This window comes from Chelon labrosus, assembly GCF_963514085.1.
Source record: "Chelon labrosus genome assembly, chromosome: 6".
Taxonomy (NCBI): Eukaryota; Metazoa; Chordata; class Actinopteri; order Mugiliformes; family Mugilidae; genus Chelon; species Chelon labrosus.
Window position 1 is genome coordinate 19,868,953 of NC_140342.1, and position 60,948 is coordinate 19,929,900.

At 41.3% G+C, this 60,948-nt stretch overlaps 9 protein-coding genes across 11 annotated transcripts; 5 read left to right on the top strand and 4 right to left on the bottom strand.

Moving 5' to 3' along the window:
- The first annotated feature begins 17,652 nt into the window (after positions 1-17,652).
- cdcp2 (CUB domain containing protein 2) lies at positions 17,653-22,237 on the top strand. Its single transcript, XM_084547257.1, has 6 exons — positions 17,653-18,315; positions 18,576-18,923; positions 19,377-19,718; positions 20,979-21,332; positions 21,616-21,794; positions 21,921-22,237. The coding sequence occupies exons 1-6, from the start codon at positions 18,249-18,251 to the stop codon at positions 22,224-22,226; spliced, it is 1,596 nt and encodes a 531-aa protein (XP_084403383.1). The 5' UTR covers positions 17,653-18,248; the 3' UTR covers positions 22,227-22,237.
- Positions 22,238-22,302: 65 nt separating this feature from the next.
- On the bottom strand, positions 22,303-24,862 carry tceanc2 (transcription elongation factor A (SII) N-terminal and central domain containing 2). Its single transcript, XM_084547258.1, has 4 exons — positions 24,394-24,862; positions 24,162-24,303; positions 23,208-23,401; positions 22,303-22,820 (listed from the first exon to the last, which is right to left on the bottom strand). The coding sequence occupies exons 1-4, from the start codon at positions 24,490-24,492 to the stop codon at positions 22,632-22,634; spliced, it is 624 nt and encodes a 207-aa protein (XP_084403384.1). The 5' UTR covers positions 24,493-24,862; the 3' UTR covers positions 22,303-22,631.
- Positions 24,863-25,164: 302 nt separating this feature from the next.
- Positions 25,165-28,420, top strand: tmem59 (transmembrane protein 59). The gene is made up of 8 exons (XM_084547351.1): positions 25,165-25,461; positions 25,699-25,804; positions 26,049-26,143; positions 26,231-26,383; positions 26,478-26,544; positions 26,704-26,827; positions 26,936-27,053; positions 27,715-28,420. The coding sequence occupies exons 1-8, from the start codon at positions 25,306-25,308 to the stop codon at positions 27,865-27,867; spliced, it is 972 nt and encodes a 323-aa protein (XP_084403477.1). The 5' UTR covers positions 25,165-25,305; the 3' UTR covers positions 27,868-28,420.
- A 1,143-nt stretch (positions 28,421-29,563) lies between these two features.
- lrrc42 (leucine rich repeat containing 42) lies at positions 29,564-31,410 on the bottom strand. The gene is made up of 7 exons (XM_084547377.1): positions 31,001-31,410; positions 30,758-30,889; positions 30,556-30,677; positions 30,394-30,479; positions 30,205-30,318; positions 30,022-30,106; positions 29,564-29,920 (listed from the first exon to the last, which is right to left on the bottom strand). The coding sequence occupies exons 1-7, from the start codon at positions 31,390-31,392 to the stop codon at positions 29,634-29,636; spliced, it is 1,218 nt and encodes a 405-aa protein (XP_084403503.1). The 5' UTR covers positions 31,393-31,410; the 3' UTR covers positions 29,564-29,633.
- Positions 31,411-32,237: 827 nt separating this feature from the next.
- yipf1 (Yip1 domain family, member 1) lies at positions 32,238-40,371 on the top strand. Its single transcript, XM_084546829.1, has 10 exons — positions 32,238-32,544; positions 32,778-32,897; positions 33,009-33,154; positions 33,255-33,335; positions 33,440-33,527; positions 33,631-33,747; positions 33,839-34,005; positions 34,149-34,331; positions 39,146-39,252; positions 39,497-40,371. Exons 2-9 carry the CDS (start codon positions 32,864-32,866, stop codon positions 39,230-39,232), a joined length of 903 nt encoding a protein of 300 aa, XP_084402955.1. The 5' UTR covers positions 32,238-32,544; positions 32,778-32,863; the 3' UTR covers positions 39,233-39,252; positions 39,497-40,371.
- On the bottom strand, positions 34,338-37,955 carry LOC311489649 (uncharacterized protein). Its single transcript, XM_084546828.1, has 5 exons — positions 36,955-37,955; positions 36,200-36,372; positions 35,692-36,010; positions 35,348-35,520; positions 34,338-35,049 (listed from the first exon to the last, which is right to left on the bottom strand). The coding sequence occupies exons 1-5, from the start codon at positions 37,265-37,267 to the stop codon at positions 34,633-34,635; spliced, it is 1,395 nt and encodes a 464-aa protein (XP_084402954.1). The 5' UTR covers positions 37,268-37,955; the 3' UTR covers positions 34,338-34,632.
- A 92-nt stretch (positions 40,372-40,463) lies between the features above and the next one.
- Positions 40,464-42,084, top strand: LOC311489652 (uncharacterized protein). The gene has a single exon (XM_084546831.1). The coding sequence runs from the start codon at positions 41,102-41,104 to the stop codon at positions 41,855-41,857; it is 756 nt and encodes a 251-aa protein (XP_084402957.1). The 5' UTR covers positions 40,464-41,101; the 3' UTR covers positions 41,858-42,084.
- Positions 42,085-42,261: 177 nt separating this feature from the next.
- On the top strand, positions 42,262-50,424 carry ndc1 (NDC1 transmembrane nucleoporin). Of its 2 annotated transcripts, XM_084546826.1 has the most exons (18): positions 42,262-42,412; positions 43,442-43,562; positions 43,651-43,752; positions 44,661-44,835; positions 44,922-45,048; positions 45,197-45,305; positions 45,387-45,438; positions 45,531-45,663; positions 45,912-46,004; positions 46,112-46,193; positions 46,301-46,462; positions 46,549-46,809; positions 46,997-47,109; positions 47,540-47,590; positions 48,053-48,116; positions 48,210-48,310; positions 49,075-49,235; positions 49,330-50,424. In XM_084546826.1, exons 1-18 carry the CDS (start codon positions 42,374-42,376, stop codon positions 49,391-49,393), a joined length of 2,010 nt encoding a protein of 669 aa, XP_084402952.1. In that variant the 5' UTR covers positions 42,262-42,373; the 3' UTR covers positions 49,394-50,424. The 2 variants fall into 2 exon arrangements, with proteins under 2 accessions (XP_084402952.1, XP_084402953.1); XM_084546827.1 differs by lacking the exon at positions 47,540-47,590.
- A 1,350-nt stretch (positions 50,425-51,774) lies between these two features.
- Positions 51,775-59,119, bottom strand: dcaf8 (DDB1 and CUL4 associated factor 8). 2 transcript variants are annotated; one of them, XM_084547096.1, is made up of 13 exons: positions 58,870-59,119; positions 58,254-58,327; positions 58,046-58,135; positions 57,209-57,843; positions 56,750-56,890; positions 56,554-56,648; positions 56,300-56,410; positions 56,050-56,180; positions 55,566-55,673; positions 55,323-55,453; positions 55,094-55,213; positions 54,399-54,515; positions 51,775-54,285 (listed from the first exon to the last, which is right to left on the bottom strand). In XM_084547096.1, exons 2-13 carry the CDS (start codon positions 58,288-58,290, stop codon positions 54,178-54,180), a joined length of 1,824 nt encoding a protein of 607 aa, XP_084403222.1. In that variant the 5' UTR covers positions 58,291-58,327; positions 58,870-59,119; the 3' UTR covers positions 51,775-54,177. The 2 variants fall into 2 exon arrangements, with proteins under 2 accessions (XP_084403222.1, XP_084403223.1); XM_084547097.1 differs by lacking the exon at positions 58,870-59,119 and having other exon boundaries at positions 58,254-58,810.
- Positions 59,120-60,948: the final 1,829 nt, after the last annotated feature.

A 60,948-nucleotide genomic window follows, 5' to 3' on the forward strand; every position in this document is an offset into this window, starting at 1 on the left:
GGCAAACTCCAAGCAGCCCGTCCTTTGCCTTTTACGCAAGACTCGCTTCAGGCTAAACATTGCCGAGATGATTGTTCTTCGGACACATAGGCTGTCGAAAATGTGGAAAATGCATCTCCACTCCCTTCCACTGGTCCAACTGACGCTAGATTTCCCGGGATATGGGCGGTGACATCTTGCGAGTTTGGAGCCACTGTACTTATTTCTGTTTTCCTACTTTCACATCATGTCGTCACATCCTGTTTCTACAGCGTCAAACGAAACTTCTCAGAAATATGGGCACTTGAACATACATCACACATGACAGAAACCATCCATGAAAAAAATAAAATGATTTGACATGTACTTTAGTGTTTTAGTCCCGTCCACTAACATGGAGGGGGTGGAGCTTATGACCTATACTGCAGCCAGTCACCAGGGGGAGCTCTACTTGCTTTGGCTTCACTTTTGAGGAGCTGTCATGATGGCGTCCACTTTTATATACAGTCTATGGTAGGACATATTAGCATGGTTCATTGGGTTCCTGGTAACTGATCATGTCCCTTTTTGCCAAGTTAATTAGAAATCTTACAAAAGTCTAAGAAGAGATGGTTTCAACCTTCTTATGACATTATTGAGACTACTGTGCTTATGAGAACATCTGCAACAATTTTATCACATGCAATCTGAGTCCCTTCAACTTCATGGCGTTTTATCCTTAATTGGAGTTTGGATTGTGGGACCTTTACATACGCACACAAACACAGGTGTGTGATTTTCCAAACCACTGTATGTCCAGTCAATTAAATTTGCCTTAGGGGGACTCAAATCAAGTTCAAAACACATCACAAGGATAATCAAATCAGACAGGGTGCACCTGACCACAATTTGGAGTGCAGCAGCAAATGGCCACTTAAAATTAACCTCACAGCCCAATAAAATATGCAAACAGTGAATGGGCCTGAATATTTTCTGAATCCGCCATTATCAAGCTGTTAAAGATAAATAAATTGTTTCCTGATGGAGGTGACTTTGTGGCTGTCACAAAGCCCATAAAACTGTACTTTTAGCTTCCCCTTTGCTATGTGCTCTCCATTAATCTAAAAGCAGCCACCCTCCAGATACCAGCTGGCATCTGGAACAAGCCCTTCTGTTGATGTTGGCAACCAAACGAGCAGGCTTTTGCTGTTAATTAGCCTCTCCACCACTAGGCCAATGAGCAGCATCCGTGGCACGGCATTTACACACTCAGAGCAACAGATCGTACTGGTCCATTTTTTATTTTATATTTCAGACTCACTTGCCACACACGAACACATGTCAAAACCAACAGATGCCAATATCTTTAGACCCAGTTCAGGAGGAGGGGGAGAAAAAAAAAGATGGGGAGCAGTACATTAGCATAAATCGAGATCACTATGCGTGACTGTCACTTCAAAGATAAATTAGAAAACTCTTCAAGTGTTCACGAATGTTGGAATGAGTCACAGATAATCCACTTCACTTTTATTTATTTGTTTTTTTTTGCCAGTCAAGAGCATTTCATATGTTTATGTAAGTTACACAGGGCAGCAGCTGCAACAGGCATGAGGACAGGAAAAAAAAACGAAGAGGGAGCAACAGGGGACAAGAGGAAAACGCAAACACAGACCGGAGTCTATACAAGGTAATGGATATGGACAAAAGCCAATAATCAATGGACTTCCACTGCCAAGCAATCACTACTTACACCTCCAGATTGAACACACAGAGCTGGTTTCCTCCAAGTGCATAACAGTGAAGATGAAGAAGGCGTTTTGCAATAGCTACTGATAAAGCAATCATTTGATTGGCCTGTTAGTTGATAGTTGCAGCCCATCTTGTTTTCATATTAATATACATGTATTGCAGAGAAAAATAGGAAACACTTCATATATGAACTGCAGAGCAAACAATTGGCTTTTTTCCCCCTCGACAAATAAATATAGAAATAAAATCAAAACTACAGTTAATTCTTTAGTGTTTCTTATATTTATTTATATTATTGTAATTAAGTGTTCAGGGTTTCTAAAGGTTATTGACAAATGTCTTTTACAAATGTGATGCAGTCTTCTTTTTTCTTTTCTAACATGTTATAAGAAAGTAAAGTAGTAGCTCAGTTAACCGCATGCCCTACTGCCCCTACTACTTGCTCCACAGTTCAACAGAATTTAACAGCTAAATCTTCTGTAACAACCTCCCTCAGGGCAGATGCTGTAGCAATGTCAAATTGCTTGATTAAATGTTTACTGTATATAAAAATGAAGGACTAAAAAAAAGCATCCTTCAACACTGTAAACTAATCACATCATATCGAAAAGCCATGGGCCTCATCAAGAAGCCATAAAGTTTAATAAAGCACAATGAAATGTGATTTTCACATGGTGCCGTTCATTTCCATAATCCCTGCCTATACGGCCCTCCCGGGTCGCCTCGGCATCTCGGTGGAGTTGTCGAAACTGGGGCTCAGGCAGCAGCGGAGCACTTTCATGGCTCCGTTTTCATTTAGCGTCATTAGAAATTCAATTCCCAGCAAATGACTTTTTAGAATTTCACAGTAGTCCCTTAAGATGTTCTCGCATGACCCACTTTTGTCTCAAGAAGCATTGGCAACATACAGTACATGCATATTCCTAAACTGCTTCATCATAGTTTTTTTTTTAAAGACAGCTTCTTAAAGACGGTGCAGGTCATCACAGGGACAACTGGTCATATGCTTGAAAACTCCCATGATGATGCAGGTAAATATATTCAGCTTGTACATAACGCTGTGTGCAACTTGTGCGACTGGGGCATGCATCCCCGCGCTAGACGTGGAAAAGAGAATATTAACAATGACAACATTTTTACCCTGGAGTCTTGTTTATACCTATTCCGCTGCGACATTGTATGAAGATCACAGGGTAATTTTCAACGGGTGCACGTATCCGCATAAATTCCTCCCTGGTTCTGCTGATTGCTCTCTTCAGGTGCAAACACACCATACATCAACAGCTAAGCATGCCGAGATTATGTTCTGTGATGTGCCCCATCTGTTAAAGGGCTGATGACGAAAACAGCGGATCCGTCTCGGCTCCCCCTTTGGAGATAAGTAGGAAGTGGGTGCAGCTGACACTTGAAACTTTAGGCGTGAAATGAACACACGCAGTTTTCTGTCTGTGCAAACAAGGCTTAATAAAGATGATGGGCTATAAATCTAGGGCTCCACCTTTTTCAATTTCCTGCTTCACTGACCATCCTACGGTAGCAGGGGACCACCTATACCTGGGACATTCCCCTACAAACTGACATCACATGTGTAGTAATGTGACACATATGAAATGTGTAGAAATGGGGATTTCACACTAGGGAATTTGGGGCACTGACCTAATGCAAATGAAAGCATATCATATAAGCTGCTATGGACCACCAGCTGAAAGAAAGTTAACTAGTAGGACCCCAGAGGAAAGCTCAGACACTGGGATGTTAAGTGAATGGTGATTCCAGGAGAAATCGCTCGATTCGGGTCAATTACACTGTTACCCTTTGAAAGTTTAGAGCTAATGGAGCTAATGAATGCACCACAACTGAATTTATGGAGCGTATATCCTTGAAGTGAAGTCCACTGCCCCCAAGTTGATCTTAAGCATCACCACTTGTAGTAGGCCTGCTGGCTCTGACAGGTGGTCATGTGCTGGGGAGCAGGTGACTCGCCCCTCCTTCCCACTCGCATCCCTCGATGCTGTCAGTCACAGTGACAAAGGTGACATTAGGTGCAGATCCTGCCATGATGGAAAGGGCATCTGCACAGCATGTACATCTTTTAATAGCCTCTACCTCGATCAGACGGGCAGATAGAAGCACGCAAATCTACCCACTTTTGCGTGAGTACACAGACACACGGTCAGATACAGGGTCCCTCTCTGATCTGGACACACACACTCCAGTAATTTATGAGGACAAGGTGCCCTCCTGAGAAAAGAGGACAAACAGTTTGCACTTGGTGAGCAGAAGTAATAAAAGGTACCATATGTGCTAGAAAGCCTTTAAAGTGTCCACGCCCTTAATTATAGATAACTAAAAGCTTTTATACCTTTTAAAAAACAGGCGACTTGGGGAAAATATAACTTTTAACCAACCCAGATTCTTGGCCAGTCAACTCACCTTTGCAATAAATTGATCAATCCGTTGACTTAAAATGTTACCGTTTCCTACATCTCATTGTAACGTCCTGAAATTGCTCGTTTTGTCTCGGTAATAACATTAACCACCCTCCGTTCCCCCAAATTATTCAATTTACATAAAACAGGGAACGGTAAATGGCTGGCACATTTGCTTACAAATGAACGTAATGATGAATCCATCAAGTTAGATCACTCATAATTTCAGCAATATCCCTTGTGATGGGAGTTTACAACAAACTGTTTAGGTGATAATTTTAAACACTCCATTTTCTCTCCTGACTCAATTTGGGTTCGCTATAATGTGGAAGTTGTTTCCTATATAATCAAGTTGTTGTTGCCTCGACAGGCTTATTTCCAGCAATGGGATTATGTTCCAAGATCTCAGAAATTACCGTTATAAACAAAGGAAAAACAAAGAAACGAGTGATGTAACAAACCTAAATTTTCTTTTGTTATATATCGGGAGTGTGACGGGAGTGTGACACCCCGCGGCGCGCATCCATGTACAGAAGCAGAAATAGTTGCACCACACTGAAGATGGATTGTGAACGTGCCGAATCCTTCACAACCTTGCTCTGAAAATAACGCAGTGCTTTGAGGAAATGTGAAATGACTGATATGTTGGAAACCCCAAGATGAGATACGGCGCAAGTCTACACCACAGAACAAAATGTTCTCCCCAGAGTCACTGTTGAAAACGAACAGTGTGCCGTAATGGATGTCTTTTCAATGGTGGCTCCGCACAAACCTCCAACATAATGTCAAATTTGTATTTCAAGTCCATGATTAGCACAGTAAGCCATATTTTAGCAGCGCAGATTAGTGAAATGTGATAATAGGAAGCAACGAGTTTAGCCCTAGGGAGCTATATTTTTTTTCCTATCATGTAGAATACCACACGATGAATAAATAAAATATTGTGTCATGTATAAAAGATTATTCGTGCATTATTCACTACTAATAATAGTTTATTCCAGAGGTTTGATGTTTGTCGAGCGCAAATAACAAATCCGGCTGATTTTTTTTAATGAATATTTTATAAGAGCTGAGTCTGTGTCTATTATTCATGCTTATTGCGATGACATCTTGACACGAAACCCAGTACAGGGCATGTGGAGCTCTCCCACGTTACATGAAGCTGAATCAAAGACATATGTACAATTAAATCATGATTAACTGATCTACCATCAACCTTAGAGAAGATGGTATTTTAAAAATCTACTCCTATGTTAATGGATATTTAATGGATATTCTTCGATCGCTTTCTATGAAGAGGAGGTGAGAAACATTTCCCTTTTGTAAGGAATTAATCCATCTCTGAAATGTTCTAACTTATTTGAAAGAGTGGGTGGAGTAGTGGTCTTGATCTCAAACAGGAAACACTATTTTCTTGTTTTAAAACTGCAGGACAACGCGACACAAGCAGCAGTGGCGAGGGGGATGCTGCTCGAAAGCAAATGTGTAATTAAAACATTCAAGGATTGCTGTGTGCTCCTGCAATTTATGTTTACAGCCCCACCTACCCACACCACTTTCCCTGCTTTTGTCCACGCCATGGGAGTTAATTTTGCCAGATTTCAGTCTGGCTGAAGCTTCAAATCGGCGAATACAAACAGCAGCTGACTGACATCTCCCTCCCTCTTCAATTAGTTGTATAGCACCTGTTACGCCTCATATCATTCACACTGTTATTACCAGCAGCAGAGTTGCAAAAACACTCGCATCGCCCTCCAGTTGTATTTTTGTGTCTGTAATATCTGAAAAGTCCTTACAGTTTGTTTAATATAACAGATTTAACAAACTGCTCTAAATGCAAAACACAGGAAAACTATCTCATGATGGGGATGGCTTTAACATACGGTCAGTGTGTGAATGCAACATTAGTGAGGAACAGCTGTTTTTTTTTTTTTGTTATGACAAAAAACACCTCGAATAATAGTGGATTCATGTGATGTTGGAATAATCTGAAAAATGAGTTCCTGGGAAATTTGAGCAAATGCAGGCGTGCATATGTTTGAAATCAATCACGGGTCATGACTCCCCTGATCAGTTCCCTTCCAACTTCTGCAAACAGCGGCTGATGTTTTGTTTAAATGCTTTGAAAGAAGAAAAAAAATGACTGGAAAAGAATCTGTCCAAGGAGCACACGAATGCACTAAAACTTCATCCAACTTTCAGCTTTGAGTCAGAACTGAGAACATCTGTGAGGGTTCATCAATGAGCCACACTGCTGCAGTAGGTGACGTGTTATCCATAAGCACGTATGTTGATTCAAACTGAATCATAATCATGTATATGAAATGTCTGCACATAAAATAAGATCATGCGTTTTTATCAGTCCGTAGTAACACATTTGATTTAGCCACAAATAGCAGCAACCTGTGCAGTTCATCAGTTCATTCTACAGGATTAGGAGTATTAAGCGAATAAATCAAATTTATAGTAAACAGTTGACTTTCAATCTAACTTTGCTAGCTAGCCTTTATAAAGTTAAGCCCATTCACGTTACATCTGGAGTCGTTTCCTTTGGGTTTTGGCCTACTTGTAAATCTCCATGGTTTTAAAAAAAAATCAAGAGCACAAACATCAGGTTTTAAAAAGTGGTGGTGACGTCGAACACAAATAGCTTCTCACGCTACATGACATTTCCGTGGCATTTTCCCCGCCAGGTTAAATTCAGTTCAGATCAGGCGAGCGACGAGTGTGGACGATCTGGGGGACGCGGCTTTGGGGAGGGAGGGAGAGAGTATCTAATATTTGCAAGTAAAAAGTAAAACCATATTTATGCAGTGTCAAAAAAGAGACGACAAAACACTTTATGCAAAGATTCTGATCCATGTTTGGGGCGAGTTTGGAGGATTAGTTGGACACAAACCGTTCTCCAATTACATTGGCAATTCAAGAACAAAGAATCACGACAGCCTTCTCCTTTAAGGGCCTGACTACAACAACTCCTTAACCCAAATGACCAGCACAAAATCCTCTGAGAATATATATATACATATACGGAAAATAATACACTAAAAAAAGACAAATGCTATTGATAGACAGTGTCTGTGAAAAATAAAATGAGCTTCATGCCACCCTTATTTTCACTTTTCGTGTCCTCCATTCATGCACGGCTTGCTCCAATTCCTCCCTGTGTCACAATGCACCGTTTAACCACAAAGGACCAGCTGAGAAAACGCTGGCAAACAAACCAAGGACATTCACACAGGCTGTCCTGGTGGGAAGTTGATGAAATGGTTATACGATACAGTGGAACATCATTCCCACATAAGCTAAGACACATTTCCATATCCCATTCCTGGAGACAAAACACATTGGAATGAGGCAAGGAACATGTGGGGCATATGGTGTGGAGCAGGGAATGGAATAATCTAAGCTCAGTGACCATACAACCTTTCGAAAATAATAAGGTGACTGGAGTTGTAGGTAGGCAGGGAGGGAGATTGGCAAGATTTTATCACATGAGAGCAAAGGCATATTAATCATAGTCTGGGCACACATGAGCACAACGGTAAGGAAAGAACTCGGGAAAGGTTAATGTCTGGAAACGGGTGTAATAATGTGCGGCGTTGGAATACTAAAATGGTATGTTCAATATGCAGCAAAGCAATCATCACACTTTGTCAGATGTCATTGTACATAAGGCAGTGCTACGCATTTACTTCTGGCAAGGAAATATGACGGAAAAAAATGTACGCCATCTGCCAAACGGCATGAATATAGCAATGAAAACAGAACTGTTTGTGTGTGGGAATTTCAGCTGGTTAAGGCTGTCAGTTTAAATCCGACTCAGCCTTTCCTGCGTGTCATCCCCTTTCTCTCATATATCCTGCATCTCTGCATCAAAAAATAATCTCAAACATCATCTTAACCATCGCCAGAAACCTACACTTAAGGCAAATAATCCTAAACAGGACCTCCTGGGACACAGAGAGAGGAGAAATTATTTTCCGTTTCATTCCTGACTCACTATGACCTTGATGATGACAGTAAAGAGCCGACGTGGAAGGAACAAAAGCAAAAGCTGGCACAAATAAACACGAACTTGAGTGATTCTGCTCAGCTTCTTTTTGACAGTCCAGTGGGCCGCACGCTTTACATCTCTGTTTCAAATGCAAAATCAAAGAGACTGTGTACTCATCAGCAGGCTACAGAGCCAGCGCTCTCCCTCATTGTCTCGCGGCATGGATGTCTTGGCAGCTGGCCCCGGTACTCATGGTGCCATTGCTTGCCACTAATGAATGCAGACAAGAATTCAAAGGCCATATTGAAAAGTGGCGACATAACTCAAGCATTCACTTTTCAAGACGTGCAATTTTGCTGACACAGACAGGAGCAACGGGACCGGAGACAATAAGAAGAACAGGGAGGAAAAAATAATGTTTTCATCAGGGAAACCATATCAGTGTCTGCTCTCCACTAACCAATTTATGCCTTTTACAAGATTTTGTTTTAATAGCACCCAGTATGTCATCTTTATTTGATCTAAGATGTTTAACACAGACGTTTGATTCTGTCGGATCAGTGTGGGCTTTCAGCTTAACAGTTTTCATTTCGTTTGGAGGAAAAAAAAAAAAGTCTCAGATTTGTCATAAGTAGTATCAAGAGGACTGCGCTCCGACTAGCACAGCTCCAAAAACAACCGCTTAAAATTTTTCTAATCAAGCAGATTTGCAGCATTTGAACTGGCACACAAACTCATATAGCTGTACAAGCTCAGATGATCCAGAGGAGCTAAGGTCCAGAACCATTCCGCATGAACGAACCTATTCCTTAAATCTATACACAACATACCCCGAAATGTTTTCAAAAGATTTATTCTTACCCACAGACACGGCACATTTGCAAACAAATTCCCGGAAAAGCAAATCATTTTAAGCATTTGTCGAGCTTCCTATCAACTCAAATCTGAGCCTCACAACATCAGCACTGCAATTTTCCTTTTCTGTGCTGAAAAGGTGTTGTATTAGCATGCCGCTGCTTCTGAACAACACTCTTAGCCTTCCAACACAGTCCTGTGCAACATCAATCAGGACTGTGGGTACTAATGGAGCTTCAGTGGTCATCAGAGAAGGGCAGCCTACTGATAGATGAGGGAACACGGCACAAACAACCCCATGCGCACGAAGAAATACACAAACACACTTCCCATCAGTCTGCATGCAAGTAATGATAATGTCTTATGAGAGGCACTGGCAATCCACCCACAACACCGAGACTCGCAAATATGGACAACACTGGGGTAATAAAATGTGAGAAAGAACAAGTAATATCTACTTACTGTTTTATTACACCAAAAGCATTACTGCCAACGTTTGGAAGCGAGACTATTTAATTAGACCCCTATTAATCACAGTAATTGGTCATTCTGCATCCCAAGAGTGTAAGTGGCCAATAGCTTTTAACCTTCTGTCTCCATCACTGCTGTTGGCCCCCTCCTAACTGTTAATATACTGGTGGGCATAATTTCCAAATGACTCCAGGGAAGCGTTTTCATTGGTTCTCAATAAGGGGTTGATTATCTCCCGACTGTTTATTCATGCAAGGTGGATTATTCCTCCAGAGTACTTCAAACCGGTATCGCAGACAAACACGCAAATTACGTTCTGCTGTGAACACAAGTAAGTCTCCCATGGATTACTCTCTGCTTACTAAACAAAGCCACGTCTAATACAGATATTAGAGATATTATTAAGAGAGAAATGTCACAGAATTATCAATTTACTCTACGTTTAGCACCTTATTTTTTGACATTGTTTAAACTGTTCCACCAGCAAAGCCTGGAGAATCTGGTTTTCATATTGTTCTGCAATGCAAGGCCATTTATTTGCAAATAAATAGGGAGTGAATGTTGAACGAGAAGTACACTGTAGGAATTCTCCATGTGCTGAGACTGTACATACAGCTGGTGCCCCCCCACAGACGGGGGAAATGACTGGTACACTTGGCCATCTGTCAGGAAGCAATGAGCAGATCCTAAGCCAAAAAGCCACAAAAAGCTAAAAAGGTCAACAGCGGTAAGGGGGACAATTGTGTCCACTGGCGTGTGTGTCTTTATTGTACAGGAAAAGAAGAACAAGGTACACCGATTGACCTTATGTATGTTACATGTAAGAGGAACTACAATAAGGCAAAAGTCACATCAGTTTTATATCAATATTGTAATTATACTGAACCTTATGTTTTGAGTCACCTTGTACCGGCTACATCTGTAGTCAGAACTCCTACTTTATGGTAAAGCAGGAAAAAAAACACATTCAAAAATTGAGGAGTTGGAGAAGCACCCGGAAATACTAAAGCACGCTACTACCTCTTGCGGTCTGCGTCACCGTGGCGCGTAGTTACTTTTCTGGGAAGATGCACGTCAGGCTACGGCATTAGGGTCTGTGTAAGGACTGGGCTGTCGTATCTACGGCGTCAAATTAACGCAGAAGCCTAAACTGCCTATTACTTACACGTTACTTAATGCAGACCTAATTTTTGGGCATTGACGACACAGCCACTGCTGACGTTTTCGCTTGAAAGACAAGTCTCAATTTGTCAGAGTGAATGATCATAAGACCATCCACCTCAAAAGATTTTGAGTGTGAGCAGATACCAAGTCAGCAGCGTCAGATTTGTCATTGAGTATCTAATCTGTTTGTGTCACTGTTTCCCTTTCCTTCCACTACATCATTCCTTTATTTTCATTACTTGTGTGAATATTCAAGGCAGATCACAGCAAGAGCAGTCTTCTAATATAAACCATGCATTATGAGTCAGATGTTCAGTACACAGTGAGTAAAGGGTACTAAAAAAGCTTTATCAAGTGCTCTTGCTAAGGGCCATAATTGTTCTCTGTTTATGTGCCAGGGTGCTCTTCTCTCGCCATATGAATTCCAGTTATCTGGAGTATTTACACTGCAGTATCACTATGAGAATGATTAATTAAAAGGCTGCTGCTTTTTTGCCCAAAACAACACAGTCGTCTAGACAGCTCAGTTGGAATTGATTTTCAGAGCTCTTCTTTTGATTGCCATACACTGATGTGTTTGCCATGTTAGACGTCAGTATTATGCAGAAATTATAGAGAAACACTCCCCTTTTTGCTACTGATAGTAAATCTTTAAGTGTGCTTTTCAAAATAATTTGAACGCAATTAGCAAATCTGCACTGATAACTATTGAATTTACTGAAACAATAGTTTATGCCTTTGTATTTGCATCTGTCAGTCACACTGAGAGGCTTTAGACTTTGTGTTTTTGAAGAGAAGATGCCGTGTTGTTTACTACAGATTGTGCCTACAAGAAAATACATACATTTAATTGTTTTTTTTAAAGTTAATTAAATGTAGACAGCTGATTAAAGCTGAACATATTCTGCCGAGCTGATATTCGGAATTAAAGCTGTGACCTGGTCAGTTCCTGTGAGCTTGGGAGTACAAACTCACCACAGCAGAGGTAAGGAGGTACCCATAATAAACTCCCTCAAAAAAATATTATATTTTCCACTGACCCTGAAGCCATGTACATTTTGTGGATAGCTGCATAGCCGCTGCATGAACCTACTGCTTTTGAGCTGAATGACACTATTTCACTAATTCATCTGCTACAGAGATTTTGAAGAAACACGTTCAAGACTATCCGGCAAAAGCCATATTGAGTTTAACATGGAGCCAAGACTATGAGGGAAGAATTATGTGTACGGGCTGTGCTAAGGCTGATATACAACATAACCCTCTACTGGAGACATGGTTCACTGGGCAAATTGGAAAGCCCAGAGAATGGCAGCAACATTTCTAAAGCCATCACTCCATCTCATATGCAAAAAAATAAATAAATAAAACTAAACGCATTTCTTTCAATTAGACCATGCACTGACGCAGCAGAGTGTGATACAGAAGCTCAGCTGACATGGCGTTGTCTGGCATAAAAAGTCAAAATTGGCTCATCTGCGCCGACCAATCAAACACACACAAGGACACGTCACCGGTAGCTTACTTTGAAATGCGAAGGAGGTAATTCTACAGTTTACCTTAAAAGCATTGAGACAGAAAGGATAAAACGATTGTCACAATAATTTTTCACAGTTGTAAAATCTTTCCTCATTGTGCCATGAGCCACTCCGTGGTGTTGTGGCATCTGACAACTCTTCAAATGCAAATCTGTTCCTCAGAAGACTAAAAAGAAAACCCTCCCCAGATGATATTTTATCATTTCACAGCTACCCGCAGCAAAATGCTGTTTTTAGTCGCCCAACACATCAGCTATGCAGCAGAACTTCCAATTTAGCATATTAAAATCACTCATAGGTCGGAGGAAGCCGGTTCTTCTCTGAACGGTAATGTAGCGCTGATAAGCTGCGAGACTTCCCGTGCTTGAAGTTTATGGTTGGAGGGATGTGCGGCAGAAACATAAACGGGAGAACATGAGATGAGCACTTGTAATTATGATGTGAAGAATTGTAAACCAAGGACTTTGCAAAAGCCACATTGCTTCCCATTAAGCCAATGCTACAAGGAAATAATTAAATGAGGTGGCAGCAGTCAAGACAACAATTACACTTTCATACGTACAGCAACACAATTATAACCTCTGTTAAGAGACCCAGGTGGACAATAACGCAAGTGGAGGCTCCATAAAGGATGGCAGCTACTTGGGGCTTATACAAATTCATTTTCACCTCTTCCTCATACCCTTAAAAGATATACATGCCAAACAAAAAAAAGAGAGCCATATGGCTGGCCACTAGAAGAAATATGTTCACAACTGCACAAAGGCGCAACATACACCGATCAGGCACAACATTATGACCACCTTCCTAATATTGTGTAGGTCTCCCTTGTGCCTCCAAAACAATTGTGACTCATTAGAGAATGGACATGGGCCTTCTGAGGATGTCCTGTGGTGTCTTGATACTTGATCAGTTTGGGATCCAACACTGTAAAACATTTCCAGCCAGTAAAACTTAGAAACCAAAGTTCACCTGCTGCCTTAAAAATGTGAGTAAACTCAACCTGAAGAAAACCTCTGTTTCAACTCAAAAAGCTGAGTTATAACTAATGATCATTTATTGTTTCAACATTATACTATGAGTTGAAACAACTTGTTAGGTTACGTTATCCATTGAAGATCAAGTTAACTATATTCATATAAATTGCCAATGTTAAGTACTTAGATTTTTTATCTTGATGACTAATGGCGAGTTTTACAAGTTTACAAGTTTCAACTAACATCTTCTGTGTTCAAAAAATGTGACATTTATTTTAAAATATATTGGCAAGATGTACAAAGGTTGGCACTGACATTTGAAACAATGCACTCACTTAATGGCATTTACAGAGGAGGACATTCAAATTTGAATTTTGAACGGCCACTTTGCAATAGATTCCTGGTAGGGAAACAGCTTTTAAAATCCATCCATCCATTACGCTTACGGTGCCAATATTATTGCTGACATTGTAATACCGTTGTTTAATCCTCTTTGTAGGGCTTTGTTTCAAAGGCATCACCATTTCCTAGTAATAGTTCAGTCTAATTAAAACGTGTGAAAATAGCGACAGCCTCTGTATGTCCCAGTATTCATATCATATCACCCTTCCTTATCCTAACCCATCACTTTTTTCAACACAAAACTTAAAGACATGAGTTAAATGAACATTAACCACACAGATAAAACTCAATGGATTACTTAAGTTTAGATAGGCTATCAATATGAAAAACTTGTCATGACTATTGGAGTTAACGAGAAGAAAAACGTTCACATATCTTAATGGGCCTGTAATGTTTTACAGTGAAGGAATTTGGAGGCAGGTCAACGCCTTGTGCTCTTCTTCATGTTTTTTGAGTTGTTCCTAAACCGTTTTAGTGTGTGCCTGTGTCAGGTTGCAACCTGTCATCAAGGAGTGTCATTGATATGAGACGGGGGTGTCTGGTCTGGTCTGGTCTGGTCTAGGTTGGTGGTACATGTCTAAGTTTCCCAGCAGAACACTGAATTGTCACAAGATGGTCAATGTTATTTACTTCTACTGTCACTGGTTTTAATGTAGTGGCTGATCGATGTAACACTTAATATTAAAAGTGTGTTAACCCTGACTGAACATATTAAAATTTTAATTATAATCACACAATGTCATTATTCTGCAACATGTCATCAACCTCAAACACACATTCAAAACAATGCATGCTCAGTTTTCTTAGTGAAGATGTTGCACAGTGCTGCACAACTTTACAAACACAAACAGCAAACACTTACCTTCACTTGACATCTGCTTGGGAAGTTGTAGCACCACAGGCATATTACGAAGTTTGATGGTCAAACCGCTCCCGTGACGAATCCACGTCCATCTACAGAGTCCTCCAGAGGAGACATCAATTGACAGTTAGCATGCTAGCTTTAATAAAGCAAAGTTAGCAAACACGACGACGAACGTAAAAATGTTTTCCCAAGTGTCCGTGTTTACCGAAGATATATGGAGTCCTCAAAGTGGCAAAAACAAAAGAGCAGGAAAATAATTTTGCTTTTCAAGGACTTTTTCGTCGAAAATAATATATTTGGCATAACATAGCAAGAAAACCACAGGTGTAGCTAATTAGTTTAGTAAAGTTTGCGTCCCATTTAGCTTTACTAGTTTCAGAAAGCTACTGCTCTGTATGCCAGGTTGGCTAACATGGCTTCCGGTACACCTAAATGGTACGCAGCCATCATTAATCAGCTACACCTGTGATTTTTCTTTTGCCATCTCCTAAGTACATATTTATAAAAAAAAAAAATGTAAAAAAAAGTTTTCTTGTTTTAAAGACTTGATTCAATACTGCCTCCATAATTATGTCTTTATTATTTTTATTTATTTATTTTTTTAATGTAATGTAGCCACTTAATGTTGACAGGCAATAATTTTTTCAGTGGAGAAGGTCCTAAGGAGCTGGTTAGTAAGTGTTAATAAAATAAACAAGACATGTCTCATGCATCAAGTCGCTGTCAACTTTTTCAGCATTTAATCAAGGCCACAACAACATAAACCAAACTTTCCTCATTACGTTGATAAAAAAAAAAAAATGTAATTCAGGTAGCATAATGTTCCAATCAATAGCCATGTAGACTTGATTTCTCAAAGGGCTGTCTGACTTGAGGGTGAAGAAATTAGTGTAAACTTTATTTTTTGTTTTTAGTTTGCATTTTAAAATGTTAACAGTATTTAGTATTTCTGACGCATCTGATAATCTTTTACTCATCAGCTGTAAAAAAAAAAAAATATATATATATATATATATATATATATTTTATTTTTCCCCAAGCTGACAGCTATGATTAGTGTTATATGTATGAGAAATATTATTATAAAATACTGTAAAGTCTTTAGAAAAAAAGAAGCCTGCAGCCTGCAAGCACCATCTTCATAGTGCAACATATGAATTTTGCATCATTTCTGTGGTTGTTTTCTGATTTTGGTTCTTCTTCCAAACATATACATATATGTGCAATTAATTTAGTATAACAAAAACCCAGTAACAAAATGAATGCAATCCCCTCTTTTGTAGATGAGTACAGGGGTTAAGCTGCAGCTGCTAACGGAAGTCGATCCTTTCTCCTTTACTTAACCCGAATAAAGGATTCATTGCCCTCATAACTATAGAGCGAGGCTTAGCTCATTATGGCCTCTAATCCAATCTGCGCTCTCCCCGAATTGACATATCAATATAGTCCTTGGTATTGAGAAGGTGGACATGTTAACACAATCAGTGCAAGGCAGAAAACTAAATATTTCTGGCTGTAAGGGACCACTAGGTAACAACACAAGTTACAAGCCTGTAGCAGTGTTTTCTGTTGGCTAGATTTGATTTTTCTGGTCCAGCTCTGCATAAGAGTTGAATCAGGATTCAAACATTCATTCAAACAGCTGCAATGCAACAAAAAAATATATATTAAACATTGTAATGTGCATGTAAACAATACTCACGTCAGAGATATCCGTAGGCGTTATCTGCTACATTAAGAAACATTAAAAGACAAATAATGCAAACGTAGCACTGGACACAAATGGAAATGCTATGCCGATGTCTTGCCAAGCTGCAGGCTGAGTCACAAACATTAACTTTTTTATTATCCTGTGACATATTTATATATTCATCTCATGTTGCGAGCTATAGAGAACATTCATCAGAACGAGCAGTCACCAACATATTCCCATAGCTGACACTAACATAATCCGTCCTGACGTGGAAAAAGATGTTTTGAAGCAGACTGCGTGTGTGTTATTTTTTTTCTAATGCACACTCACATCATTTGCCATTTTGCAGTTTTGATTAAAAGACGAAATAGCTGTCAAGTGCCCCCATTCACAACAGCACACGTTCATTTGTACCCTCTTCACACCAGCCAGACAGCCTGATAGCCACCCAACTCGGATGTTTATTAACAATGGTCTTTTTTTTTTTTTTTTAATACTTCTGAATATTAAAATTTGAACACTTATGTTACACATTTCTGGGCCTACATCACTGAAATTATATTGCCAGTTCAAACATCTGCTGTTTGTTTGACTCAGCTCGCCTTCATTCGGTTTTATTTCAGCAGCTTCAACCTTATTTGTTTGTTGAGTGTTTACTTGCTAATAGGTGATTTAATTGCTCCAAACCAGCGATATCTTTCTGAAACACATTTCAGCACTGCCCAGTACCCACATCCTTGAACAATGACAAGCTTTCAGAGAGGACAGAATTAAAATTCAAAGGCGAGGCAGTTCATTTTAGTTCCAGGAACCGCTGTGCGAAAAACACTTGACTGATTTTAATCACATTCTTATTTATTTCAGCTTAGAGCTCGGCATGACTTTTTAAACGGCAGTGGTGGCATTTGCCGCGTTTTTCACAGTGTAACAGCCCCATCTAGCAGGTTCCTGCAGGTATTAATGTTGCTCTCAAAAGCTATTAGATATATTCACTTTAAAAGCCCTGCCTTCACAGCACTGCCGGAATAGCAAACATTTATTTGCAGAATAGGCTTTTACCTGGAGTACTTTATCTCCCTGTCTGCTATGCACTCCATTGAGTCCGGATTATTGTCTACACGTGTCTGCACTGTTCAGCCATTAGACTGCCGAAATAGAAGGAATGAGTCATTGGATGTGATGATTGGCGTTTTACAAATACAACAAAATCTGTGTGTGAGAGCCACGGCATTATTCTTCTCGCAGAAACTGGTGCTTGCAAAGCATTTGCATTATAAAAGCTTGCATTTTTGTGAGCGATGACCTTGCCAACCAGTCTACACAGGTTTGCAGTGAACTATTTGAAATTAAAATAAAGACTTGCTCATAGAATTAAAAAGTTTATTAAGTAAAATAATAAAAGGACGAATTTAAGTGGCACTGAAGTATTGGCATTGAGCATCTACATTTATCATTAATTAAAGGTTTTGAGCAACACATGTATCAGCTCATTTGATACTGACAGTTTGTCTCATAGTTAAAAGTGTATTTGTGCCACCTACGTATATGAATTAATTCTCTCTTGGGTTGTAGTTTACGCCTACTCAAGCAGAAGCTGCAGGTGTGAGATTCAGTAGTAACTCAAACAGGAGTGAATATTACTATTCTTTTCTTTTCTTTTCAACATCCAAGTACTTTAAAATGCAAATGCACTCTCACCAAAAAAGCAGAGTCTACACCTTTTACTTTGTGACATCAAGCGTTCTAGGATCTCCTCTCTCACAAGGCTGTAATAAAGCCATTTATATTTGTGACAAATGGGCTCATCCTTCTCTCTTTCTTGCCGTCTCTTTGTCAACTCCACTCTCGTGTATGTGTGCGCGCGTATGTGTGTGCGACCGTCATTAAAAATGTATAACATCTCTCCAAACAGTGTCCTGACAAGCCACTCGCGCTCATTGGATATCAGTCATTAAAATTTAGCGAAGGGGGCGAAGCATGGCCTGGGTGGCGGGTATCGGGTTCCTCGTTCAGGCTTGGGGATGAATTTTTCAAAGTCCTATTACCTCTACAGGCACCAGTGCTGATGTCTCAAGGCTGTGCCGCTCTGACATTGCCGTTGTGTGTCTCTGCAGCTGAGGTGTGACAGAAGCCGAATCAACAATAACAACATGAGTCTCAGGGTGGCTATACTGACTCATTTACTACTGCTCGCTGACAAGGCTGATTCTAAAAAAGGTGAGTTGCCGTTTGTTATCTTGATGGAACAATGCTTAAATTTCATGGGAGTGCTTTATCTTGCGGCTACTCTATATACAGAGAAAGTAGGGCCTCAATTGTTCAATGTCGGCTTGTAATGCGCTTCCATAGGTTGTTTCAGGTAGCTAGAAAATAGCCGAATAAATAAGCAAGGGATGAGTCATAGCCTTTATTCTGTATCTTTTTTTTCTCTGAGCTAAAAGGAAACTTCTTTGTTTTCTTATTTTGGTAATAACAAGGTGTCAAATGTGGAGGAATTCTCTCCGCACCATCCGGCAATATCTCCAGTCCAAACTTCCCAGGCCCATACCCCTACAATATCGACTGTTCCTGGCTAATTGTCGTGGCGGAGGGCTCCTCTGTCCTCCTCACCTTCCACCACTTCGAGCTGGAGTACCACGCCAGCTGTGCTTACGACTACATCAAGATTTACAATGGCATCTCTGAAGATGAGGGGAACCTCCTTGGGACATTTTGCGGCGACATCTCCCCTCCTCAGTTCACCTCTTCCTGGAACGTCATGTCCATCATCTTCCATTCGGACCGCCATGTGGCCTACAGGGGCTTCAGCGTTGGCTACAGAAAAGGTACTTAATGCAATATGACAGGGGTCGGTTGGATAACTGCCCAGAACTTGAGCTGATTTTGTTTGGCTGTGTGGCAAATGCATTACTCACGGCTTTTAGCAAAAACGTCTTGACCTTAACCTCAAAACATTATATTGAAACATGCTTTAGTAATGTTTATCACGTTCATCAGCAGCTACTAGCATTTTAGCTTTGAAATATAACAGTTATAGAGATATTTTAATCTGAACCAAAGTGGTGGACAACCCCTAGAACCATTCCATTTGCTTGTCGTAAGATGCCCCTGCTTAACCCTAAACCTTTCAAAGATTTTGACATTTTTTAACTGCAAACTGACCAAAGACGTGGCTACAAACAGACCAGACTTGTTGTCCATCTAAAAAAGGAATTCTGTACCACTACTGCTGTTCAGCCAGAAAAACAGAAGATGTTTTTGCCTCCTGTCCTCTCTAGATATGTGTGGCGGAGTCCTGACTGGACTATCGGGTGTAATCTCCAGCCCCGGCTACCCTCAGGAGTACAGCAACAATGCCGACTGCTCGTGGGCCATCCATGTGTCTAACACGAGCGTGGTCACCTTGACCTTCTTGGACTTTCAGCTGGAAAACAATGAAGGATGTAACTTTGATTTTGTCGCCTTGTTCGACGGCCCTACAGTCACCCACCGCCACCTTGGCAAACACTGCGGGGCAGATAAACCCCCCAACGTAGTCACCACTTCCAACCAACTTTTGGTAGTCTTCAAGTCTGACTTCAACATTGGAGGACGGGGGTTCAAAGCCTATTATTACTCAGGTAAGAAATTTTGGATTGGAGTTCGTCACACAAGGCTTTTGGTATTTTTTTTTTTTCTACAGAAACTGAAAGTGAAAAGATGGCTTTGCTCAGTTGCCATCACCGTGACATGCTATTACTCTGCCAGATGTAAAGCAACCTGTATTCACAAAAATTCTTTTCACTCACAAATTCAAAACAGAACAGCTTCCATGAAATCCAGAAAAGCCTTACCTGTGAAGTGCAGGTAAAGTATAGAAATGTTGAAAGCAATAGAGAACAGTGGGATTTATGATTAGTCTGATGTTAGTGTGAAATAGTACTGGAAGCTGAAACAAGCTGCGCAAAAGGCCCAGAGAATCTAACAAAAGACAGCAGAATTGCAGCTAAAAGCAAAACACTGTCTCTCACACCCGCCATAATCACAAACCTGAAAGACCTTGAGTTGTCTAGCCAAAGCCCAGACTGGAATCCAACTCAAATGAGAAAAACTTGCTCCCAGACTGCACCCGTCTGGCCTTGCTGAGCATAAACCAACTGACCGAGGGATCAAAAATCCCTAAAATACATCTGAAAAAAGATGCCAGTACGAATGGCATACCTCCGTATTTAAGTGTATATTTATTTTGGCACATTTTATTTTGTATTTATGGTGAGAAAATCATATCGATTCAGTAAATGTCATGATTTTAAAGCAATAGTTCAGCATTTTAGAGTTGCACAAGCTGATCAATACCACTCTAACATCCATTTATACGGCGCGTAGGTTAGCATAAAGACTAGAGATCCACAGCCTGGCTCTGTTCAAAGGTTATATAACCTAAAGAAGGACAGGCAGAAATCTCTGATAGTCCTTTGTCAGCATCTAGTCAGAAACCTCGCCCAAAAAAGTTATTTTACCATATCTTGGCGAGTCACAGTGACCAGAATATTTTTAATCCCCAGTTTCTTCTATTTATGCAAAGCTAGGCTAACCAGCTGTTGGACTATATTTCATATCGAACACATAAATACAAGAGTGATATCGATCTTCTCATCTCTAACCATCTATCTATCGTTAACTCTTGCCAAGGGCACAAGCATATTTCCCAAAATATCAAGCTGTTCCTATAAACTGTGGGGGATTTTCTCCCCAATGGACTTAAAGCATATACTTTCTATTAAAACAAACATTTGAGACTGACTTTAAACATTTTAAACAGAGAATTAAGTTCATAAGGACACCGGAAAAAACATATATCTGAAATAAAGAGGACTATCTGATCAACTGTGCTTTCACAGGTGAATGCCAGCAGGTCCTGTCAGCTGTAAGTGGCAACTTCAGCAGCCCACATTTCCCCAACATCTACCCAAACAACATCAACTGCCACTGGAGCATCAGTCTAGCAGCAGGATATCGCATTAAACTCTTCTTCCCCGTAATGGACCTGGAGGACCGCAACAGTCTGTCGGATGAGTGCGACTACGACTCTGTTGCCGTCTATGACGGGGACAGCCAGACGGACACCCTGCTGGGACGCTGGTGTGGCAGAGAACAACCTCCTTTCCTCGTCTCCAAGGCCAACAAGTTGTTGGTGGTACTCAGCACAGACAGAAATGAAGCTCACAGAGGATTCACCGCCTCTTATCTTGGAGGTAAATGTTTCCTGTAAACGCATTAGATTCATTTTTAGAATGAAAACCTTTATGTGCCTTACACGCTTGTATTTTAATTTATTGGAGTCCTAATTCTGCTTATCCTGAATGGACTGTAGGTTTAAGACATGCACTCAATAGTGTATAGAATCTAAATCTCAGCTAAATAGGATTTGGAAGGATTAAATGCATAAAAAGCCAAATGTACAAACAACTCTTTTGCATCGTCACTCATTTTTAAGCTTCTCTTAAAAAGTGTCTCTTTTCCCCCCATGAATCCAAGTGGTGCCTGTAAACATCAGCTGCACAAGATCAGAGTTCACCATCCTGATACCTCAGCAGTCTTTACCTCAGCTGGACCGTGAGAGCATCTACCTGGGGGACCCAACCTGTACAGCGCAGCTAACGGCCACCTCCTATAAGATACTTGCTCAGTTTGTCAACTGCGGTACTGCCAGCCGGGTGAATAACAACACTCTTACACCGGTGCAATATAATAAGGAGTGATTTAAAATGCCTTTAGCCGTTAAAGAGAATGGTTTGTGCAGACTTGCTTCTATTTATATTCTTACTAATGATCCCTTACAGAAACATCGGAACATCACCATGCTCGTAAACAAACTCTACATTGATTTCTCTGATGGGAAGCAGCAAAACGTGCAAGAATATAAAGTGCAGTGTGACGCCCTGCGGAAAATAGCGTCAGTGTCCATCATTTCAGCAGAGGAGAGGCGTCTGGAGGAGCAGGCCCAGCAGACGGACAACGTCGGTGGCGGCAATGCGGGCGATCCAGAAGCTGAGCCTCATGACTTTAGCGACATCGTCTTCATCAGCATTTGTGTTCTGGCTGTCATTCTCATGGTCATAGCTATTATTTGGCTGGTTCTTCTTTAATGATATATATGCGTAATAGTATGTGTTTTATCCATGGAAGAAAGGACTCCAACACTGAAGTTGTCTCATTTAAAATCATATTTTGTATAAAAAAAGAGTTCACCAATAGTATAAAAACAGGGCACATGTCCACAAAAAAAAGAGATCCATAATTATATTACAAATGGAACAGCCTATCATTATTGGCACCAATATTCTTGGCAACGTTTTATGTGTGGTTAAAAAACAGTGTTAACTTACTGATGTGCCACAAAGTGTATTTTTTTTTTTTTTTTTTTTTTTTTTTTATCGTATTTGTAGAAAAACAAAAAAAAAGAATACAATGATGATGCATTAAAAAATCATAAATATAACTGGATGTAACATTCACTGTGAAATCTGAGGCTCGGCCTGGCTATGCTTGACCTATTTTTTGTATTTGGAAACCAGCTGGTTGACTGATAATGTGCTGTCTTTTACTTGAGTTCTGATCTCAGGGTTGTGTTTGAAGGCAAACACCAGCGCTCTAACAGTCCGTCTGTATGAACCGCTGACTAACCGGGAACTCTGGTGAAACACTTCTCTCTCGATGTTGTCGATGAGACCTGAATCCTCCTGCAGGACGCGTTAGAAAAACAAGAAGAGAGCGCATACGTGAACACACAGAAAATAAAATACAAAATGAAATACAGTTGTAAGCACACTTTTTTTCAAGCAACAAGACATTCAATTTAAAAAGAAGATGCATTTGCAGAAAATAAACTGAGTAGTATTAGAAAGAAAAAAATACATATAAATAAAATGTCTCCTGTGAAATGTTTATAAATTCAAATAAAGTGAAAAATCGTGATTATAAAAAGTGGTGCTTCAAGTCAAAGAATTCATGTGGGAGCTTGATAACATTTTATCTCTGATGCCATGCAAAAACATGACCAGATCAAGTTTATTTATTGAAAAGTGTAGTGTAATGGGTTTTGCCTTTAGACAGATACTCTTTCTCACCTTGACCTCCAGAGCTTCAGACATTAGTCTCCTAGCGTTGCTCCTGAGTCCTTCAGATTGTTTGTCGGAGCGCACTTCGATGGACGGCTTATTAGAATTCTCCTCAATGAACGTCCTCCAGTCGGTGTAAACCTTCGATGCCACTGAACTCACCTCAGGGTCCGGATGCTTTCGCATTTTGTTGACCGTGTGACCTGAGGAGAGAGATGTTTTCATAGTGTACTGAACATCATTTGAACACTGCGAGTATGATGACTGGCCTGGCCTTTATGAGATTTTAGTTTTAATGCTGCTGTAATGGAGCACACAAGTTCCACCGATCATAACATTATGACCACCTGTCTAATACTGTGTCTCCCTTGTGCCTCCAAATCAGTTGTGACTCATCAGAGAATAGATGTGGGCCTTCTGAGGGTGTCCAGTGGTGTCTGGTAACAGGATGTTGTTAGTGGAGGCCTATGGGTCCTATGGGTTGAGGTGAGGGGCCTCTGTGGATCATCCCACAGATACTTGATGAGTGTGGGATCTAGTGAATTTGGAGGCCAGGTCAACACCTTGTGCTGTTCTTCATGTTTTTTTAGTTGTTCCTAAAGCATCTTTGTGTGTGTGTCTGTGTCAGGCTGCATCCTGCTGGGGATGGCTGCTGCCATCAAGGAGTGTCATTGCTATGGGGTGGGGGTGCCTGGTCTCGTCTAGGTGGGTGCTACATGTCTAAGTAACATCCACACGAATGCTAGGTCCAAAACTTTCCCAGCAGAATATTTTATTGTCACAAGATGGTCAATGTTATTCACTTCTCCTGTCAGTGGTCTTAATGTTTTGCCAGATTTGAGTCATTTACAGTAAATATTCATGGTTTCCACACCCATGATGCATTAGTCTACATAGTGACATATGAATACAGCAACATACAAGTTGTAAAAATATCTTAGTATATATGTTTCCTCTGTGTACCTATTTTTGTGGACTTCAGCACCTCGGTGGATGGGATCTTCTTGCTCAGCTCTGTCAGGGCAGCCAGCAGGTTGTCTTTGCTCTGTTCTGGCAGCTCCAGCATGGATTTGAAGCGCATGATGTCCTCAATCACAACGACCCTCTTGAAGAAACACAAGTATATGCACTTACTAAGTATATCTAACATACATTAATACTGATGTATCATGTGTATTCAGGCTAAATAGCTCACCCGTAAAGATTCAATTGTAGTTTGTTTGTAAACCTTTCCGTCGCTCTTGGATTTTTTGGGTGTTTCGCCCTTGGGAAGCCGCACTACAAACTTGTCCATCTCCAAACGTTAAGTAGGAAGCTACAATATAGAGACTGGCTGACTTTAACAGTTTTAACAACTGACGTTTAGGTCAGAAGCGACCAATGCTAGCTGCTGCTAGCAGTTACCGGGTTAAACGTTACCAAGCTAACGCAAGCCAGCATTTGAAATTCAACTAATTAAATGCATTGCTAGCTTGAAATAAGTCATTCGTTCCGTATTTTGTTAAATATAAGCTGCAGGTGTAAAGGGAACTTTGACAAAGTGTCTCTTTGTTAAACCTAGCAGCAGCTAAGTGGCTATAGTAAACAGTAGTGACTTATGTTGCCTTCAAGTACCGTGGGAGCAGCAGATTGCAAAACTAAATAATCACCCACTTGGTAAAACGTTAATGTGATTATAAAGAGCAACATTGCCTTTTTTAAATTTCTAAATGATAATAAACTTAAAATAACAACATACTTTATCATTTTGATGTATTTTCATATAAATTGGGCCAATATAATTCCTTCATTTCATAATCTTAATTTTTCTCCCAACCAGTGATAATATCTAATTAATTACCTCCCAAGTTGTACTTAGAAACTACCACAGTAATTTGAGTAAAATGCTATTTTACATATTTACTTTGGAGGTACAGCTAATCATTTTAATATAATAATCTGCTCCTGCTCTGTAAAAAAGACGGTGGGATATGTATATACAGTCAGTAGGGAATATACGGACAGTCCGTAAACGTAACAAGACATTCGCGGCCAGTCTCGCGAGATCAAGAGCCGTTTGAGGACAAGGAAGAGGAGCGTGTTGTTTGTTTAGATTTTCGCTGACAAAATGGGGACTCTATCCTCCTTTGCCTGCACTTTCGGACTATCCGTCCTGCTAGCGGGCACCTTAGCATCTTCGGATGTGTTCGACAGCGTTTTGGGAAGCACGGTATCTTGTCATAAGTCATGTGAAATGACATACAGCTTGCACACGTATCCACGGGTGAGTACTTATCTTTACGGAGGAAAGTCAATTCTGTTAGCTTTAGCTAACGTTTGCTAAGTTAGCGAAACAAGTGCAGGCCCGTGTAATTAACTATCACGGAGCGTTTCTTTTATTTAAATATTGTTGGTGAATTATAGGTTAAAGCTTGTGTCAAAGTCGAAAGTGCGTCTGTTTTAGGCGTTGTCTTTGTTTTTCGAGACATTCAACTGGTCCTCTTGTTTTTGTTTTGTGTAGGAAGAGGAACTCTATGCCTGTCAGAGGGGCTGCCGTCTGTTCTCCATTTGCCAGTTTGTTCGTGACAGCGAAGATTTAAATCAAACCAAATCCGAGTGTGAATCAAGTAAGCTGGACACTGAGCCTTTGACCCATTTAATTTATCTCTGTGCACTGTCTAGGCCTCCGAAGTGAGGCTTATGTAATAACCAACAATAAAGCAGCAAACAATTGTCCATGGGTGTTTTCAGCCTTATGTTCACGCATTCAAATCCATACTAAGCAGGCTTGTTCTAAAAACCTCTTTGTCTGTAATCCTTTTTTATTTAACCATCTGTTAACCTCTCATCACTTATCCCAAACTTCTGCAGCCTGTCGGGAAGCCTACACCCAGGCTGACGAGCAGTATGCATGCAACCTTGGCTGTCAGAATCAGCTTCCCTTCGCCGAGCAGCGGCAAGAGCAGGTATGTAACAGTCACCCAACCGTCTGCATGAACACGCGCATCAGGAAAAACCGGTGTGTTCAGTGTCGTTGTTTATTTTATTCTCAGCTTGAAGCGATGATGCCCAGGATTCACCTCCTGTACCCCCTGACTCTGGTCAGAGGGTTCTGGGAGGATATGATGAGTCAAGCCCACAGCTTCATCACATCCTCGTGGACGTTCTACCTCCAGGCCGATGACGGCAGAGTTGTCATTTTCCAGGTAATGAGTTAAGGAAAACTAATTTGACGTCTTGTTAGTGAACAGATGCAGTTAATAACGCTGATGAAACCCAATTACGTCTTCTGTTAAACAGACTGAGCCGGAGGTCAGGTTTTTCTCCCAGATCGAACTGGAAAGAGAAGATGAGCCGCAAAAGAGCTGTAAGGCCTCTATTCTGTTTTCAACCTCCACTTAAAGAACAGTTCTCAGCTGTTATGTTTTATTGTCAAGAAAACCAATCCATACACAATCCATAACTCATAATACAACAATAAGGTGAGGTTTGCACATGTCAAGAACTGTTGTTTCTCATTTTCTAGTCCCCGGGCTGAGCAGGCCAGTTTACAAAGAATACCATCGCACTTTAATCCAGGAGAGGGACAGAGACATGACTGGAGACCGCAGCTATGAAGACCAATACAACATCTTCAGCTGCCTCTCAAGGTCGGTCGGTTGGCACATTTCTGTCTGCACTGTCAACGAGTTCTGCTGCTTAGCTTGGTAGAGCACTAAGGATCAACAGAAGCTTTGTATTTGTACTTTTCTCCTCAGGAATCCTTGGCTGCCAGGTTGGATCCTGACCACAACTCTGATCCTGTCTGTGTTAGTCCTGATCTGGATCTGCTGTGCCACTGTGGCAACTGCTGTGGACCAGTATGTACCTGCTGAGGTAAGTTCTGCGCTGTCCCTTTAAGGGATTTTGGTTAACATGCAGGCGCAGTCTAAGCACATATGTGACGTGGAAGTTCAGGGTGGAATAAACACCTGCTTAGCTTTGTATGAGGAGTGGAAAACAGCTGGCACTTTAATGTTGAGCTAAATGAAAAGATCATTGCTACTTTCATATGCTACTTCAAGCTTTGCATAGCTTAGCGTAAAGATAGGGGAAAACTGGCTCCATCCAAAGGTAATACAATCATCCTACCAGCATATCTACATCATTGTGTACTCTGACAGCAGCCAGCTGTCATCCAAAGCGACCACACCTTTAATTATGAATACTTTTAGAAGATATATGACAATTTAGCTAACACTATTTACCGTACTAGGCTGTAAACATGATTAGTTTTGCTGTAAAGTTGGGCACTTTAACAAAGAGCTCTATGGAGAATGACTCAGCTTTGGAACCAGCTTCAAGTAGCCATTAGTGGAACTGAGGTCTTGGGCACTTAAGATAAGATAGGACTTTATTCATCCCCATGGGGAAATTAGGGAAACTTAGTGCGGATGTTTGGTTAAACTGTATCTCAAGAAATCATGCAGTACCACCGTGCCAAATACATTATACAGCCAAAACAACCATTTTCTAATAAGGTTCTTTCTTCTTTCAGAAATTGAGCATCTATGGCGACAAGGAGTACGTTAAAGAACCAAAACTGACTCCGTATCCACCGTCATCTCTGCTGATCATCACTTCCAAAGGCTCCGAAGAAGAGGCCGGACCGCTACCCTCCAAAGTGAACCTGGGCCAGTCCAACATCTAGAAGCCAAAGCTGTAGCACAGAAGGGATATCCTCTTTTATTAATAATCTCTAGTTGAATTTTTTTGCGCGTGCTGCTTTTGGTCTTAACAGGAGTAACTACTTGCAGAACATTTTGTATTTGCTAATATAATGTCTCCTCTCCTTTTGAACCTTTTAAAATAGGAGTGATGGAAGATTTTTCTTTCTGTATATTGGTATAATTGAGGCATTAGCACATTGATGGTGGTACAAGACGAATAGGTTTCTAGGGTTTTCTTGCAATCTCGATGTTTGCATTAGCTCTCTGTTGGTGTGCTTATTTTATTGAATGTTTGGATGAACTTTTTGTGACTTGAAGTGTACCAGGTTTCACCCGGATCCTCAACAACTGGTAAATATAAATTAAGCTGATAGGACTGACTCACTCCATGTTTCTACTGCGGTGATATCCACAATTTTACAGTAAAATTAAATTCTCTGCTCTTATTCTTAATCAATAGTAACGGTACATACAGTAAGACTTTCCTGCTTCACTGTGGTCTGTTATAACGATGAATTAAATACAAAAGAGTGACTGCTGGCATTTGTTGTGACTTTTTTCTTTCAAGAGCAATCATTTTCACGGTCAAAGTCGAACTGGGTTGCAGTCCAAGACCTCGAATGATTCATTCAACTTATCGATTGATGTCGATTGTGAAACCAGCTGTTCATGCAAAACTGAAGATAATAGCTCCGGCTCCTGTGTGATGAGAGTGACTCACTCCGTCCCCAGCAGGATGCAGCCTGACACAGGAACACACATAAAAACGCTTTAGGAACAACTCAAAAAAACAAAAAGAACAGCACAAGGTATTGACCTGGCCTCCAAATTCACCAGGTCCCAAACTGATCAAGTATCTGTGGGATGATCCACAGAGGCCCCTCCCCTCAACCCATAGCACCCAAAGGCCCCCACTAACAACACTCTGTTGCCCGACACCACAGGACACCCTCAGAAGGCCCATGTCCATTCTCTGATGAGTCACAGCTGTTTTGGAGGCACAAGGAAAACCTACACAATATTAAGAAGGTGGTCATAATGTTGTGCCTGATCAGTGTAAGTTGTAGTTCATGACTTCATTCATCTCTCAAAGAGCCCTTTTGACCCCCTCGGCACTGTAGCTTCCCCTCTGTGCAGCATGAACACATTTCCCACGAAGCCTCCAGGTTTGCTGCGTGGTAATTTGATTTTAAGGGGAACTGCAAAGATGTTACACATCAAAGTCTGTTTACAGGTCTCGGGGAGTACTACTGCTGCTTTCATGTGAAAAAAAGTTGTACAAAGCCTTTTGTGGCTTTGTAGAGGTGTTAAGTCTCAAAAACTGCCCTAAGTGATGTAACTTGAAGCAGCATCAGCAAGAGAAGAAGCTCAAAGTTTGCAAAAGAAAATCTGTGCGGTTTGTGGAGCTGGAAGGAGCTTAGTAGACCTCTGCAGCTGGCTCATAATCTTTGATCAAAGGCTGAAGCTATATTCGCTGCAGTTGGCGTAATAAACCAGGATCAGGCTGCTAGGTTTTTGACTGGGCAACATAGGAACCAAATTTGCACATGGATCAAGATGGAGTTTTTGTTAAAAACACATCATAAGCATGGAACCGTTGTCCACAAATCTGCTACTAGGTTGTGTTTCCAAACCATAAAAATTACTAACAAGAAAAACAATACGTGCAAAATACAAAACTTTATTTATAAAACTCTATGAACAATCTCCTGCTGCTCTTTGTTGAAAGCCACTTGGGCCACTTGCCTCAATAACAGTTCAACAAGTCAATATCCTCTGCGGTAAGAGCCGGTGAGGACGAACGCTTTGTTGGAGGGCTCTGAGGTGAAGAGTCACGTTTTTCTGACTTCCTTTTTTTGCTGTTATCTCGGGTAGCTGTCACTTGATGATTTGAAGTGGAAGGAATCGCTTTGCTCAGATGATTGTTTGCTGCAGGTCTGTGAAAATGCAGCTTCTCTCTCTCTGCCTCGTCGGCATTCTCACAAATCAGGGGTGCTGCGTTCAGCACTTCTCTGACAAACTTCTGCCTGCCAACTACAGAAAAAAATAACTTTCAATACACAGTTTTACGCGGTGAAATAATTTCCTTATTTTTATTTTAGCAGCATATTGCAACGTGAATGTAATTAACTTACAAAAGCGCAGCGCAGACGTTCTTGATTCTTCAATTTTCCTCTGTTTAGGCATTTGTGAGCCGTTCATTTCCCACTGGTTTACAACCTGAAAATAAGCCAAAGATTACGTTTGTGACACTACCTACTTTTAAAGAGAACATGCATCAGTGTCAAGTGTGTGTGCTTCTATCAGAAAATATGTACCTGCTCCGCCCAGCCTTCTGTTTTACACCTTGAGTGATCAAACGTGTCGAGCGGTTTCTCAGAGTACATTAGCCCCAAGAGGTTCCACATGGTTGTCTTCAGGCCTGTGCAAAGCTGCAGGTATGGATTCAGACGTCAGGATCACAATAAGACACGACTAAGAGATTAACTCAATCACTGCAATCTAACCTTCAAACTGGTCCCAGACACGTCAAGCATTACAAGTTCAGGGAGGCATGTGAGGTATCGGAGACCACTTTCTGAGATAGGGTTGTCTGCAAAAAGAGAATAGCCTGATCAGCGATTTTATAACAGCTTTGTGGATGGCTTTGAATCTGGATGGAAACTTACAGGAGACATCCAGGAGCTGAAGCCGGTCCAGTCCTTTCTGCATCATCCTGATAGGTGCAGTCAATCTCTGCAGGCCGGCGTCTGACAGACTGTTACCACCAATGAAAAGCTGGATCAGGCTGCTGGATAGGAAACGCTCAATGTCAGCATGCTTTCATTAAATTCTCATGATCATCGCTGAGAGAAATGAGAATAATACTACCTTGCCAACGGGGTGGATGTTAGATGCTGGAATAGCTCGTGGTCGTCACCCAGTTTGCAGCCAAACAAATCAAGAGACTTCAAACTATTAAATGTCTTTATTTCATCCATCCTCTCGTGCAAGAGTGGAAACCTGCAGAATAGAATAGAGTGGAGGGGAGAGGGGGAAGAGATGCTGCAGTTGGAGGCAAAATAAACCAGAGAAGCTGACAGTCATTGTGGCAGCAGCAGCAGCATAACTCACCTATTCCGCAGACAGAGTGACCCGAGCACCATGTCTCCGTACGCATCGCCGAACAGCTGCAGGGCTTTGGGGGAAACGTCCGCGTTTAAAAATACACGGTTCTCCTCCGCTGCTGCAAAAAGTCTATCGCCTATTTGCTCTGGGAAGCCAACCAGAGAGTCCACATGGTGAATGTTGTCAGCCACGAACAACAGAGTGATGTCAAAGAGAGACTTAGTGGTGTACCTCAGACTTCCCTCTTCGTTGTAGGTGAATATAAAATGCTCCTTTCTCGTCACGAACGGGTTCGTCCTTCTGCAGGATGACACCGGCTTCGGTTGTGCCAGGACTATGTCGCTGACCCGGCGGAGGCTGCCTCTTTCTCGGACATAAACGGTGCTGCTGTTGTCCATAGCACCTCCAGTCAGCTAGCCCGGGTTTTGTGTCAGAGTCAGTTCCCTCGTCTGGATGTGCTCCTCTCGGCACAGGAAAACAGCGCGGGGGACGCGCGTTTGCTCGTACGCGCTCGTTCCTTGGCGGTAGTATGGAGAATCATGAAGTTCAAAATTGTCAAGTTTTCAATTTGTTTTTAGAAGAGAAAATGCCATGAGAAGGAAGAGGTCAGGAAAAGCCCAGTACTTATTGAAAATAAAATAAATATAAAAAAATAAATAAATGCATTTTTGACGACTATTAAATGTTTTCGAATTAAATACCTATTTGATTAATTTATTTTAGGGCAAAATAAAGTGTCATTTTATATACAGTAACATGTAATAATATATATATTATATCTAATAATATATAAAATCTCTCCACAAAGCACCAGCAACAGTAATGAAGCGTGGTAGATTGTATTAGGTCAGTAAAGAACTGCAAAAACAAGTTTAGTTAATCCACTGTCATCTTCACAGTCCATAATATTTCTCTTCCTCAAATTTAAAAAATGAAAAATAAAAAACTACAATTTTGGCCTCCGTGGTACGAGCACATGTCGTGGGCGAGCTTTGCTTTGAGCGCGCGTCCACCGCGGGTGACGGGGAAGTATATCCTGACGGGGAAACTGATTCTGACTCTAAAGTAGCTCACTAGCTAGCTTAATGAATAGTGATTGACATAGCTAAAACCTCTACCGAAATGACACCCGACTTATAAATTCTTCTAAACTATTTTTTTCTCATCATACTTCACGTTTTAACCTATTTATATGCTACTTGACAAGTATTTCCAGTTAATTTAGGTCACCTAAAGTGGAAGTTAGTTGCGGCTTTTACTAGTCGACTTCAAACTAAAAGTGACAATCATAATATATAATTATTTTAAGATTCCTGTGCACAGAAAAAATGCCATTCGAGTAGCAGGAATTTCCCGAGAAATAAATCCAACACAGACATCATAACTAACTTTTTTCTGACATTTAGATCTGTGTTAAATACAAATTGCAAACCCTTATTTTGAAAAGGTTTCGTACCCGGAAGAAGTGTTGTTTACATGTCCTGCTCCAGGCAATGTTAACGTAGCTGACAGAAGTGAAATGATTTTTACGGGTTTTAGAGGATAATTTGGTAAGCACTTATTGGCCTGTATTTTTAAGTATTACGGATACTTTTGGTGGACAGTTCTTATGTTATGTTAATTAGTTAAGATGTGTTGGTAAACTGTTTAGTAAAAACTTGATAGCTAACTTGGCTAACTCATTGCGTTGCGCCTTCTTCCTGTATTGGTCATAATGTACAACGTGTTAAATCAACATGAAGTGGAAAGCCTTAACGAGTTATGTTCATATTTTCCCCCACAGCTATCTGAGATTAAGTTCTCTGTGCGACATTAACCTGACGCTACATTACTAAGAGTCAAACATCGTTAACTTGTCAGTCTGTGCCAATGGCGACAACGAATGATCCGTTTGAATTTCGGGGTGAGTGTCCTCCAAAGTCCTTTGGGAATTTGGAAAATTAATGTATTTATTTGTCTTAAATACGCATCTAAAGGCACATTTGTCAGAACTTGATTTATACTCTCCCATTAGAATTTGATGAAGCTGGTGATCTGCTGGAAGCCAACAGAGATGCAACTACCATCAGTATTGAAGAAGACATCAAGCCCCAGAAGCAAAGAAATGATGCAGAGTTCCCTCAAGATAGTTATGAAGAGGGCACAGATGACAAGGAAGAGGTCAGGAAAAGACCCGTACTTACTGAGAATACTTGTTTTTGACGACTATTAAATGTTTTTGAATTAAAAAATGTTTATTTTCTCTTACTCTCAATTAAAGCTTCTCTCAGGGCAAAAGAAGAGTGCCCCTTTTTGGACGTTTGAGTACTACCAAAAGTTTTTTGACGTCGACACCAGCCACGTAATATATTTACAACTTCTCTTCTGTTTTGTAATACACAGCCCTCCATAGCAAATGCAGCTTTGATTATCGTACATGTGTATGATTACTGACATGTCTTTCAGGTGATTGAAAGAATCATTGGATCAATGCTGCCATGGCCTGGAAAGAACTTTATCCGTACCTACCTTCGAAGAAACCCAGATCTTTATGGTTAGCTTTTTTTTTTTGAGACTGTTCGTTAGTGTAGGTCAGCTTAGAATCTGTCCATATTGTTTTTTTGGCGAGCTGTAATGCTTAATATTTATGCTCTCAGGTCCGTTTTGGATTTGCACCACTCTTGTTTTTGCCATTGCCATCAGCGGAAACCTGTCCAGCTTTTTGGGTCATCATGGCGATCCGAAATATAAATACAGGCCAGAGTTTGGGAAAGGTAAGTGACCTTATCCTGCAGTGGGTTGCACTGAATATGAAAGGAAAACATCCATTTAATTGTATATCTTTTAATTCCCTTTGTTTTCCAGTGACCATAGCTGCAACAACAGTCTTCAGCTATGCTTTGTTAGTGCCTCTTGCTCTCTGGGGTTTCCTGCTATGGAGAAACAACAAGATTATGAACTTGGTGTCATACTCCTTCATGGAAGTCGCCTGTGTGTACGGATATTCTCTTTCCATTTACATACCTGCAGTGGTAAGACCTGGAACTTTTTAAATTTAAATTTTAGCAGTAGTTTGAACATTTACATTGATTTTTCGTATATTGTTGTTAATGCTGCCAGTTGGTGAATACTCATTTTGTCCTGTGACATGAAAACATTAACTTTTCCACATAAGGTCCTATGGATTATCCCGTTTGAATGGCTGACGTGGTGCTCCATCGCGGTGGCGCTCTGTCTCTCCTGCTCAGTTCTGATGTTGACTTTCTGGCCTGCAGTCAGGGATGACCACCCCAAAATTATCATAGCAACCATGTCCGCCATCGTAGTGCTCAACACCCTGCTGGCCGTTGGTTGTAAGGTAATTGCTCTTGCTTATGCTGGTTTTATCTTGAGAGGCATCAACCTCCTGTTGAGACATGCTGGCAGCTATGGATGTGTTTATAGTGTGACTACAGTTTTGCATTATCACTCACGTCTAAAAAGTGCTATTGCAAGTACCTTTTACAAATGTCAAATGTGCTGCTGCTGCACAGTGGAGAGTGAAATTCTTGTATGGCAAAGATACTAACAGAAATATAAAAACATGGGTAGTTAAAACATAAAATTCAATTAGGCAGTGTTAATTTATGTTCATGTCCATTAAAATGATTTCAAATGTACTACAAATACTTAGAGATACAGTTGTCCACCTCCTGCTGGAACTGTGGCAGCAAATGTGGGGGCAATTTCCGCATTTTGTGCTCGATGTCTTTGCAATAGGCAGAGATGGCGTCGTTGCCATCTTCCTGTGAGGCTAAAGTTTTCAAGGTTTTACCAATGTGTGGCAAGGTTGTTGGCTCTTCATCGGCATACCCATCTGATGTATTCCTGTGACGCTTCACCTGAGGCCTAGGAGGGCTTGACTGGCTGGAGATCATTGGCAGAGGCTCCTCTGCTCCATAGATGGCGGATTCTGCCATGGGAGAGCTGGGCCTTGGCTCAGCCTCAAAGAAACAGGGCTTTTCTGGGGTGCTTGTCCAGGGATCACTCCCGGTGCCATCTGAGGGTGCACAGGAATCAGAAGCAGTCGAAGGCTCCTTTAAAAGAAATGAAATAATCAAAATGAAGATATACAGTATATTTAATACCATGGCTTCTTAAAATGTCAAGCATTCATAACAACAGGGCATTGTTAGCAATTAAAACAATATCCTGAAAACTGGGCTCCTTTTGGTTGGGGTTTGGTTAGGTGTGAATAAGCATCCTTAAGTGTGAAACCAAGTTACAAAGATAGAGCTCTTTTTTGCGACTTTATATTCACATTGTCCTTTCTTTTCACCCTTGCCCTTTAGCAGATGTACAGTATAAAAATGAAACAAGAAACAGTTCAGTTACCCTAGCAGTTAGCTCAAACGCAGCCCCCTTCCTTTTTGTGTGGGGCTCTAAAAACTGCAGTCTAGTCAGGATCCATTCCTGCCTGCCAGTCTTGTGTGCTCCAAGAGGCGCCTGCTTCTTGTAGCGGGTATATTGGGTTCTCAGGGAATCCCACCTCTTTCTGAGCCTTTCCTCTGAAAGACAAAGCACGGTCCACTGTAAGCACGCCAAATTCAAGTCTATATGCAGTGCCATGGTGAAAACACTAGCCCATAACAATATATCTACGAGTTATATAACAGAAACAAGCCTGTCTTATCCTGATAAAGAGTTTCAGTTAAAGAACTCAATGGCCAAAATCTCACCTGATATAAAAAGTTTATTTTCGATCTCACGCCAGAGTTGTGTTTTCACCTCTCTGTTGGAATAAAGATTTTCTGCAATGTCGTACAGAGCTGGCCGCTCCTGAACCATGCTGATCAGTTTGCCCTCAGTTTCTTCGTTCCAGGTGGCCATGTTATTGTGAAGAAAGGGTTCTTTTGCTCCACAGATGGTGGATTCTGCCATGGGAGAGCTGGGCTTTGGCTCAGCCTCAGAGAAACAGGGCTTCTCTGGCGTGCTGGTCCCTGTATCACTGCTGGCGCCATCTGAGGGTTCATAGGAATCAGGAGCAGTGGAAGTCTCCTTAAAAACATTCACAATGAAAATTTCTATTTAAAACCATGAATTTCTTAAAACATCAAGTATTTATAACAACAACAGGGGATTGTTGTCATTCGTTAAAACAATACTGTTCATGAAAATTTTGCAAATTTCTCACATTCTTGCCATTAAGCGAGTGTATAGTAAAGAATCAACAAACAGTTCAGTCACCCTGCCAGTTAGCTCAGACGTGGTCCATTTCCTTTTTGGGTTTGGCTCTAAAAACTGCAGCCTGGACAGGATCCATTCCTGCCTGCCAGTCTTCTGTGCTCCAGAAGGAGCCATTTTCTTGTACCGGGCATATTGGGTTCGTAGAGACTCCCACCTCTTTCTGAGCTTTTTTTCTGAAAGACAAAGCATTGTCCAGTGCCGGTACACTCACTAGACAGTTAATTGAGTACACTAGTAAAATGCATTGTAATAAAATAGTCCTCTTTTAAATCTTAGCTTCACAAAGGTTATGGTACTCAGCATGTGTGTAAAATAACTGTTGATTCAGCTGTGGTTTCATTTCAGAGGCTGTGCTTTATAGCACTATTGAACTGTATTGCGTTATAGCACGTTTCTATTATTTTGACAACCCCATTTTAGTCATTAGACTAGGCTAAATAACAAACACATATGTGCTTAATTCTGTAGTTAGCCAGCACGGAAAAACTACATCCTTAAAAATGAGCATAGAGCTGAATTACTACCTTTCCTAATGCCACTTACACTCAACATTATAATACAGGTTTAGTGCAGAGCTGCTGTATTTATTTTAATGCATTCACCAGTGTACCTAATGAACTGTCAGGTGAGTGCAAGACAGAGCCAATATGCAGGTTTCAAGATCCCATAGCAACAACACAACTGGATGTCCAACAAAAACAAATCTTAACCTAGGGTTCATTAACAACAACAACTGCTAAACAGCTCAATCTCACCTGATATAAAAAGTTGATTTTCGATTTCGTGCCAGAGTTGTGCCTTCACCTCTCGGTTAGAATAAAGGTTTTCTGTAACGTCGTACAGAGCCGGCCTCTCCTGAATCATGCCGATCAGTCTGCCCTCCGTCGCTTCGTCCCAGGTGGCAGGTTTTGGTAAAGCTAACGGAGCCTGTTGCTGCTGCTGCTGCTGCATCCACGTTTTCACCCATTTGTTTCTCCTCACTTTTCGCCTCCGTTTCTTACCTTCCTCTTCCAAAAGCAAAAGGCCCAGGGCTGACAACGCCAGAGACATTTTCAGCTTATTAGACATATGTCAAGGAGCCGTTTTAAGAAACCGTAACACGACAGTGACAGCATGCGCTGTTTTGTTTACAGTCTGTCGGCTGTACTTCCTGCTTCCCTTTTGTGAATGACGAAAGAGCGTCGAAGCCCCGCCCCTTCCGGTGGTCGCGACGAGAGATGGATCCCATTTGATCCCATTTGACACTTGCTGTGAATAGAATTACACATTTAACGTTTATCAGTTAATGTAAGTCAATTGTTGTAAATTAATTTAAGCAGAAGACTGAGAAAGTACCATGGGATGGTGCATAGTGGGGATTTTCACCTCTTACTTTTAGATATGTGCGTATTTCATATATATCTATCTTTATATCAATCAGGGTTTAAAAAAATGTCTCCTGCTATTGATTACCATACTTACACTAGTGAAAACTAAAGACCTCCCATGACAGTTATAATGTTCAGTTTATGTTAAAGCAGCATAAGAAAGGGGATAATTCAGATGTGTCATTATTGTGGAAGATGTAGATTGTGGTGGCGTTAAACTGGATTGAATTAAAGTGTTTCATGTTATTTAACCCAACACAATGACTAAGATGGGGTTGTCAAAATAAAAAAACAACACGAAACAGTTACAAAGTACTACAAACCACAGCCTCCAAAATGAAAGCACAGTCGAATCAACAGCTCTTTCGGTTATTTTAAACAAATGCTGAATGCCATGACTTCCGTGAACCGAATATTTAGTGCAGGATTGTTATCTTAGAAAGCATTTGTTTTCACTAGTTTGCCTCCTTATACAGACTACTGCCTCCTACTGGTATGAAGAAGTATTTCCTTGTTGCGCAGGTGTAGAATAGGCATGCTAGCTACGCACATGCGTTACAATCGGCCTCCATCCTCATTAGTTCTTTGACGTTGGCTTGGTGTGTGTGGGTGTGGGTTAAATGCTTTTTGCTTCAAAAAAAATTCCCCCAAAAATCTAATAAAAGTAGGAAAGCTCCTCGGGCTGTGTTGTTGTTTACTCGTCTGGGCTTGGCTTGCGTGTACTGTATTACTGGTCATTCATTTGACTGGTTGAAGTTAGCTTGTGATAGACAGATGGGTAGTCCAATTACATAGCAAGTGTTTATTTATTAATGTATATGTCTTTTCATTTATTAATTTATGTATTTTTGAAAATGCCTGTCCTTTTTCAAACTATTTCCAACGACTGCTTTTCAAAGGGTTCTGTGTATCAGGTTAAGTTTTACGTAACTTAATTAAACAAACGGAGATATGGAAAATAAATCCCTTTAGGGACATAAGATACAACATTCATTGTCCTACTTTGGCACATTACATCGGCACTAATCCCGTTGATTCATGCTATCTGTCCGTCTTGGTGTAGATAACAGTCAATGACTTCCTCCCATTTGTCCTCCGTGATCTAAACATGACTAAGCCCTGACCCAGCTTGTCTATGCCAATCACAGATGACACTCTGTACTCTAATAATTTTGCGTGTACCTCTACCCTGTGTGTTTCTGGGAAATGAATGCACCTGATAGTGTCAAGTTCACTTCCTCGTGGGAGACTCCTTTCAGTGGAAACTGTGACCGCATTTGCTAACTGGTGTGAGAACGTGCTGTCGGAGTACTTCTTAATGCAAATACTGACATGTGCGCAGGGGTATCATGTGTCTCGTCACATTCGTGTAATTAGTCTACAAAGTAGGTCTGTGTTTGAAAGCTGACCAAGATGAATGGAACGCTGCCTTCTCTTCTGCAACACTGAACATTTGCTGCACACTTACGCACGGACAGTCCGACTTTAGTTCTTGATTGATTAGTAGTTTCTCTGAAGATCTCTTTGTACTGTCAGACACCGTCTTTGACAGAGTTTTATTTATTTGCTTGTTTTTCAGGCCTACTTCTTCAGCAAACCAGATTTCACGCAAATGGTTAACACTTCTGCTACAGGAACGACGACCAAGCATCAGCCTATGACATGAAAGCACAGCTTTGTCTGAAGGTAAACAATAGTGAAGGCTTTTTAAGCCTTGATCCTATTTTACAAACACACTCTTTTTTTACACTCAGTTGTGTGTAGAATTATCCTTTTCTCCTTTATATGTATGTATGTACTGTTGGATGAGTGGCTTAGTGTGTCTTTTACCTGCTAGAGTTGAGCATCTGACACCGGACTTCCTGTACATGATTTCTCCTTCCCAAAGCAAGTGTTATACTTTTTTTTTTCTTTTTTTTTTTAATTGCAGGTTCTCCTGTTGCCTTATTAGAGAGAGTCGGGTTGCTGTGGTGATGAAGTCATGGGGCGTCTGGATTTCACACACACACTCTGACAATCTGCCCTAACACTTTAAAACCCAGTGTCTATGCTTGGTCCATTTGCGTGACCTCTGAAAATGAACACTGGTACCCAGTATGTTATTTCTAATGGGATGGGTTCTAAACTTCCTTAAAGATAAATGGGGTATGGTATTACATGGCACGCGAGATCTCTTGTAGTATGATAGTTTTACGCTTTATGGCTCTGATGTTTAAATATTAAGATAACGAGTTTGTGTATTAATGGTAGGGGGATCACATTTTGACATTTTGTATATGCATTTTTTTATACAAAGACTTTTGTGTTCGGAATTTTGTGGGTGAAGAATTTTAGCTGTTGGTAATATATTCAAGGAATAGACTTGTTAAGTACAGCTATTGTATTTTCCTCTGATATGATAAGTGCCCTCACCTAATGCCAAAAAGCCGTCTTAGAAGGATTGTTTATCTATTTTCTTTTTATTAATTTGTTTTTATTATGACAAATTGCATTTGATAAATTGTGTGAAAGTGAATATATTCATTGTCAGTGAGGGTTACATGGAGAAAAATAAAAATCAGTTATTATCAGCTGCACCTTGATTAGTGAGATCATTCAGTAATGTAATGTTGTTGTTTGAGACGCTGATCAAATTACACTAAAAGCTTGTTTTCATGCACAAATTACAATTGTAGAGTTACTATAACCATTTTAAATCCAAAAAATGTGAACAAAAATTTACAGTAAAAAAAAAAGTCTACTTAAAGACTCCTAATAAACATGACTGCTGATATTTGTGTAAAATAAACACTTATGTTAATCATTTTTAATTGCACTAATGTTGTTTTTTAGGTAGGAAAACCTTGGCTCCCCACGTGCGGGCAACGTGACTCTTTTCTATCAGCTCCTGGCAGTAATGAAAGCTGCTAGTCCATTTCAACAGTTGGATATTTTAAATATTTAAGGGAGAGATCGTAACTAATAGGTACAACTTTAACATTTCAAAGAGAGCGTCCAAATTTTAGAGTGAACATTTGGCCGCCGCCGATGTTTTTCCAGCTCATCCATCTAATCTGTCGGGAGAACCGATAGAATCTACAGTGTCACTGCCAATGCACACACCACCTGCAGTGGAAAATGTTACCTGTGTGTGTGTGAAGCTGAGCACACGCAGGCACACAGCGTGTGGTAGGCAGCTTACACACAAAAGACTCTTAAAGACTTGGTTTGACTTTTCCACGGATTCACAAGGGCAGAGAGATTTTAGATTAATTAACAAAATAGAAAAAAAAAATTGTGTCACTTGAAACGGTGTCAAAGGGATGGTGGCGCCCTAATTAATGGTCATTCTAGCCCCAGCTTTGAGTTACACAGGAGCTGCCTGTCAAACAGATAACCCTGATAGTGGAATGTCACCCGCCTCAGTCTCAAGCATGCAGGCAGCCGCTCGTGCTTGTGGATTTATCAACACAAGGACATTTTGAATTGCTTCTTTAAAAAGGGGAATGCCTTTTTAGTTTTCCCTTGTACTGTGTCTTGGACATCTTTACACAGAATGGCTGCCTCGGGCAAAAGTGACAAAGTGTCCAAATTCGAGACGTTGAAACTTTTGGAGAAATGCAGAAAGGAAAGAGACGATGCCATGCACAGAGAAAGCGTCCTCAGAGAGAAGCTCAGACAGTATGAGTCGCGGATGCGTTCAACTGAGGCTCTGAAACAGAAACTGAAGTCCCTGACAATTGACAACAAGGAGCTGAGGAGACAAGTAAAGGCTCTTCGTACTGAAATTGGACTTGAGTCCAACCCTCAGTTCAATGGAAAGACCACCAAGGATATAATCAACGACTTGCATGACAAGGAGCGAGAGTGCTTTTCCCTGGTGGAAAAGACCGGGAAGCTGAGTCTGACCATTGATGACTTGACAGCAGAATTGGCAAATGCGGTCACCTCTAAAACACTTTTGGAGGATCAAGTGCAGTCATTGCAGCAAAATCTCAAGGATATGACAAATAATCAGCGCCGACTGCTGAAGCTGTGGGAGGACAAGAAGACCCAGAGGGAGCAGCTGGCACTCCCAGCAATCACCCAGAGACCTGGACAGAAGCCATTCATTCATAAAACAGTTCAAACAGAGATGTCCATCAGTTCGTCTCAAAAGCTTCCCGTCAACGCATTTGAGACAAAGCCTTTTTCTCAGGACAATGACAGAAAGACTGTTTTGGATAAACACAGTTTTCCAAACTTTGGAAATGGCTATCATCATGACAAGAAAGCGTTCATGCAAGGGGAAACTAAAGGAATTCAGAATTGAAGGGATCCACTGACTGTCGGCCACAAATACTCTGCACAGAGAAAGAACATAAAGGAGGACACAGCAAAAAACTATTGGACTAATGTGTAATATATCTGTAAATAACAGACTAAGAGTAAAATGAGATGCAATTTCAAAGTCGTAAAGCTGATTTATGGCTTGTCTTTGTACCTTGTGTAACTTAATCTGGTAACGTTGTTGTCACAGTAGAATCTGTATAATTCAAATGTAACCTACATTTTTAGATGAACCTATAAGTAAACTATTTTTTATAAGCGTTCAGAAGTTTTAAATATATAAGTAAATATTCTATTCACACGAAGATTCATTGTCAATCCGTGCGGGTTGTGAAATGCTGGCAGCAGGCAGGAGCTTGGGCAGCCTTCAATCGGGGTCCTTCCGAGGTCCTTTGAATGCATGTGTGGCGCGATATGGGAAACTGAGTGGTAAATAGTTTGACAGCAGGAGAGCCGGGGACGTTATTATCGCCGAGTACGTTTCCATTATTCAAACAACATGTTTTCTGCGGAGCAAAGTTGTTCGTTTATCCGTAAGGTGAGTCTTGTTTTTTCTTTTTCTATATAACTTCCTCATTTAAAAAAGTAAAAAGGTGTCGCTAGCGCTAGCATGCTAACCCCCAGTCTGTTTATGCTAGCTTAACTTGTTATGTGCCGCGTATGGCCCGTTTAAGTATATATACATGTAAAAGAATTATATGTATATTCAAATTATTTTTTTAAGAGCCATCTACAGCATGAAGAAATTAACTACAATTAAGGTAAAGACGCCAAACACAAGTTGTGACGGCTAACGGTTCAGACAAAAGTAAGTTGAGTTAAACATAAATAAGGTTAGCATGACAAAATAAACTTATATTTACACATGACGCTTAATAGAAATATCTGAGGATATTTTAGTAATATATAATTTGTGTTTAAATAACATGGGGAGTCGATTAGTTCACTTGGGTACCTGGATTTTCTGAAAAGACAAATAACTTATCAAATTAATAGTCTATAGAGTAATTATTAGTTATTTTTTTATGAACATAGTCTCCTGATAGGAAAACTGATGCATACCCGTTAATATATATGCTGTATTTTCTATATGCATTTGTTGGTGCCTACTGAAGAAAAACAAAACAGCGGTATGTAGTCTGATATTAACTGTTTTAGTATAACTGTTTTAAATGAGAAGGTCTTCTCAAAGGGTTTTACAATCTGTACAGCATGGGCCCCATTATCCCATGACCCTACATCCTAACAAAGAAAAGTGCTTTCTCTTGGAAAAAAGGACTAGACCTCAGCAAGAGGAACAGACAGACCCTACATCTATTAATACCATTTAAAATATTTAATCTAAGCAAGAAGAAAGAGCTGTCACCGAGACATTAACAGTGTAAATACCTAAGGTCTAAAATGGCCAGTTAAGATTTGTTTAAGCAATAGCATATGTGAATTTGCTCTATAGTATGTCTATGATGAAAAAAGAATCGCCTAATGTAGATTTTGCATCTTTACAAGTCACAAAGGAGCGAACTGATCGTGTGTTTGTTATGTATTTAATAATAATTGCTGTGTTCAGGTGATTTGCTGGAGAGCTGCTGCCAGCATCGCATGGGCTGTTCTGTTGTTGCCACCCACCACGGCAGTTTTTGTGATCCTCAGCAAGTTCAGTCTTCTCCACCCCATCCAGACAGTATTAGGTCAGTAACCGTTTAAATTTTGTGATTTGAGCAAGAGCCGCGTTACGTTGTTGCATGAAAGTTACTGTAGATTTCTTTTTACCCCCAGAATGCCTCTCTCTGCTAATCAGCGCGAGCACCGTCTTCTCCTTCATTCTGCTGTGTGGAGTGATCATCATGGTTGGTTTCCTGAACTTGGAGTATTACACAGGTGAGGCAGGACACCTTAATAGTTGCCCAATAAACTGAGGGTATAGCCACAGTAGGGCATGTTCTTTCTGTCTCTCTTCACTTACAACTACCCCAGAAAGGCAAAGAAAAGTAGACATTTCCTTGAGGATGTTGTAGCTTTTATTTACAGCTTTTGTGTCCTTTTGTCTCCTGATTGACGTATTTCCTGGATGTTATCAATTTAAGTTACTTATCTTGACATCAGGGCTGAATTTTAAAGAAATGATTTTCGGATTCAATTCTTGATTCACTTTATTTCAGTTATTGATTTGAAAGATCTGATATCGGTTCATAAAATCCTCAGATTGCTTTTTTTTGTTAAATACAGGCCATTCCTGCACCCTCTTGTTAGAAATCTTGCTGTGGTCTCGCAAGATTTGTCCGAGATTAGTCTGTGTGTGAGAAGAAATCCAAAACACTTCAGAAGCTACACCCCTGAGAGCACGGTCATCCATAAAAGCTGATTTTAAAAATATGACGACAGAGAAGAGCTGCTCAAAAGCGAACCCATATGCAAGATGTGCCAACTAAAACTAAAATATTGTGGAAATACCACAAATCTCTGGATCCAGTGACAGAATTAGTAAAATATCTCTAATGATTCAGGAAACCAGTAGCAGTACCCAGCCCTACTTGACATACAACTGAAATTATGTAGGAGCTCTTGTCACTAATTAACTCGACATTCAGCTAAGCACTTCACTACAGCTTTAGTCGTAGCTTAGCCTTGGGAAACATGATACAGAAAATAGTTCCATTTTCCATTCATTATCAGTGTTGAGTCTGAATAATATATGCTTGTAGTCATGTGATACAGCGGTGGGAAGAGTTTCTTTTAAATAGTTTGCTCATGTTTTGTAACTTGGTTGTTCTACTGTGTCTCTTTAGTCATTCCGACTATCGCGTGCTCGAAAATTGCGCTGTTGGGTCAGCTGCTCCACCCTCGCCAGTTTGTCAGCTCCCTGGTGCACTGCATCATGGGAGTAATTGTGGCCTGGTGTTGCGCGGTCACCATCGGCTTTAGATATGAAACGCTCGGCTACCCGTGCGCGCAGAGTGATGGGTAAGCAGCTACTGTGCAAAACATACCATGTTTAGCGTCACACGCTCCACCCGTGGTCTAATCGTTTAAATGTGTCTTCATCCCAGTTATCCCCAGATGTGTCTGAATGAGTATCATCTCATCCTTCTGCTGGCGGGAGGCTTTGTTGGATTCTCTCACAGTCTGCTGGGTGTAATCCACAACATGAACTATGTCTCCTTCCACACTGTTCAGGTATGAGCTTACTCCTTTGTTTCACGAAGCTGCAAAAACCAAACATTAACTGAACTTATTGTGTGCAGAATCCATGTTAAATAAACTTCAGAAAACAAAAATACCAGCATTCACCTTTGACCTAGTTGTTGTTCACTTATTCCTCCAGCAATACAAGTACCTTCGCTTCAAGGGGTCCCTACCTTTGGTGGTGAAGTGTAGCGTCACTCAGGCACTTTACTCTGTCAGGAACTACATTGTTGTGTATTTCTTTTTGGGTAAGTGACCTCTGTGTATGAATAAAATGTCAGTAGAACAAGCTCCTCAAGGGACTGACGGTATTATTTTAACATCTGCAGGATACATACCAAAAACATGGATCTGTAGAACACTGAATCTTCATTTGAACAGGTTGGTATGATCTGTAGATTAGAAACAATTATCAAAAATGGCCGATCTCCGGACCGATGTAAAATGTGTTTGTTTGTAATCTCCCCCTCCAGCTCTGCTCAACCTCTCGACAGCATAGCCGGACTGCTGGACCTCTCCTTGCTCTATCATCTCTGGCTCAGTGCCACCTTCCTTCTCTTCACGTGGTACATGACACTGCTGCTCTTTAGGATCTTTGTCACTGAGGTACGTGCGTCAGTAAAGTTTGTCTTTAATAAATGAAGGGTTCCACTCAGATATTTTGTTTTTACCTGACTGCAATAATATCATTTTATAGTCGAGAGGACGTCTGTTTATAGACACTAGGGGGCAGCAGTCGAAGCTTTATCTTCAGATTTATGGAGAATACTTTGGTTTCATTTTGAGCAAGCATTTAAAAAAATACTTTTTGAGAGTACATCTAACAAAATTAAATATAACCCATTCTTGTGCAGGTGTACAGTTTTCCTGTGCAGTCATCTTTTACTGAAGAATCCCATCAGTGTCTTCCTAAAGTCCTAACTGACAAGCAGCCAATGATATTAAAGGTAAGAAAAACTGAAGTGTGCATTCTTTAGAGGTTGTTTTTTTTTTTTTAAACTCAATGGTAACTGTGGGTGCTGTGTCTTGTGTCTTGTCTTTCCCCAAATGTTAGTTTCTAGCTCTGCAGGACTTGGCTATGTTGTCTCAACATTCTCCATTGCGGCGCTGTGAAGTTTTCAGTCTGAGTCAGCCAGGTCTGTTGAAAAGACATCTTGACTTATATTGACACAAACCGTCACATGGCTTTTAAGGAACCTAAAACTAAAGCATTGATTTGTCTTTTTGTTTGTGTAATGAGCAGGAGGCCATCCTCACAACTGGAACGCCATCAGTAAAGAGTGTCTTTCTCTGCTGGCTGATTTGACCCAGAGACTTGTGGCCTATCATGATACTGTAGCGACCAATGGCAGGGCAAAATCACTGTCAAGTGGGAGTGAAAGGAAAACTTCATCTGAGACATCAGGTACATTTGTTGTATATGAATAGTTTATGTAAGTGAAAACATCTGGATCACTGTATGTGTGTTTATAATTACTTTTTAATTTAAAGTAACTTCAGGTACAGAAGACTTCATGAGTCCAAGGCCCACTTTTCTGATGAGAACACCAGCTTCAGTCTTTGCCCGCTCCGTTGTTGGGGGCCCCCAGAGCCCTCTGACGGCACCCTTCACTCCTGACCTGGACAGTCCTTTTGCTTCTCCTGCCCTGCGGCGTCTCACCGCTCCAGTGGACCAGTGCTCACCATGGCATGGCACAGTGCAGAGCCCAACCATCATGAGGAGAGCGCCGAAACTCTGGTCCACCTCTACAGGTGAGAGGGGAATAATGGAAGCTGTCGGGCAATTCGGATCACACAGATGTGATACGATCTAATCTACAAGTTCCCCTTCAGATTGTGGCAATAGTTTTTGGGCCATTAAATATTAAATTTCACCTTGTTTGATTTGAGTCCACATGTAGTTTTTTAACTTGTCCAATCATCTTTTATGTTGGTACAGATTCACAGACCAATGGCAGCCCTCCACCGTCCCCAGCCTCAGTTCCCAGTCCCAAGCAGGAACCCTCCAAACCAAGTTTTCTGGCTCAGTTCCTCCAGAACAGAAAAGAACAGGTACTAAAACCTCGTCACGAGGCAGATTAATAATGTATTTGTCGGTGTGTCCTACATTGCGCTTCTCGTATTAAGCTTTTCACACTTAACACTCGCCTACTCTGGGATAACGTTGTGAGTCTAAAGCAGTAGTCGGCTTCATTTGACTCTTGTAACTTTCCAAAAGCAGCAGTCCGGTGCGAGAACGGACAGAGTTCCTCCCACATTTTTTCAATTTATCTGAATCACTTTTTCCTGGCAACAGACATGTGTCTAATCTAGAGCATGGTAACAGACGTACCAAAGAAAATATTTTCCTCTGTTCTCTTGGCAGCGCATATCCACCTCCAGTCAGTGTCTTAGCCCAGACTTAAGTGTGAAAAGCGGTTATTTGTGTTCATTATTTTAGTTTTAATACCAAAACACTTCTACACTTAATTGTCCCATCCAGGTTAAAAATTTCTTGGCTAAGCGGGTGCTGATAATGTATTTGTTTAACAAGGTAAGGATGTGTGGCATGTGCATGTTATCTCCCTTTAGCTTCTCAACACTAAGGGGCTCCTGCATGCTCTTGTTTGACACAGTAGATTATTTTTTTTATATGGTTATGAAAGAATCTAACATCCTCCTCACATGCAGATATGACTAGTTTAACTCTGGGTCTAATGGTGCTGGCATTACTAATCCTCTCCCTTCATCTAGTTGTTGGAATGAGTCTTACTATAAAAAAAAACAAAAATGATTATTTGTGTCAATCAGATGCTCAAAAAAGTTTTGTTTGCACTACTTCCTTCATGTAGAAGCTAGTTGGGCTAGTATGCTTTGCTTTCTGAGGTCCTACCTGCACGCTGTAGTGTAGTCTCACTGATTCACTACCAACTAACCACTTCCTAATCCGTCGTCTTGAATCTGCTTTTAAAAAAATTAAAAGAGAACTACTTCTAACTAACCTTGTGTCCTTCAGCTTCCAGAAGCCTCCAGTCAGGCTCTGTTTGCCGACAGCCAGGCTCACATCTGGGCGTTGGAAGGTAGGAGGAGATAATGACTGCCTTCATTTGATTTGGATGAAACCCCGTGATGCAACGTGCTCATTATTTTTCCTCGATCTCCCCCCGACTCAGGGCTGTCGTACCTCGTTCAAGCCTCATTCTCAGAAGACCAGTTTGGGGTCGTGCAGACGGCTTTACCCAGTATTCTCAACTCCATGCTTGTTTTACAAGAGGTAACACACTGACTTGGTGATTAATATAGCTGATGGGAACATCAACATTTTCTCTGACATGTTATAAAAATAGACGCTATGTGATCAAACGACAGTACAGTATCTTACCTCCCACCACCACCACCGTTTCTGTAAACGTTAGCGAACAGCTCGGGATCTCCCCTTCACTTATGTGGTCAATAATACCTCAGATACCTTTAGATGTGTTTTTCGGTTGTGAATGATCTCATTTGAAGGAAGCATACGGTGTAGTGTGTCTGGTGTGTACTGGTGCAATAATAACTTGAAATTCAAAGTATGATAAATAAGTGTAGGTGTTGTACCTTGCGGTCAGTGCTATAAAATGTCTGTGCAATGATGTAAGAAGTGTCAAAAGAAACTATTTGACTTGCCAGACAGTCTTAAACTTTGTACCATGGAAACAGGGCAGCATAGTGGTGTGGTAGTTAGACTGGGTGCATCCCGCCTCTCGCCCCCCTGAGACCCTCCAGAGGAGAAGCAGTTACAGAAAATGAGTGAATGATTGAAAACAAAAAGTCAACACTTGCTTGTGTCTGCTGTTTATGATGCAGATGCAGGTTTGAGGTTGATCAAATTTGAATTTACAGTCTTTGAAATGAAAACGACCCATCAGAGAGAACCATTTCTGCAGAACCATGCAGCGTAGATTTCCTTTCAGCAGGTTTCTCCTGACGCTGCAGCGTAGATGCGGATGCTTTAAATCGCACGCACACTAACGACACCCGTGTCCCCCTCGCGCTCAGGCTGTAGATCGACACTTCAAGCTGCCCCACGCCTCCAGCAAGCCCGTCAGGTCCACGAGCAGCATGGGAGACTCGACATACAAGACGCTGCGCTTTGCTCTCAGGGCCACACTCAAGACGGCCATCTACAGGATAACAACCACTTTTGGAGATCACTTAAAGTAAGACTGCCTGGGTTTAAATGTCAGAATCTTATTTTGTTTTATGATTATAAACCAACGTTACTAACGCTTGGTGTTTTCGTGTCATCCTCAGCGCTGTTCAGATGTCTGCGGAGCACCGGAAAAGATTGCAGCAGTTTCTGGAGTACAAGGAATAACCAAGTTGACTCTTTCAGACTCTTTATCAGATCGTGTGTGTGAGCACTTAAGTGAAGCAACAGTGCCTCTTTTTTAATATTTATGTCTGCACTATGTTGTTGCAAGCTAGACTATGTCTTCCGCATACATGAGGCGGGAGCAGGAGATCAAACTGACGGACTGAAGGTGGCTAGACAACGCTTACCTGTTGTGTTTGGGAGATATAAACTAGCTCACTGTGTGATCAGCTCATCCCAAAAGATTTGTTTCATTCTTGTACGAGGAAAAAGTCGGATCAAATGGTGATATTTTGTCAATGGGACGAGTTGTAAAGGGCTAATTGTGCTGCATTTTCTACAGGTTTTCTATTTCAAATGCTGTCCTCTTAACTTTGTGCATTAGATATGACGAGTGAGAGAAATAGATCTCTTCAGTTTCACTGGCGTTTGAAAACGTCTTCTGGTTTTGTTCTAAACACCAGGCTGGAGAACCGGTTTTACATCTGTGTTCAGCAGCTGGGTAAATGATCAGATTTCCACATTTGATACCTACGTTTTGTTGATGTTTCAGTTTGTTTTTTTTGTTTGTTTGGAATGAGTGCGTCACGTCAGATCAGGGATCACGTGTGGGTAAATGTTTGCGGCGTGAGTTCCCGCTCAAAGACCGGTTGAATAAAAACATGTAAAGAGAATTTCCAGCGTATTTGTTTTTACACACGGTCAATAAATGATGATTATGTCACGTGTCATGATGACAAATCTGGAACTGCTTGCTGAGATAAACGTGTTTTACTGCACGTAAACCAGAGTCACATAAAGGTCTGTGTGGTGAATCGCAATTAATCAACAATGCTCCAAATATAAATGACCTCATACACTGCAGACATTTACAGCTACACATGGAATGAGGAAGTGTGTTGCCATCACAACAAAGGGCCTTTATTTGTAGCAGCAGCAGCGGACTTTCTGACGTCTCGTTAGGAGACAGCACAGTGTACCAGTAGTAATAAAGACAACTGCATTATGTCCAAGTGTGACTTTCCTACTGTTACAAGTACCATACTGCTTATTTAATTTACACATCCCATAGACATTTGTACATACACTGCCTGGCCCCCCAAAAAAAGTCACCACCTGGATTTAACTAAGCAAATGGGTACGAGCCTCCTATTGGATAATTACTGCATGGGTGATTATCTTTCAGGTGGCAACAAGTTATTTAACCCCAACTGATGCAATGAGTAGCTTCTCATTTCTTAAACAACCACGTTGAAAGACACATCCTGTGGTTGTGGAAAAGATGTTAGTCTGTTTGAGAAGGGTCAAATCATTGGCATGCATCAAGCAGAGAAAACATCTAAGGAGATTGAAGGAACTACTAAAACTGGGTTAAGAACTGTCCAACATATTATTAAAAACTGGAAGGATGGTCGGGAACCATCATCCTAAACGTTTGGTGAAATCAAACTGCAGAAAAACAACAGTAGAACTCAGGGCTATGTTTAATAGAGCATTTCCACACATATAATGTGAAGGGAACTCAAGGGATTGGGACTGAACAGCTGTGTAGCCTTAAGAAAACCACTAATCAGTGAGGCTAACTGGAAAAAAAGGCTTCAATTTGCTAGGGAGCATAAAGATTGGACTCTGGAGTGATGGGAGAAGGTCAAGTGGCCTGATGATTCCAGATTTACCCTGTTCCAGAGTGATGGGGGCATCAGGGTAAGAAGAGAGGCAGATGAAGTGATGCACCCATCATGCCTAGTGTCTACTGTACAAGCCTGTGGGGGCAGTGCTATGATCTGGGGTTGCTGCAGTTGCTCAGGTCTAGGTTCAGCAACATTATGTTGCCCAAAGAATGAGGTCAGCTGACTACCTGAATATACTGAATGACCAGGTTATTCCATCAATGGATGTTTTTTCTTCCCTGATGTTCACGGGCATATTCCAAGATGACAATGTCAGGATTCATGGGGCTCAGATTGCGAAAGAGTGGTTCAGGGAGCATGAGACATCATTTTCACACATGGATTGGCCACCACAGAGTCCAGACCTTAACCCCATTGAGAATCTTTGGGATGTGCTGGAGAAGGCAGTGGTCAGACTCTCACATCATTAAGATAAGATCTTGGTGAAGAATTAATGCAACACCGGATGGAAATAAACCTTGTGGCATTGCAGAAGCTTATCAAGACAAAGCCACAGAGAATGTGTGCTGTAATCAAAGCTGAAGGCTGTCAAATGAAATGTATGTATCTTGCACACATCTAGAGGTTTAAGTGCTTTCAGAACCTTATATTGATCTTATCCTGCAGAGAATATATGCATGTCTCTGGCAGCCAGAGTGAAGCAGTTAAATAATTCACACGAATACAAGAGAATGAGACCAAAGAACAATCACGTCAAGAGCACTGTCTTTTTGTTTATTGCACGAATTATACATATTTCCAACTGAACTGGTAGAACGCAACATTAGGCTGTGATGGGGGGGAGAAAAGAAAGGATTGTTCATCAAATGCCTCATTATGTTTACAAGATGTCAAAAATATCCATTGTGAAAATCTGGATAGAACGGTACCAAATTATAGATGAAGATCCAGAAAAGAAACACTGATTTTATTTCCATTTTCTTCTTGAACCAGAAAAAGAATCAGTTAATACTTGAAATGACAGCGGTTCTGTTCATAACAGAGAGGTGTCACAAAAGGAAAGACCAAACAAAAATGGTCAAGACTTTTTTTTTTTCTCCTCTGGATTTAAAAGTACTTTGTCCTCATATAGAATATAAACCTCTGCATCAATACCAATCAAATGTTTTGATGTATTTTTTCTTTTTTTTTTTTTTTCTTTTTTTGGAAGTCAAACAGCATTTGCTAAAGTTTTTTTTTTTGTTTTTTTTTTACAGTTTTAATATATATTTATATATGTACATATAAATTCAACTAACTACAGTTCTCATAGAAAATGAGAAAAGCTGGACTTTATCGCTCTCAACACAACAAATGACTGGCAAGCATATTGACCCCGCCGCTCCCCCACGTCCTCATCTTTGAAACCAACGACCATGCAGCAGCGCCGGCTGCTTCAAGACCCGACCTGGATCAAGTGTCTGAAAAATGTTAATTCACACAGATTTGAGACATCTGGCTTCGCTGGAGGATTTTAAAAGGAGAAGTTAAACATCTGGATTAGTTTGCTTTGTCGTGCAGCAGGACTACTTTTGGGAGTGAAATGTTATGGTAAGTTAGCTATAGTCAACACAAAGACCTGCAATAAGGAGGGAGTACAGATAACTTGGTACAAAATCAACATGTTAAACGCCTTTTGTTTAATCCATACATCCAGGACCTGGAGTTTCAGCTGGTTGCTGGGCAACTACTGCGGACATTTTTGAACGGATTAAACAAATAACATCAAATGTGTAAAATTAAGAACTTTTCGAGTGATGCCTGGTGAATATTCTGACTGAACGAACCCTTTTCTCATAATTAGAGACTCAACAAAACGTGAATATCCCAAAATGTAGGACAATTCCTTCAAGGAACCACATAAGCAAATCTAAAGTGGCTCACAGGCAGTAATTCAATTGATCCAGGTCGGTTCTGCCTCTTTATAAATTACAGCGTCCCAAACAGAGCCCCCCGAAATCAGTCCTTCTTTCCTATACACATGCTGAGTGAACATCTACACCTTTCCGTTTTCATGTTCACCAAGAGGTGAACTGAAGGTATCCTGTCAAAGATGAGTCTCAATGTGGAGTGAGGGAGGATGAGGAAGAAGGAGACGAGGAAAGGATGGTGGAAGCGAAGGAGACCACCTCTCCTCGGTCAAAAAACGCTTAAGTGCAAATTGTCCCTCCCACTCAAAAAAAAAACCAACAAAAACACAATGCAATTTCATTGTGGATTCTCCTGTGAGACAGCGCCCCCCCCCCCCCCCCAATAAAACAACAACACACTCAGTGCACATTTTGTCTGTGTCTCAAACTGAAGCATCCCTGATTCAAAGTGCACTCAGTAGTGACGGGGGGGAGGCGATGGAAAGAGGAGGGGAGGGAGTGGCTGAGGGAAGCATGTCGAATGAGCGCAGCATGTGGAGATTCAGGAGCAAACATGCGATAAATGAAACTAGCTGCTCTAGCTCACAGCCCAAAAAAAACATGAAATAAATCGGTGAGAGACTGGGGCAACACAGTGACGGGCAACGGGCTTTCCCTCTCAAACGAAGTCGCGTTTAGGGGATGGTTTGAGGGGACGAGCCTACGCCCTTCGTCCCTGCTGAATCCCCTCTTCATCAGAAGCTCCAGAGTAAGAGGTGTGTTACTAAGAGAGTGTGGGTTCGTGTGCTGGTGATGTGTAGCTCACTACAGGTTTACCTAAAGTTGGAGGTGCTTGTTGCCATACACGCACAGTTCTGGGGCTACACAGACCATGTAGATAATGTATGGACAAGCGGGCAGGGGCCTCCAAGTGGTTTATAGGGATGTAAGCACTCGCTAAATCTCGTCGTACAATTCTCAAAAAAAGGTGTACGCAGTCTGTGGTTTGGACACTCGTGACTGCTGGGACACCAGATGTTAAGAAGCATCTGTGTCTCTCTGCTTCAACAGTATGTTTAAGTACGTGTGTGTTTATCTGTATTCGTATGTGTGTAAACAAACAAACAAACAAAAAAAACCAAGTCTGTAGCTCAACTGTGTTTGAGTGTGCCAATAGTGCTTGCCTAGGTGCATCAATTCAAGGGCAATAAAGTGTGTGTGTGTGTGTGTCTAAGTGTATGTGTGAGTGCGAGTTTGTATGTGAGGCTCAAGACGACATGCACTGGACGTGGTCCGGACCTCCTTCCTCTTCGTCAGAGGAATCTGGAGAGCTCCAGGACTCGTCTGTGTCTGCATCTGCGCCCTCACGGCGGGCCTGCATCGAGGCAGGGAAGAGGAGTTCGGATTAGACTGCGGCGAATTCAAACATCTCGCTAACCCAGTGCTTTAAAACCTGCACATTTTAAGACTGATTGGCCGAGAGCTCACCCTTGGGGGTCGTCTGTTCCTCATGTGTCTCATCAAAAACCACAGCAGCTGGGTGTCGTACTGGTCGCCGTGGCGCACGCTGTCCTCATCGCGCTCCCGCTTGTTTTTCTTCATCACCTTGACCAGCACAACAAATTGTTTCTTTTAGTTATGGATGTAAAAATATCTCCCTGAACTAAACATGATCTCCATCACATATTCAACACGGTCCTAACATCTGAATCTGAACTGATTTCTAAAATTTCACTTTGCAGAAACTGGACAGGAGATACACAACTTTAGATGTGTATCTGCTATGTACACATTTACTACAGTGCAGGGGTACAGTGGCACGGTCTGCAAAGTTTTGGAGCTTGGTACATGGCTTTGCTTGGGTATATTCACCTTCACTTTCAAATGAATAGTTCAGAAAAAGTTAAACTGGGTTTGTTTAATACCCGTTTGTAAAAGCTGTTATTTCTCAGTGAAACCAATAAGTAAAATGGCAAACAATAAACCATTTGGTCTTGTTATAGTACAGGAAGCTTGGGTACTCTAGGTAATGATGGGTGAGTTCCATTAAGTGTCTCTCTAATGCAGGACAATGAACCAGCATGCACAAAAGCAGCAACTCTCCAAAGTGAAATGCAGCCATCATTTCCCTAAGGTTTTCCTAGTATGAGAAGTTTAAACGTCTATAGAACATGAAACATTACCTCTTTTAGACCCTTGAGTCCTGTGGGGGCCTCAGCTGTGGGGGCCCACAGTTTGATGTCATGGTCCAGCCCACTGGTGGCCATACCTGGCAGATGGGGATGTGGCTCCAGACAGTTCACCTGTAGATGGCGATTGCAGACATGTCATAAATCTAATACATAAACTAAGGAACAGTTCCAGTATGAAAAATAACAAAACACACATTGTACTTCTCCCTGTCTGACTCACCACTCCTCCTCTGTCTCCCTCCATGAACTGTACGATGCGAGCAGAGTGCTTGTCCCACAGGTAGATGTGTCCACAGTCGCTCCCGCTGACCACAAACTCGCTGCATGGCCCGTAGAAGTTCACCCCTTTCACTGTGAATAACAGTTGATGAAGGAAGTGGATTGTTGTTTGTCAACCACACAGTACTTTCCACAATCCGTCACCTTTATATTTATACATGCAAAGGTCACAGCAATTTAACACCTGTAGCATTGTTGCGGTGTCCCTTGTATCTCCTGCGATAGTCCGCCCCGTCACTGTGGTTGGAGTCAAACAGGTAGATGTCTTCATCATTGTAACTAGCCAGGAGCTCTGTTGTTGACACAAAGAATAAAACGTCCTTTTGTTTAATTTCCAATGCAGAAGTGGGACTTTTGACCGTACACAGATCGGCCATAAAGTTGCTAAACCTGACCTCAGTGGTGTTCTGCAAAGATAAGAGCACACTGAATATATTTATTCAGCGAGAATAGACCTAGTTCTATTTGACTGTCACTGATATTGCACGGTGGTTGCATCAGGGGGCAACAAAGGAAAGAAGTTAGGGAATTTTAAGATAATGATTCAAGCTAAGCACCAAGTGCAGACCTCATTATTTCCAATAAATATTTCTAGAACAAGTTCATAGCAGGATGAACAATGATGCAAGAAAAAATAGTAGTAGTTTTTAATGTGTGAGCCGCTTTACCTGTGCCGTCGTGACTGTACACAAGGCAGGTTATGTTGGTCTTCGACTCACTGGATACCAGATGTGAAGGACAAAACTTTTTCAATACACCGTTGTCATCACTGTCGTTGATCTTCCTCTGGTCATAGATCCTAAAGAGAGTGAGAAAAAGAAACCATGTTAAGAGAGAGAGAGAAAAAAGTGATTATTTTCACACACATATGAATTATTAAAGAAATAAACAGCACTGGAACTACAATCTGGTTCCTACCTCACATACTGATCTCTCCCGCCAACAGCAAACTGGTGTGTATTTGCTGGGTTGACAAAGATGGTGTACAGCCCAACTTTTTTATCACACTCCTTTACGACCACCAGTTTACTTGTAACAAGACACAAAGATAAAAAGCAAGTATTAGTTACAGCAAACTAAAAAAAATGATCAGAATCAGAGGTAAAGTGCATTGCAAAGAAGAACATTATTTACAAGTGGACATTTAAACTTGCGCTCATGGTATCACTCACTTGGCAGGACGGTCTAGACGCAGGTCAATGTCAAACACCACCGCGTCCTCTCCAGCAGACAGAAAGGAGCAGGGCGAGTCTGGATCCAGGGCCAGCTGAAATACAAAACACAACAAACCAACCAACCCCATACATATTGATTAGAGGCTGAACCAGACCAATCGGCCTATCTGAAATCTGTGACACAAACGCTCACCTTGTGTGCTGCCCCTTTATGCTGCGCTACCCGCTTTGTGTTCTTGCAGCGCTGCGTGGCAGAAAGCTCGGCCACTCTGATCTGACCGTCGCGAGCACACATGGCCAGGGTGGAGTCTCCACTGTGAGGCAGGAACTTTGCCTGTGTGAATTAAGATTCGCTTTAGATAAGTCAATTCAATATGTGTTCACTCTTATCGTGTTTTTCTACCGATTAATATTAAATATCCATTGACCCTTATCAGTAAGTCACAGCTTCGTTTTATTTGCCTACAGCTATCTTATTCTTATTATTAAACAACTCTTTTATGTATATGATTTTCTAAAAGACAAGCAGGAAAATGCTTTTCCTGTTGCTGTTTGTATTCCTTTCTGGTAATTAATTGAAAAAAAAAATTAAAAAGGGATTTGCTGATAATGAAAATAATCATCAGTCGTAGGCCTGATGTTTTCCCCTCACCTGAAACACATTGCTCTTGTGTCCGCTGTCAAACTCCAGCTCAGCACGGCGGATGGCCCAGTCCCAGATCACCACTTTGAGGTCGTCGCTGCCTGATGCCAGACGTGTGCCTGAGGGGTTGAAGTGCAACGTGTTGACGCAGCCTGTATGCCTCTCCAAGCGGCCCTGGAGCTCCAGCCGCTGCACGAGACCGCGGGACCCGCACACGCGCCTCACAAACTGGTGCGAGTCCCTGCCGATCTCCCTGGAGCGCAACGAGGGCACCGCGCGCCATCCGGGGCCACGCATGTCGCGGAGCTCTGCTCCCAACCACGCCTCCATAGCCTCGTCGTCGTCTTCATCATCCTTCTGTTCTTCTTCTTCGTCCTCATCGTCGTCGTCATCTGAGCTGGAGGAGTGGTTGGTGTCACGTCTGTTCCTCTTTCTAGCAGCCCTCTTCCCACCATCTTTCTCCTTTGCCCCCTCTCGCCTGCCCCCCTCACTCTCCCTCTCGCCGTCCTCAGTCAGGGAGTAGAGGCCGCTGCCGTCCATGCTGTCAGTGTCTTCGTCCTCCTCTCCCTCTCTGTTTGCCCCCGTCTCTCCCTCCACGTCTGGCATAGGTTTATCTCCAGATGCTTCTGCTTTTTCCTTGGGAGCTACAGAAATAGAGGAGGCCAGGATGAGGTTAAGCCAACACCGTCTCACTGGGAGACTCACCAAAAGGTGCACGTCTGCTGCTGCTGCTGCAACAACTTCTACAGCAAAAGTGTTTAAAATTCAATCATAAAATCGAGCAAAGTTTCTACCATAATAAATACGGCTTTATTTCTTGTGGTTAAACTACAAGTGCAGTGGTACCATCTTGAGAGGAAGACTGTCCGTCTTTGCTTCCAGAGGCATCCCCCTCTTTGTGTTGATCTTCTCCGGGCTCCTTTTCTTCAGAGCCACCTAGTAAAACAAAACACCTCCTCTGATTAACTCTCAGCAAAAAAAACAAAAAAAACAAAAAAAAAAACTGTTAAGTTCAGTATAAATAGTCAGTTATTTCCTAGCTCTGATCCTTTACCGTTAAGCACAGTGGATTTGCCGTCAGCCTCAGCCATTCTGTCTCCTTTGTCCTGCGTCGACCCGAGGTAGAACCTTTGAGTGTCACACACACAAAAACAACACCAAGTTTGCTGATTAGCCAAACTGCCAAGTGTGTAAACTCACATTAGACAGCTGTTGTGCTAATATAAACCGACATCACAGCCTGCACTCGATGAACTCCTGTCAACTACCGACTCCGCACCAGTGTGCCGTGGAGACACAAGTTACCTGTTAGCCTCGTAGCTCCCAAACTAACGGCCAGGCTAATTTTAGCAGCAAGACACTGCGACATGTAACCATATAAACAAACTAACACGCTCGCTAGCCGACCCACAGGCCTGACTAATACCGTGTTTTGCTTGCTTTGTGAGGTTCAACAGTGCATTGTCCTCTTGTAAACTGCGACTGCTCCAACTACCTGACAATGTTGTTATAACGCGAGCTAATGCTACCTAGCTTGTGCGGAGCTATCAAATATCGAAACTAAAATACAGCACGGTTTTGCTAAACAACCAATCAGCTGGTTGTCCAAAAAAAAAAAAAAAAGCGAGCTAGCATTGCCTCTACTCGCTAACTAGCATGGCTAGCGTTACCTCTACTCGAAGGCCCGACGAGGCGTACTTCTTAGTTTAGTCCTAATCTTTACAGCAGAATTATTTTCTCCGCCTCACTGCTGTGCAGCTGAGCTAAGTGCCTCGACTAGGAAGTCTCTGGCGGAAAACACACGACATTAGGAATGCCCGCATAAAGCTTTTTTTGTAGAAGTCGTGGTATAATGCGAGCAAGCTGCGTTGACACAAGGTTGACTGCTCTGTTTATGTTTTGACGGTTCAGCTTCTTTTTTTTTTTGTGCGTGTGCTTCCATTTCCGGTGTCGTGCTCGCTTGTTTTTTTCAAACCGGAAGTGTGCAAATAAGAGCCGCTAGGTTAATAATAATAATAATAATAATAATAATAATAATAATAATAATAATTCCATATTAATACTGATTTTAAGTCAAAGTCAACTTTATTGTCAATTCTGACATTTGCAACACATACATAGGTGCAACAACTTAAACATAAAATGTACAAATCTGAGATTAAAGAATAAATAAATAAATAAATAAATAAATATATAAAAAATTAATATATATATATATATATAAAAAATAGGATAAAAACTAAGGCACATGACAAATTGACATAAAGTGGGTGATGCAACCCCTGAGTTTCGGTAGGTGCGAAATAAGGGATGAAATGAGTCAATAAATAATATACAATATAAATGTCACAGATGAAGTGTTAAAGGCAATGTAATGTACAGAGAGCAGTCCGGGGTCAGAGTCCTTAGTTAGTGTGTGGAGGGAGCAGAAAAGGGAGATGGGGCAGAGCAGGTAGAGATTAAATGTACTTCATTAAATAAAATGAACTGATGGGACCCTCCTCCCAGTGATTTAATGGCGCAATATTAAAACCACTCACAGGATAAGTAAGTAACGTTGAGCATCTTGTGACAATACACCGTTCTGCTGGGAAACTTTTGGACCTTGGCATTTATTGTTGTAGATGTTACTTAGACATGTACCACCCACCTCGACCAGACCAGGCACCCCCACCCCATAGCAATGACACTCCTTGATGGCAGCAGCCATCCCCAGCAGGATGCAGCCTGACACAGGCACACACACACAAACGCTTTAGGAACAACTCAAAAAAACAAGAACAGCACAAGGTGTTGACTAGATCCCAAACTGATCAGGTATCTGTGGGATGATCCGCAGAGGCCCCTCCTCTCAACCCATAGGACCCAAAGCCCCCCACTAACAACATCCTGTTGCCAAACACCACAGGACACCCTCAGAAGGCCCATGTCCATTCTCTGATTAGGTAGATGGTCGTAATGTTATGCCTGATCGGTGCATATTAGCATTATGCATAATGTCTCAGAAATTGGTGGCCATGCTTTACAATAATCTATGAAATTTAGAAGCACAAAACCAAATAAAAAATATTTCAAAATTAGCTTTTGACACTGCTGTATTATGATAAGGAAATAAAGCTGAACTCATGTCATTCAACACCACACAATGTATAAATCACTGTACGTGACTCTCTGGGGGTTTGAAGACTTTCCTCAATCATAGGTATTTTCTTCCAGTACGACAAACCTTCTATCATAAAGTAGTCGAGATATGACTGTTGAATTTGACCCTTTGACTAATCTGTGAATTATATGATTTCCTGCATATTTTCAGGGAGATCATCTGAGACCCTACATAACCAGACAGGTGCCCTTATTTTCATGGTGTTATCCAATTTAAATAATAATATTAATAATGATCAAAGCTCAAGACACCAAGTTCACAAGCTGAAGCTCATCAGCCCGATCAGTGAAACATCTGGCTCCCTCACTTCGGATGAAACATGGTGGGATCCCTTAGCTTCCTTCCTGTGTTTATGTTACGGGCTCGGGGCACTGATCTACAGAGTCTCTTGATATTTTTCTATATATGTAGACTTATTTGAAACATAGAGGGAGCCTGGCTTCCTATGCATGCATACGCATCACAAAGACCCGAGATTACAGTTTGTTTATAATCCACATGGAATGTCAGCTGTGAATGAACAGGCTACCCCTGAGGAAACTGATTACTCTGTAGGACGTGCAGTTGCTCTTGGAATAAATGGTTC

Coding starts and splice junctions, on each gene's coding strand:
- cdcp2 (XM_084547257.1), top strand. CDS start 18,249: ATGAGTCTCAGGGTGGCTATACTGACTCATTTACTACTGCTCGCTGAC. Junction 18,316..18,575: donor CAAGGCTGATTCTAAAAAAG/GTGAGTTGCCGT, acceptor GGTAATAACAAG/GTGTCAAATGTGGAGGAATT. Junction 21,795..21,920: donor ACTGCGGTACTGCCAGCCGG/GTGAATAACAAC, acceptor GATCCCTTACAG/AAACATCGGAACATCACCAT.
- tceanc2 (XM_084547258.1), bottom strand. CDS start 24,492: ATGGACAAGTTTGTAGTGCGGCTTCCCAAGGGCGAAACACCCAAAAAA. Junction 23,402..24,161: donor GCTGAAGTCCACAAAAATAG/GTACACAGAGGA, acceptor CTCTCTCCTCAG/GTCACACGGTCAACAAAATG. Junction 22,821..23,207: donor CTGAAGCTCTGGAGGTCAAG/GTGAGAAAGAGT, acceptor CGCGTCCTGCAG/GAGGATTCAGGTCTCATCGA.
- tmem59 (XM_084547351.1), top strand. CDS start 25,306: ATGGGGACTCTATCCTCCTTTGCCTGCACTTTCGGACTATCCGTCCTG. Junction 25,805..26,048: donor CAAATCCGAGTGTGAATCAA/GTAAGCTGGACA, acceptor AAACTTCTGCAG/CCTGTCGGGAAGCCTACACC. Junction 26,828..26,935: donor ATCTTCAGCTGCCTCTCAAG/GTCGGTCGGTTG, acceptor TTTTCTCCTCAG/GAATCCTTGGCTGCCAGGTT.
- lrrc42 (XM_084547377.1), bottom strand. CDS start 31,392: ATGGACAACAGCAGCACCGTTTATGTCCGAGAAAGAGGCAGCCTCCGC. Junction 30,678..30,757: donor ACATCCACCCCGTTGGCAAG/GTAGTATTATTC, acceptor TTTCCTATCCAG/CAGCCTGATCCAGCTTTTCA. Junction 30,319..30,393: donor TGTCTGGGACCAGTTTGAAG/GTTAGATTGCAG, acceptor CCATACCTGCAG/CTTTGCACAGGCCTGAAGAC.
- yipf1 (XM_084546829.1), top strand. CDS start 32,864: ATGGCGACAACGAATGATCCGTTTGAATTTCGGG. Junction 33,528..33,630: donor AAGAAACCCAGATCTTTATG/GTTAGCTTTTTT, acceptor TTATGCTCTCAG/GTCCGTTTTGGATTTGCACC. Junction 34,006..34,148: donor CCATTTACATACCTGCAGTG/GTAAGACCTGGA, acceptor TTTCCACATAAG/GTCCTATGGATTATCCCGTT.
- LOC311489649 (XM_084546828.1), bottom strand. CDS start 37,267: ATGTCTAATAAGCTGAAAATGTCTCTGGCGTTGTCAGCCCTGGGCCTT. Junction 36,373..36,954: donor AAATCAACTTTTTATATCAG/GTGAGATTGAGC, acceptor TTTGTCTTTCAG/AAAAAAAGCTCAGAAAGAGG. Junction 35,521..35,691: donor AAATAAACTTTTTATATCAG/GTGAGATTTTGG, acceptor TTTGTCTTTCAG/AGGAAAGGCTCAGAAAGAGG.
- LOC311489652 (XM_084546831.1), top strand. CDS start 41,102: ATGGCTGCCTCGGGCAAAAGTGACAAAGTGTCCAAATTCGAGACGTTG.
- ndc1 (XM_084546826.1), top strand. CDS start 42,374: ATGTTTTCTGCGGAGCAAAGTTGTTCGTTTATCCGTAAG. Junction 43,563..43,650: donor CCCCATCCAGACAGTATTAG/GTCAGTAACCGT, acceptor TTTTACCCCCAG/AATGCCTCTCTCTGCTAATC. Junction 44,836..44,921: donor CCGTGCGCGCAGAGTGATGG/GTAAGCAGCTAC, acceptor TCTTCATCCCAG/TTATCCCCAGATGTGTCTGA.
- dcaf8 (XM_084547096.1), bottom strand. CDS start 58,290: ATGGCTGAGGCTGACGGCAAATCCACTGTGCTTAACG. Junction 56,891..57,208: donor ACAAGAGCAATGTGTTTCAG/GTGAGGGGAAAA, acceptor TAATTCACACAG/GCAAAGTTCCTGCCTCACAG. Junction 54,286..54,398: donor GGAACAGACGACCCCCAAGG/GTGAGCTCTCGG, acceptor GCCTCGATGCAG/GCCCGCCGTGAGGGCGCAGA.